Source organism: Papio anubis, chromosome 8, assembly GCF_008728515.1.
Source record: "Papio anubis isolate 15944 chromosome 8, Panubis1.0, whole genome shotgun sequence".
Lineage (NCBI taxonomy): Eukaryota > Metazoa > Chordata > Mammalia > Primates > Cercopithecidae > Papio > Papio anubis.
Window position 1 is genome coordinate 91,736,185 of NC_044983.1, and position 66,497 is coordinate 91,802,681.

Below are 66,497 nucleotides of genomic sequence, written 5' to 3' on the forward strand. Positions count from 1 at the left end.
TCCTAAAGAAAAGGCACTTCCATTGGTGGTTCTCCCCAAACTGAACTAATTATCTTTCATCCTTCTAACTCTATCCTGTCGTGGTGAGTTTAGGTTGGGGAACTATTAAATGATCTCCCCTCCTGCATCCGCTTACTGCAAGCTTTCCAGACAGGCAATGATGGACCCCTGAGAACATTTTATCCCTGAACAAAACATATTTGTGTTTTTTTGAAAATGTGTGCTCTCAAGAAAGCCAGCCCCATGTGCAACAACCTCCATTTCCAAGCAAGTGACTGTGTTAATCTGACTTCTCCCTAGCGTTAACTGAGCCAAACGTGAATCATTCACTTGGCCACAGGGAGAGGTGGACTCGTCGTTCTGTAAGATTACAATCCCATAATCCACCTACTGATCTCTTCTGCTGATGGAAGCCAGAGTCTGGGCTACATTAAAAGATGACTGGGGAAATAAAACAGAATAGCACATTTTCACCTTCTTTCCTATCCAAGGAGAGTTGCTCCCAGATGCTGTATCTGCAGTCCAACTTCTTACTGGCAGACAGTTCAAGAAGGAGGCTGTGGCCTGGATGGCAGAACACCCTGCTCGAGATAACTATCACATGCTAACACATACATATGCAGACAGGGGAGACAAGGAGCAACGAAGAAGTTTGAAGGAGGGGCTCAGGGCCAAGCCTTGGTTGAACCCCTTACATTGCATAGGTCAAGACACTGAGGCCCAGAGTAGTGCAATGACTTGGCCAGGGCCACACAGCTGGTAATAGCAGAGCCAGGGTTCAGGCCACCTTCAGATTCCTACTCCCAGCTTCTTGCCCTTGTACACCACGTCCACCCATGAGCCACTAAAGGTGAACCACACGTTGCTTGTGCAGCCTTGGGGCTTCATACACTTAGGGAATATGTCCTTTCCACCAAACTTCTTTTCCTCTTCCCTAACACCACATTTCTCATCTTCAGAAGCCAGCTCCACTCTCTGAAGACTTCTATCACTGACCAACAGTTCAGAACTTTAAAGGGCATGTATATACAAAAATAGGATGCAGCCAGCCAAGGATGCTTATCAAGAGTGGCAAAAAACCCCCCGCAAAAGTAGAGTATCAGGAGTGGCCAACCCTGGGGTGATTTGAGGTGTTTAGAAAAAGCAAAGGACTATTATTTAAAAGGAAATGGGCACAGCTTACAAACTCCACGTATAGAACAAGAGTAGGAGACAAAAGAATGGGTGTTCACTCCTTGGGAATAGAGTTCAATCTGATTGTGTCTCTCTCGCTGCTGCAGTTCTTCTGTGATTTCTATTTTCCCTTTATCAGGGCTCATAAGCCACGCTCTAGCCCTCCCTCATGCCCCTAGTCACTTTCTCCCCTCATCTCTGTCCCCAGCCATTCTGGACTGTTTCCATTGCTTGAATATTCATCAGGTCTTTTTCATCACTGAAAAAGATGAAAAAGGTCCTTTTCATCACCTACTCTGCCACTAGGAAGCTCATCTTCACCCTTTAATTCTCAATCAGAACAGTTCTGTAGCAAGACACACAGGCTAGCTCGTTACTCCCATGGCATTTACCTCCTTTTGTGAGTAACATGAAAATCTGAGGGAGCATCAGTCAGGAATCTGCCTTGACCATGAACCTGAGTTGTTTAGATTTCGTTTATATGTTCTCCATCAAGAGAATCCCATTCAAACTAGAAAAGGCAGTGCAGACACAGATAGAAGAGAACTGAAGCCCACAATAGCAGCTGACCATGTGAGATGCAGTAAATATACTTCTGTTGCAGTAAATATGGTGCTGAAGTTCATAGTTGTGGTAGGTTAACCCCTGAGAAACAAGAAAGTATTGTATCAGGAGAGAGAAGAGAAAAAATAGATTTTGAAAACTGCAGGTCAACAAGCTTGATCTTAATCCACAGTAAAATTCTAGAGCAGATTATTAAAGGGTGGTCTGTGACCATCTTTATAGAAGCAAGCATTGATCACTGGGCATTAGCAGAGGTTTACTGAGAACAAACCATGCAGAGCTAATGTTGTATTGCTTTTACACACAGTTATCAGATTGGGAGATCAAGGGAATACTACAAATGAGCAAATAGCAGAGTACATAACCCACCTAAGCAAAAATAAAATAAAATAAAGGACCCACCTCAACTTTGGGAAACGCAGTGTGCTATTATAGTTTCTGTTGAAGATTCACAGGACACATTAGCACATTAAAGGTTCTGAGAAGTCCTGCACCAGAAAACCTATTTAATACCATCTCACTGATCAAGCATTCTACAGAAAACACTTGGAAAAAAGGATGTTTTGGATTAATTCCAGCAGGTGTTTTGCAAAGCTTTCTATTACATAAACTGTGAAGAGGTAGAGAAATGAAATTTGGAGTTAAAAATAGCTCACTGTAATCACAGCTGTGTAGACAACTGTACTGAAAGAGCTTTAATTAATCGATGAATTGCCACCCTGTTGGAGGTCTCCAATGGATGTCTCAAGGCTCTGCTCTTGGTCCTGGCATGTTCAACATCCTTATCAGTGACTTGTATCACAACATTGAAGACCAGCTTTTAAAATGTTCAGATAGCCTAAAGACAGAGAAGCAGCTAATATGCTGTATAACAAATTGAAATACTCTCTCAAAACCAATAAATGAATCCAACAGGATCCCAATGAAGCTTATTAGAAGCAATGGTTTAAGTAAAGGATGGATGAAATGTGACTTGAAACTAGCTCATATGAAAAAAACCCAGGTTGCAGCTACATCAGGATCAGCCCAACCCAAACGTGTGACAGGTCTACTACGCTTCTTAAGTCAGTGAAGCCATCCTGGGCATGCAAATGGCATGCAGGGCAGGCAAGACAGGCAGGATGGTCTGGCCACACTGGGTATTGAACTCTGATCTTACAGTGCATTTCGAGAGAGACATTGACAAACCGGAGCCTATTCAGAGAAAAACCAACATCAGGAGAGGTCTAAAGAACTTGTCCCCTGAGAAGGAAAGTCTGGAGAAACCAGGTCTAGATGGTCTATAAGAGAAGATGAGAGGCATGGTGATGACAGCTGGTTTTGAAAGGCAGTATAGTGTAGTAGAAAAGCGGTGAGTTTGTGTTCAAATCTCTGCTCCAGTACTTCCAACGGTGTGACCTTAGACAAGTTTCTTAATATCTCTAATGAATCTTAATGTCTCTAATGACTCTTCGAAGTCCTTAGATGAGAAACTGTCATCCCTATTGAGTGGGACTATTGGAATGTGTTTGGAGCAGAGTAAGTGGTCAACACATGCTTGTCTTCCCTTTATCCATGTGAAGAACGGCAGTCACGGCAATGAGAAGGGCGACTATTTGCTATAGATATGTGGGGAAAATTGGGACCAATAGGAGAATTCCCCAAAGGGAGACAGATTTGATGATGAAAAGCAGGAACTTTATAATAACCAAAAACCTGGAAAACAAAAGAACTGGCTCACTGCCTTTAGGTTGACACTGGAACTTCCACAGATACTTGTAGAAGAGATCTCTGTTTGGGGTGAGAGGTGGGATTAGATGACCCCCCCAGATCCCTTTCTTTTCTTTTCTTTTTTTATAAAAGCCATGTTTAATAGTAAAACCTTCCAGTTATACTACTTAACTGAAAGAAACATCCTTTAGCTCCTTCCTTCCAATTACAGCACACTCTCATTTTGAGATAATTTATCCTTTTCACCCAATTACTAGTATGCCCAACAACATGTTTCCCAATTTTACACCTTTCTTTACCACTTATGAAGTATGACGTCACTGTTACGCTTTACGAGTTCTTTAAAAGAAATGTGAAATTTAAAGTTTTACTTTGAAACTATTGGATCAGAAAGTATTAAATATTACTACCACATGAGTTAAAGAATGAAATAAAAAACAAAAGTGGTGTCTATATAATCGGCAAATTACTTGGTAAGACATTTTAACTATTTTATAGTTCTGCTTAGCACAAGAATAAACCAGTTCCAAAGTACTACAGTGTTTAGCATTTTTACTGCAAGCTTTAGACCATAGTGTTACTCCTCTCAGCAAGCCGTCTCTAAGAAAATGGCAGTGTTTGTGAGTACAAAAATTGTTCTATCCAGTAGGTGGTATTCTACATAATTGAGATAAGAGAATTCTTTATAAAAGTGTTTTAAAAAATGCAAAATGACTTGATAATTACCATTGTCTCAAAGGTTATAAGAAAAATGCAGCAAATAGAAGTATTCATTGATTAATATTATTTTGTTTTGAGAAAGTCAGAAATGATTCTAAGAAATAAGCAATAATAATAAAAGACATAATTAATACATTGTATCTCTTTTAAGCCAAAGCACACTTTTTACCTCAAACAATACAGTTCTAACTTTTACATTCTTAATTTCCTTTCTCCAAAATAGGACTCCATTTTAAATAGAGTTCATTTGAATTGAGTTCATAATCTAAAGTCACTTTTCCCACAGGATGTTTTCATTTCAGTACATAAACTGCTAAGCAGCAAATGACTAAGTCAGTTATAAAGAATTTGTACCACAGTGAATGATAATTTATAATAACTGTCAATAGAAACCTATAAGCTTCTACACCCAAGCCTAAAAGTTACTATAGTATTGAGGTCAGAGCAAACATGATTCTTCCATTTGGTCAGATTTCATTTACTAAATAATACTGTCAAGAAATCCAAAGAAGAAACTTTAGTGGGTTCTTCCAAAGCTGCATAAATTTCCAAATGATTTTCCTCTGGTTGCAGAGCCTGTTCAGTCCTTCAATCCTTTTTTAGTCGTTTAGCTTTTGCAGTGTTTTCTTGGCATTTTGTTTCTTCTTTTGCTCCTTCTCGCTGGCCTCAATCACCTTGGCCAATTTCCAAGACAGTACAGCACTTGCTAGGAACAGTGGAGTAAGGGCCAAAATAACCGCTGTAAGGAAGCCATATGGGTCCTTTGCAGCCCATTCCACAACATACTCAGCCCAAGGCTTTATATCAAACATCCTCTCTGCAGTCTTATGAAGACTGGGGCTTATGCTTGAGTAGCGATCTCTAACTTTGTCCTGCTATTATTAGTGACCCAGGACAATCACGACTTCAGATGACCCTTGGTAGTCTGTCTTCTTGAGTTCTACTGTATACATCTGAGAGATGATTTAAATTCTATACAATTGGCTAGCCTATCGGGGCCGCAGACCCACGGGGGCCACGTTCACTCCTGCCCCTCGGCCTTGGCGAGCGCAGGCCCCTTGTCGCGCAGAGCGGAGGGTCCTGGGGGACCCTGGGTTGGCCCAGCCATACTTTGCGCCGCCGCCATTTCTACTGGACACTGGGAGAAAACCGCGAAAACGGCAGCCAGCAGCTTCCCCTACCTCGCCCCAGGGGCTCGGATCGATCCCTTTCAACGCTAAAATCCTATGATTCAAAGACACAGCTAGACTGTTTATTGTTCTCTTCTGTATGTAGTCAACTTATATATTCACCCTTCCCATTCATATATAGTACAGTGATACTTATACGCACTTACTTAAAGTTATTCCTTTGCCATTCCCCATGTATGGGTTTTTCTCTCTCCTCTATTGGTGTTCCCATTACAGCCTACTTCAGGAGCTTGTCCACAGTGGGCACTTTGTAAATGTTGACAGACTAATAAGAGAGGTCTGTGTACAGTAACGACTATGAGTCATTACTCATAATTACTCATACAGGCATATATTTGAATTCATACAGGACTCCTTTGGACTCACACAGGCATGTATTCAAATCTTGGCTCTACTTCTTGGGCAAGTTTCTCTCTGGGCCTCCATGTCCTCATCTGTGAAATGGAGTAGTAATATTAGCTTTATCAGATGAAATGAAATAGAATTGTTTTAAGTCCTTGGAAAAATAGTAAGTATACAATGGATGGCAGATAGAATTATTTTTGTAGTTGCTATCAGAGTGAAAGTAAATCTATTTAATACTTATATAGGGGTTTTCTGACTACACAGTAAGAGGCTTAGGAACAAATTGGTTCTTCCCGCACCTACTTGTTTCAAAATATTTTCTCCTAAACAATGTTCTTGGTTATACCCCAAAGCCTACTTAAGTCTATTCTCCCCTTCCTAGCAGCATATATGATTGGCACAAAGAGGAATCAACTGGAAATGAGCAAAAATGGAGTGACTGAAGTGGGCATGACTTTAGCCTAGCCAGAAAATCTATGCCAAGGCCCCAGCTGGTCTGAAGCATCCTCATGGGGAGTACCTGGCGTGCAATATGTCCCTGCTGGCTACCAAGTGGGCCTCCAGCTGCGGCCACTGGAGAACTGGCCCTGCCCTCACCCTCTTGTTGTGCTCTGCAGAACAGGGGAAGTGTTCAAATGAGCATCCCCTTGGGGGCCCTGTGAACCCCTCCAGATAGGTCCTGACCTTGGTTAGGCCTAGCCCAGCATGCACCATGGCCTGAACTGCAAAATAGTCTACAAGAAAGGAGGGGAGAATAAAGCACAGATGCTTTGTAAAGTTTGTAATTGTGGCAAAAAACACGTAACGTAAATTTTACTGTCTTAATTATTTTTATGTATACAGTTCAGTAGTGTTAAATATATTCATATTGTTGTGCAACAGAGCTTCAGAACTTGTGAAACTAGGCTGGGAACGGTGGCTCACACCTGTAATCCCAGCACTTTGGGAGGCCGAGGTGGGTGGATCACCTGAGGTCAGTAGTTCAAGACCAGCTCAGCCAACATGGTGAAACCCCATCTCTACTAAAAATATTTTTAAAAACTCTCCAGGGGTGGTGGTGGGCGCCTGTAATCTCAGCTAGTCGGGAGGCTGAGGCAGGAGAATTGCTTGAACCCAAGAGACGGAGGTTGCAGTGAGCCGACACGATGCCACTGCACTCCAGCCTTGGCGACAGAGTGAGACTCCAGCTCAAAAAACAAACAAACAAACAAAAACAAAACAAAACAAAACAAAAACTTGTGAAACTAAACTCTTCCCCATTAAACAACTCCCCACTTGCCACCCCGCCTCGTTCCCAGCAACTGTCATTCTATTTTCTGTTTCTATGAATTTAACCACTTTAGATACCTCGTATAAGTAGAATCATACTTTATCTTTTTTACGTGACTAACTTATTTTTCTCATCATAACATCCTCAAGGCTCATTATTGTTAACCTCAGTGGCATTATTCACAGCAGCCAAAAGGTGGAGGCAACCCAAGTGTCCATCAATTCATGAATAGGTAAATATACACAAATGGTAGTGTATCCATACAATTGAATACTGTTTGTCCATAAAAAGGAATAAGGTACTGACATGCCACAATGTGGATGAACCTTAAAAACACTATGACACATGAAAGAAGTCAGTTCCAAAGGCCACATGTTATATGTTGGCATTCATATGAAACTCCAGAGGAGGAAAACCTGTAGAGACAGTAAGTGGATTAGTGGTGGGCAGCACGAATGGGAGATGGAGGCAGGAAGATTGCTTGAGCTCAGAAGTTCACCACCAGCCTGGGCAACATAGCAAGAGCCCGTCTCTTAAAAAAAAAATTAACAACAACAAAAAAATTAGCCCGGCATAGTGGCATGCACCTGAGGTCTCAGCCACTGGGGAGACTGAGGCAGGAGGATGGCTGGAGCCTAGGAGATTGAGGTTGCAGTGAGTCATGATTGCCCTCCTACACTCCTGCCTGGGTGACAGAGCAAGACCCTATCTCAAAAAAAAAAAAAAAAGTGTAGATTAGTGGTTGACTAGGACTACAGGGATGGGGCAATGGAGGTAGAGTGATAGCTAAAAAGTACAAGAGTTCCTTTCTGAACTGATAAAAATGTTCTAAAATTGACTGTGGTGATGGTTACACATACCTGTGAATATACTAAAAACCATTGAATTGTATACCTTATTTTTTAAACCACTGTATTGAAGTATGACTGATATACAAAAAGTTGTACATATTTAATGGGGATAAGCATACACTCATGAAACCATCACCACAATCAAAGCCACAAACTCATCCATCACCTCCAAAAGTTGCCTTCTACCTCCTTTATATATTTATTTTTTTTAACTAAATTTGTTTCTTCTGTGGCAAGAGTACTTAATATGAGATCTACCTTCTCAGCAAAGTTTTAAGTATACAATACAGTATTGTAACTGTCGGCTCTATGTTGTACAGTAGATCTCCAGATTTATGCATCTTGCATATCAGAAACTTTGTACCCTTTGAACAATACCTCCCCATTCTTCCCCACCCAGCCGCTGATAACCACTATACTACTCTCTGATTCTATGAGTTTGACTATTATAGAGTTGTCATAAAAGCGGGATTGTGCACCCTTTGTCCTTCTGTATCTGGACATTTCATTTAGCACAACTTCCTCCAGGTTCTTCTATGTCGTTGCAAATGAGAGAATTTCCCTCTTTTTTAAAGTCTGAATAATATTCTACTGTATGTATGTACCACATTTTTTAATCCATTCATCCATTAATGGACACTTAGGTTGATTCCATATCTTGGCTATTGTGAGTAATGTTGCAGTGATTATGAGAGTACAGATGTCTCTTCAGAATCCTGACTTCAGCTCCTTTGGATGTATACTCAGAAGTGAGATTGCTGGATCATAAAGTAACTCTATTTTTAACTTTTTGAGGAACTTCCATACTGTTTTCCGTAGTGTTTGCACCAATTTACATTTCCACCAACAGTGTACAAAGGTTCCCTTTTCTTCACACCCTCACCTTTACACTCACACACTGATATATTTGGGGACTTTTTTGATAATAGCCATTCTAACAGATGTGAGGTGCTAGCTCATGACTTTGATTTGCCTTTCCCTGATGATTAGTGATGTTGAGCACCTTTTCATATACCTGTTGTTCATTTGTATGTCGTCTCTCATGAAATATCTATTCAAGTCCTTTACCCATTTTTAAATAGGGTTTTTTTTTTTTTTTTGCTATTGAGTTATGTGAGTTCTTTATATATTTTGTATATTAACTTCTTATCAGATAAACGATTTGCAAGTACTTCCTTGCATTCTGTAGTTTGCTTTTTCACTTATTGTTGTTTCCTCTGTTATACAGAAGCTTTTTAGTGTGATATAATCCCACTTTTCTCTTTTTGTTTTTGTTACCTGTTTTTTGTGTCATATCGAAGAAATCATTGCCAAGTCCAATGGCTAGAAGTTATTTCCCTGTTTTCCTCTAAGAGTTTTATTGCTTCAGGTTTTACCTTTAAGTCTTTAATCCATTGTGAGTTGATTTTTGCATATGGTGTGGAATTGTGCACTTTATATGGGTAAATTGCATAGTATATGAATTATGTCTTGATAAAGCAGCTTTTGAAAGAAGACCCATACATGGCAGCAGCACCGAGGGGACCTGGTGCGGATTTGGAGGAGGAGGATTCAGCCTCTCATTTCTGTTTTCTCTGCGCTTCTGCTTCATCCTTCTTCCTGTCTGAGCTGGGCTTTCTCTACTGGCTCTCTCTCTGTCCAAGGAGAAAAGTGGCTTGCTCTACATTCTATGGCTTACTCTATATTCCAGCCAGCTGCAGTGCCCATTAAGTAGAATCTCTCACCTGATTTCCAATTTCCTGGACAGAGACATTTTGCCCAGCGTGGTCGGTGCCAGGAAGCAGGGCTGCCTGGTCCTTGCAGTCAGCACCCTCCTTAGTAAAACTGTGCAAGATGAGCAGTTCTGATCCTCAGAGGTAACAAAAGTCCATTTTCAAATTTTTTTAAATAGAACCACCATGCAGTGAGCACCTTCCATGTGCCATGTACTGTGTCAACTGCTTTCATCTCTCTAACCCCATTTAATCTCTGATTGACACTGTGTGAAAGCATGTGCTGACTCAAAGAAAACATTCTCAATTGGATTCAACTTGTGGCACATGCGTAATGTCACATCAAGGCCACAGCTGGTAAAATCATCTACTCAAGGGTAGCAAGAGGCCTCCTGCAATGGGATTACCAGCCACAGAATCTGGTTACCAGAGGGTGGTGTATTTATCTCACCAAAACACAGGGCTAGAGCTTACTCATGGTTAGTGAGCCATAGTAGCCAATAGAGAGGTGTTTCTAAAATGTGCTTTAAAACCCAATCTACTGGGAAGAGAGTCTGTTGCAAAAACCTATTTGGTTTTTGAACATTAGTCATCTGTGTGTGCCCTATTTAGAAGTCCTCCTTGGCCTTTGGTTATCCAACATCACTCTTGAGAAAGAATGAGTGCTAGTTCCTGAGGTTGAAGATGGAGAGCAAGACACAAGGAAAATCCATATTTTTTTAACTTAATCAGTGTCTGTGGAGTAGGCAGAATCCAAATCCAAACCACATTTTCCAAAAAGATTTTCCCTTAATTCTTAAATCCGTGTGTATTATATGAGAAATCTAATCCGTATGTTTCTTACTCATTTACACTTAACTCATCAAAGCGTTTCCTCTGAAGAACTATTTGATGTCCAAGGAGACCGTAGAGACTTTTTCCTTTTTACAAGCCTTTGTTCTTAGAAATAAAGAAGCTGCTGAAGTTGTATATGCAAAGAATAAATGAACTTGAACCCCAGAAAGGTTAAACTTTGTTTCAAGTAGGTTCTATCTTCGGAAGAAACAACTTTGGGAATGAGCTCTTTTTCTTTTCAAGTCTTTTTTTTTTTCTTTTCTTTTTTTCTTTTTGTGGGGTGGGGGGAGTGGCCTCCATTTGGATGCTTGAATTTTTTGTGCCAAAATAATTCCCCCTTCAACGGATGGTAGGCACTATTAGGATATCAAGTCCACCTCCTCAAGGCACTCTGAGACGGTCTTCAACTTTTAGTCGGCAGAGACCACACCTAATATTGATCTCTATCTGGTAATTTGTGGCAAAATCTGCACAGAGGGAGATGCATCCTTCTGAGAGTCCAGCATGTGTGATGGAAAGAACAGAGCCCACTGATGAGAGAAGTGCCATGAAACCATCAGCTGGGCCACCTCACCTGTCCTCTAAGCAAGACCACGCCCAGGCTAACTCAGAGAAAGTGAGCCCATAGTTAACTTCTTTCATCCCCCACACTCTGAAATTTCTTCCTGAATTTGTGAACATTTGTCTCTATCCTTCACTCATGTCACATTTCATTGCCTGTCTCCTAGCATAGCTGTGACCTGGGGTTATAGGGGATGGGAAGAGGTGCAAGATGCTGTTCTTGCCCCTGAGAGGTTCATCATTTGTTTCACTGAGATACAAAAAACCCAACTGAGAAGATCACCAGATGTGCTCTTGGTAAGTGTTCGGGACTTCCAAGAAGGGAAGGATGGCCAGGGAGTGACAGAATGGGAAAAGCTTCCCAGAGCAGGTGGACCCTGGAGTTGTGAATGACAGCCTGAGCATTGACGCACCATATCCAGAAGGCACTAGGCACCCAGGGCTGGCATGCGTCGGACACTCCTTCAAATTGATGTGTTAAAAATCTTTGCTTGAATTTCACCTGCTAGAGAGACTGAGGCTGAGTGCAGAGGGCATGCAGGACTGAAGGGCCAGGGTGGACAGTCTCTATCGCCTCTACAGTTCCCAAACACATCCACCCCACCCAGCAAAACCAGAGCTGTACAGTCAGTTACCTGCCGGCTCAGTGCCCGTCAGTTACTACTTCTCATGGCCCTCGGGAACTTTACAGCCCACCAGAAGTGCTGTCTTTGTTTTCTAGTAAACACATATTTCTTTGTCTCAGTCCATGTCTAGTGAAATGAGGTTTCAACTCCCCTTATGATCTGTTATGGGGTACCTATCTAACTGAGATGATGTGAAATTTGTGCAAATGTTTGGCTCAGTGTGTAGAGAGAAGGAACAATGCTGAAGAAGAGAAAACATGGTCTAGGAATGCAGCAGTGGCTGTTTCTCCTACATGCCAGCCTAGTCCTTGGCGTCTTACAAGCACATTCTTAATTATCTATAACAGCACCACAAAGCACATATGGTGAAGCCTGTTTCACAGAGGAAGAAGGAGGTACATAGAGGCTAACTCATTTACCCAGAGGCAACTAATTAGGAGTGAAGTTTGGATAGGAACTCATGTTTCAGGGTGGGCACAGTGGCTCATGCCTGTAACTGCAGAGCTTTGGGAGGCTGAGGCAGGAGGATCACTTGAGGCCCCAGGAGTTTGAGACCAGCCTGGGCAATATAGCAAGACCTCATTGCTACAGAGAAAATAATTAGCCAGGCATGGTGGCTCACGCCTAATAGTCCCAGCTACCTGGGGAGGCTGTGGTGGGAAGATGGCATGAGACCAGGAGTTCAAGGCTGCAGTGAGCTGTGATCATACCACTCCACTCCAGCCTCGGTGACAGGGCAAGAACCTGTCTCTAAAAAAAGGAAAAGAAAAAAAGAAACCCATATTTCAGTCAATGACAGACCGCATATACAATGGTGGTCCCCTAAGAATAATCTTGGAGCTGCCCTACACAGATGTACCATTAAAACATTTTTATCCCATATTTTTACTGCGTCTTTTCCATGTGTAGATGTGCTTAGATACACAAACACCATTGTGTTCTAGTTGCCTGGAGTATTCAGCATGATAACATGTTGTACAGGTTTTTAGCCTAGGAGCCATAGGCCATTCCACATGGCCTGGGTGTGCAGTAGGCTATACCGCCTAAGTTTGTGTACATTCACTCTGTGATGTTTTGCACAATGGCAAAATCGCCTAAAGACACATTTCTCAGAACATATCCCATCATTCAGCAGCACGTGACTGTGTAGGGCTAGGTCAACACAGGATAGCTCTTGCTGATCCTAGCCTGCGTTTGTCCACTAGGCTATGCTGCGTCTCACTCAGATGAAAGGGAAGAGCCCTTGGTGGAGACTTCTGGAGGACTATAAAGGAAAATTGGGCCTGATTGCAAAGAACTGAATGCTGACCTCATGCTTCCCAGTTTTCATGGGCTGTGATGAACAGGATGGAGTGGCGGTGGCAGACTAGAGTAAGGAAGAGCGATGAGGAGCCACTGAGAAACCTGCAGATCCAAGGGAGAGATAGGGAAACTGGAAGCAGAGACAGAGAAGCTGGAAGCAGGGGAAATGGAACCATGAGCAAAGAGAGAAGAGGCTTTGGTGATTCTGCCTCATGTAAGGGTCAGAGGTGGGGTTGGAGGGAGAGGAGAGTAAGTTTCTTGTCCTGAGAAAACACTGGTGACAGTGAAACTTGGATGTCAAAGAAAGGCATGGGTTTAAGGGGAAAAAGGCTGAGTCTGTCGTGTTTGAAGTTCTGGAGAAACTTCAGCATCCAGGCTTCTGGTCTGTGATGGAGAATGGTTAGTGCTGGACCAGAGGACTTGCCTCACACTGAGTTACTGAAAGCCGTGGTGGGAACTGTGGATGGATGGGACCACCAGGTAGAAAAGCCGAGCAGCTCCTGAACAGTGGACCTTTGGGATCACTACACTGTGTTTCTCACAATTCAGTATCGCTGCTTCTCAGTGGAGGCTCTGCTGCCTCCATGGGAGAGCACTGGAAAGTAGAGGGGATGCTTTTGATTGTCCCAGTGGTGGAAGGGTGGTATAGGCCTTCGATAGATACACAGGGACACGGGGAAACAAGATGTTCTGCAATGCAGAGGGCAACTCTGCAAAGTGAAAAATTTATCTGGGGTCCTCTGGATTTGTAGTTATCTCATTGGGCATTCATTTAGGTGAAAAATCTATTTTGAAGTCTCTGAGCCCAGAACCTAATTACAGTTTCCATATATACCTATATATTTTGCTTCATTTAAATTTATATGTATTTTTGTAAGAGTGTAACCATATAAATAGAGAGAATATTGTACTTTGTTTTGTTGGAATTTGACTGAACTGTTTCATTTCAGGAAATCACGTTTCTGCTGGCAACATCACTTCTAAAATTTGAGTGACTACTCTGCATTGACACTTATCTCATTAGTGGTGATTTTACATATTCATTGAAGCGTCTGATTATTTTGTATTAAGTGCTCTTGTCTAACAATAAATTAAAATATATATTTTTCTCTATAGATTTCTTTCCTTTTATTTATTCTTTATACTTACAGTTAGGTCATTATATTTTTTTAAAAAATTATGTGTGCATATCAGTTATTTCATCTATACAGTTTATGTCAGGAGAGTGAAGAGAGTGTTACAAATTCATTGTGATAAGGAGGGGTTGGAACTGATGAGGTTGAGAACCGCTAGTTCTAAACTAGCACTATCCAGGAGAAATAGAATAGGAACCACAAATACATTTTACATTTGCTAATAGCCACCTTAAAAAAATAAAAGGACGAAGTATTATTCAACCTTAAAAAGGAAGTAAATCCTGTCACATGATTTGACATGGCTGAAGCTTGCGGACATTATGCTAAGTGAAAGAAATCAGTCACAAAAAGTCAAATACTGTATGATTCCACTTATATGAGGTATCTAAAATATATAAATTCATAGAAACAAGAACTGGTTGGTTGCCAGAGCTGAAGAGAGAGGCATATGGGGAGTTTTTTAATGGGTATAGAGTTTGAGAGTTGCAAGATGAAGAAGTTCTGGAGATCTGTTTCACCACAATGTGAGTACACTTAACACTACCGAACTGTACACTTAAAAGTGGTTGAGAGTGTAAATTTTATGTTATGTGTTTTTTACTATAATAAGAAAATTAATAAGAGTAGGCAATACTAATTTTGATAACATGTATTTATTTAACTCAAAATATTAAAAATACTATCATTTCAATATGCAATCAATATAAAAATTACCAATGGGATATTTTATATTCTCTTTCTTGCACAAAGTCTGAATTCTGTGTGCATTTTACACCTACAGCACATATCAACCAAGCCGGCTGCATTTCCAGTGCTCAGATGCCACACATGGCTAGTAGTTACAGCAAATGCTAACGACACTTGTTGAGCAGACCTTCAGCACCAGGCATTGCTGTGGGTCCTTTACATAGAATCACTCTTCCCATCCTTGGCCCTATGAGGTAGGCACCAGGAAATTGAAGCACAGAGACCTTGAATAGCACACTTAATGTCAAGAGAAACTGTGGCCAAGTGGAGAGCTGAGGCCAGGCATTCTGGCTCCAGAGCCCGTGCCTTAATCACTGTGCGTAGGCACCCTCGTGGGGCTTTTCTCTGGGACTCCTGTTCTGGCCAAGTGGGAGTCCTCTTTTCCCAGTGGGATACTAGCAGTGTGCTTCCATGGGCTTGCTCTTCCATGGGCTCGCACATGAAAGCGTACTCCTGGCATCCCTCTGGGAAACTGAACCCTGGCTGCACAGGTTTTAGGGCGTCAAAATCTGGCTGGCCCCCAGGGAGCCAGTGAGACTTGTCTCTCCCTGCTTCCTGCTGAGCACAGCAGACGCTGGCCAGCCCATCTGCAAAGAAGAAAGAAGCCTGGGTTTGCTTCACAACCGCCTTCAGTGTTCTCTATTCTCTACATTCCCATTAGGAGAGGTAGTGGGCCTGGTGAATCAAGACAAAACATATACATGTGGCAGAAAGACGATCCCGACACACACATCTAATAAGGACTTGCTACCAGGACCTTGCTGGTGAATTGCTTGCATTCCAATAACTTTTTCTCCTGAGTTTCCCTTAATAAAGACAGATTTCTTCATTTCCTGAGGCTCCCTCAAGATTATACTGACAACTTCCCCATTAATTATCAAATTATGCCCCGTCACAAAATGATTACATTTGCTTCCTACCTAAACACTTCCCCTCATTTGTGAAAAGTCTCATTTAAACTAATATGCTTTTAACTTGCTCAATTTCAACACCTCCATAGAGGCTACTAATGAGCTGATTCCTTGCCCAGCTGGTCCCTCGGCCCTTCCTTGTGTTCTCCGTTCCAAGACCAATTTAGATCTTGCAGTACGGGAAAGGGGAGGACTCACCCTTTGAGCTGAATGCTTGGTAGGAGCCTTCTTGAGTGACGTGTATACTTAAACACAGGACCTTGAGTTTGAGCCCCCCACAAAAGTGATACTCCACTTGCTGCTTCCAGAAATGTGAAAACTGCTTTAGAGTGGGGCCACAGGAGCAAAACAACCTCCCAGTTTCAATGGGGTAGCTTAATGAGTCAGGTAATTAGACCCAGATTCCCTTTACAGGGGCCTCTTAATTATTATTTAATAAAGAGATGATTCCAGGCTATGACCCGCAAGGCTGGCGGCATTACAACCGTGAAGCTGAAGAAATACTTCCTCCCAGATGTTGTTCTCCTCTGGCAGGGAGACAAAGGTACTCTGAAAAGACCCCTCAGCCTTTCCTTATGGAGAATGTCATGTGCCAAGCAACTCCTCTTCCTGGCACTGTCTTCTCCAAGGTGTCAGATGGGTCACTTCACTGGAGTGCTGGGAATCAGGTCAGTCTGTTCCTCTGATTAACCCTGATCTCATTCTGCTGGCAGCAGGCAGTAGCCTGAGGCCCTGCTGCCTTCTGAAGGCTGCCCACTCATGCCAAGGCTGCTGGGAGCAGGAAGAGCTGACAAGCGCACACCAAGAGCCAGGCTGTGTTCTAAGTGCTCTCAATGCCCTGCCTCCTTAAATTTTCACACAATGTCATTATACTTCCCTCCCCATTTTACAGATCAGGAAACTGAGGCTCACTGGGGCTATGCACACTGTCCAAGGTCACACAACTAATAGTTGGGAGAGCTGGGATTTGAATGCACACACCTCTAACTCCAGAGCCTAAGGGCTTAACTTCTATGTCATATTGCTAGGGATTAGCTGACCAGGGAGAAAATTATTTGGCTATGTTTTCATGGCCAGAACTTGGGTGGGTTATCCAAGTGCTCCATTGTCATTAATATTAGTGATGTATCATGATCTGGCCCCTGTCCAGGGGCATATAGAGTCAATCTTGGTGACCCCATCCAAGGCATATTCCTTAGACTAGAGGTCCATTATACCAACCAGACCAACAGGAGGCCCTCCCTGGGATTTTTCATATTGGAACTTAAAAAGGTGGGTGCAACTTAGCATATGTGAGGCCCAAGTTGCTACAGGTTGTGATCCAAGTGCATGGAGAAGACAACATTGACAACACACGGAGGAAGAATTCCAGTGATATTTGAGTCTTTGATGCCAGTCCCTGAGGCACAACCGTTGTGTTTCCTATAATTCAGTTAAGTGAACCAACCAACTTCCCCTTTTCACTCAAGCTAGTCCTAATTAGGTTTCTAACTCCATTGCAATCAAAACAGTTCTAATAATCTATGCTCTAGAATTTGATGTACTGGGAACAATGGTGGAGTCTCTACAGGGTTTTAAATCTGTACTTTTACCATAAGCCAGAAATTCTGTGTTAGCAGTGAAATAATATCATATTAAAGATTTGTGCTGTATTAAATTAAATTAAATATTCTCTGGTCACAAGGGACTAAAAACTAAAACAGCTTAAGCAAAAAACAAGAAACCAAGGGGTGGAGGCACTACTAGAATACCAGAGCAACCCTGAATCCAGGGAAGAGTGGGAGACCCAGACAGGCAGCTGAGACATGGGATAGAGGTATGAAGACCAGCAAGGAGGCTCTTGTAGTGTGGGCTGTGGCAATGGCCCACAGGAGAGATGATAGAGCCAGAACCAAGGCAGTTGATTGTGGGCCAGTTATAATGGAGTCAAGAGATATTTTGTTGATAGAAGTTTTTAGACTTGGTGATTGATTAAAATTGGGGAGATGACATTGGAGGTGCCCAGGGTGATTCCCATGTGGAGGGTGATGCTGTTAGCTGAACGGTAAACGCAGGAGGCAGAGCAGATTTTGGGAGGTGCTGGAGGAGCAATAGGTAATAAGCTTGGCCGTGGGTAGCTGGCTGGTGTCCAGCTGGGAGTGGCTCCTTGAAGCTAGCATGCTGTGTTCTGGCATCATGACGAAGGTGTGCTGTGGCAGTCACCTGCTGGTCACAGCCTCAGTCCTGACCCGCTCATCCTAACCAGGGCCTCACACCCCTTTCCATCTTTCTCTCAGCTCTCCCAGTCACCAAGCAGTCTTCTTATTTTTGTCCTTGCATTACCCAGCAGATTTGTCAGGACCGGTATTATCTCCCTGGTAGAACTTGGGCACCTTTCCATGGGATTCTGCTCCTTCCTGCTGCCCAGTTGAATTGACCCACCTTGGATAACTTCCTCCCTGGAGTGGCGGGAAAGGATGGCTAGCACTGTTAAAAACAAACCAAGGAGACCTGCTGTGGAAAACAGACTGCAGCCAAGTTGGCTCTCATAATTCTTAGGTTCTTTTTGAAAGGTATCTATGGCCTGCCTTAGTTAAAACAAGATGAGGATTAGAGATCCCCTCTACTATGGCTACCCATCCAAGGGGTATGTGTAGGTTGCACTGAAAGTAAGACCCAGACCAAATTCCGCTATATATATAAACATTTACTGATAAGCAGGCACTATAATACACATAAGTATTTTTCTAAGCTTGATGAGATGTTTGTTCTCTATATGACACATATCTTGCATGATGAGAAAATGTTCTAGTGGCAGAATTCATGTGGGCTACTAGTCAGATTCAGGCCAGACAGCATAGAATCATCTGTTATGTGTGTGTGGCATAAGACCAGATGACGTCATAGGCTTGGTGGGACATTATGAAAGGTGTAAGCTGTTGAGCTTGAAAAATTCTTACACTCTGTGCACACAAGCATGGAGGGCCCTTACCGTGTTCTTAGTCATCCATATATCTTGTGAACAACTCATTTCATTAATGAAAAACTAGTTCTAAACCCATTATACAAATGAATAAACGCTCTGGTGCTGAAGGAAGACAAAGATTGCTGAAGCTCTTGCAGAAGCTACCTCTATAGTGTGGACTTCCGATTAGAGCCTTTCAAAGCTAATGAAACACTCTAGAGTATGTATCCCTGATCAGAGGACTTCACATGTTAGTGGATCGCTCCTAAGGTGTTGATGAAAAAGAACACACATCTCTCAGTTGATGCTGAAGTATTTAAAAATAAATTACATGCTGTATCATTCAAACCATGCACTTTCCTTGGAACTTTTGCATAAGCTGTTCTCTGCATACACTATCTTCATCCTCTTCTCGTCCTCTTTGCCTGAAAAGCTCCTATTCAGTCTTCAGGACTAAGTATAAGCTGTCATCTCCTCCAGGAAGCCTTCCCTGATCCTCACTCCAACAAGGCTAAGTTGAGTGTCTCTCCCATGTGTTCTTATAACATCTTGTGCTACTTGCTACTTCTTAGTTTTGAGAGTGAGCAGTCTCTTCCTTTGACTTGACTGTAATTCCTAGTCCCTGTATCCCTAGTATCAAGCCAAAGAGGTACTCAATTTGTTTGTAAAATTGAATTAAATTCAAAAGAGACTGATGTTGTTTTCCTTTATCTCTGCTTCCCACCAATGTATCAGAAGTGGGATCGCCAAACTGTGTACTTGGCCAAAGATTATAACTGATGAGAAGGAATGGATGAGAATAATTTGGAAAGGGCCAAATATAGAAATATTTTTACTTGTTTTCACTTTATTTATTTATTTTATTTTTTGAGACAGGGTCTTCCTCTGTCACCCAGGCTGGAGTGCAGTGGCACAGTCTCAGCTCAATGCAGCCCTTGCCTCCTGGACTCAGGCGATCCTCCTGCCTCAACCTCCCAAGTATCTGGGACTACAGGCACACACCACCATGCCTGACTAATTTTTGTAATTTTTTTTTTTTTTGTAGAGACAGGGTCTTGCCACGTCACCCAGGCTGCTCTCATACTCCCAGGCTCGAATGATCCACCTGCCTTGACCTCCCAAAGCTCTGGGCTTACAGGCATGTGTCAACATGCCAGGTCTGTTTTCACTTTAGATGCTCCAAGTGTTCACTGAGTTTGCTCTTAGGGTAAGCTCTGGAGCTGGAGTTGTAGCGAGGATCTTCTGCACCAGCTGAACTCTGATATTTATCCCGAAGAGAAGAAAGCAGCCAGAAGGCTTATTCATCCGATGTTTCTCTAAGAGTCAGGCATCGACCTTCTCTATGAGCTGAGTGAAGGTCGGTAAGGTGCTGTCAGCCAGACAGAAAACCTATCGGGAGGCTGCCGACCTCATTTTGCCCACCACAGTCCAAATATCCAGACTCGAACTTGACATTTGCCAAGGTACAGTTAAACAAACGGTGGTAAAATGATGCTCACCTATTTGGCTCCACATCAAAGTAGCTAAATAGAGTTTTCAATGTTAGAATAGACTCAGCAGAAATATTGAGAGACAGGTCAGTTATTCAGAGGTACTGTTCCTTTGCAACTCCGAACTTGTAATTTTAAATATGACCAGGCCTATACCTCATTGAGCATTTTATTTCACTTAAATGCGAAGAAGGAAGAGAAGACGATGTGGCATTTATGAATTCAAAATACTGTGAGCAAAAATATTGCTGTTTTCAGAGGTTTCAGGAGAGGAACTGGAAGAGCATCATTCCTGTCTCTCTTCTGCTCTTTTAGCCACAGGCCCAACGTCCTCTCCTATTCTCACCGCAACCCTCTTAGTCCTACATGCTACTGTATCACAGAGACACATGGCTCAGCATTCTGGGGTATGAGCACAAGGCAGGAATGTTCTACAACACAGTGTCAAGAAAACCACAATTCCAGGAAATGGACTGGGCAGTGGCCACCAAGAATCCCTGAGCCCACCTTCAGTTAGAGCTGGACAGGTATGGATGGCCGGGAGCTTGCTATTCTTCCTTCTCAGTGAACAAGGGAGCTTCTGAAAAACTCTCAGATAAAGGTTATTTAAATGAAGCTCACTCTTAAATAAAATCTGATGGGTTTGTACACTTGGCTCTGGTGCTTAGTAAAAATGGTCAAAAATAATAATAAAAGGCCAGGTGTGGTGGCTCATGCCTGTAATCCCAGCACTTTCGGAGGCAAAGGCAGAAGGATCCCTTGAGGCCAAGAAGTTCCAGACCAGCCTGGGCAACATAGTGAGAACTTGTTTCCACAAAAAAATAAAAGAATTAACTGGACATGGTGTCCTGTAGTTCCAGCTACTTAGGAGGCTGAGGTGGGAGGATCACTTGAGACCAGGAGTTTGAGGCTTCAGGGAGCTGTGATCATGTCACTGCATAGCTCATTACTCCAGCCTGGATGACAGAGCGAGACCCTGTCTCAAAAAAAAAAAAAAAATAGAAAAAGATCTTCAAGCCCTCATCTGAAATATCTGGAGGGCCAGATGTGTTCTAGAACTCAGAATTTTTCAGAGTTTAGAAAGGTAACATAGTCGCTGACAGCTCAGTGGAGTCTGGGCCAGCCTCTCCGCAAATCATCCCGTGAGCATTTCTGCAGCAATGTATGACGATTCATCCCAAGAAAGGCAACAAGACGGTGATGAGCTTGCATTAATTCAGGCCAAGTCAGGTTTTGCCACCAAACAAATTATGAAAAAACTTTTGGTTTCCAGAGCTGTCTGAATTTCAGAACTTCTGGATGGGGGATCATGGAGCTGCAATCACATTTTCCTGAGGGGCTATTGCCCAGCTTATCTTTTTTAAGAAGAAAGACTTTGACTTCCACTACACTACTTAGGAAGCCACAAACCAGCACATGGGTTTGGGCTCAGAAACCTGACACCCTGCAGGTAAAACACTAGGAATCCCTCTCGCGAGCATTTCCTTTTCAGAGATTTTCTGACTCTGTGTGTATGTTTTCAGTTTTTCTTTCTGCGTTCTGCTTAAGGCATTGTTGTCACCCCTGTGGATCCCCACGATTGTGAAACAAGACAGAATAATGGTTAAGGGCTAACACTTCGTGCTCAGAAGGAACTTGGTTGAAATCTTACCCCTGGCACTCTTTAGTTGTTTGTTAGATTCTGGGAAGTTGCTTACCCTCTCTGAACCTCAGCTTACTCAGCTATAAATCCTCTTGCAGGGCTGTCATAAGCATTAAATGAGACTACAAAATCGCTAACATTTATGGAATGCTTGCTCTGTACCAAGCACTGTATTAAGAGTTATACATGAAGGGTTATTTTATCAAACAAATACCATCCCTATTTTATAGATGAGGAAGCTGAGGCTCAGAAAGTTTACCCAACTGAAGCCATGTTGCTATTAAATGGAGAAGCTGGTATTCAACACGAGGTAGTCTAACTCCTGGTACCCTTAACTACTCTGCTGTAATGACTCATCAGATGGTAGATAAGATGTTTTGCACACTCTTTGGAACACACTGAGCTTTCAGTGTAAGGTAATTATGATGTCATGGTGATGACGATGGCAGTGATGGTGATGATAAAGAAGGATCAAGTTTTACAGGAAACAGAATCTGGAGGAAGATCATTGAGTGACCTGGTTGCCAGTGATTATCCACGTAGTACTCCTGACTTGATGCCCTAGGGATTACCCCCAACAGCTCTATCAAATTCTTTTTAAGTAGGGTCCCAAGTATAACTTGTGCCCAGATTTTTAAATGTTACTGGTCAGGGCCCGGCGCAGTAGCTCACGCCTGTAATCCCAGAACTTTGGGAGGCCGAGGTGGGTGGATCACCTGAGGTCAGGAGTTTGAGACCAGCCTGGCCAACATGGTGAAACCCAATCTCTACTAAAAATACAAAAAATTATCAGGGCGTGGCAGTGGATGCCTGTAATCCCAGCTACTTGGGAGGCTGAGACAGGAGAATCGCTTGAACCCGGGAGGCAGAGGTTGAAGCAACCGAAATGGTGCCATTGCACTCCAGCCTGGGCAACAAGAACAAAACTCTGTCCCCCAAAAAATAAATAAATAAAATGTTACCGGTCAGTCTTCCATGCCCTCTAGCTCAGTGGTTGGTACAACAATACCACTCCCAGTTCCTCAGGAAACAGACTCACAGGCCAAGATTTAAGTGCAGAAAGTTTATGGGCAATTGCTCTAAGGATCCACAACAGTAGGGAACAAAGAAAATAATGTAACTGCACCAGACCACTCTGGTTCAATTTTTATGTCAGAAAGTTGTGAGCTGTTTTTCAGTTGCCAGGATCCTCCAGATTGAAGATCACCTAACCTGAGCATGCCCGGATGAACCAACGACTCAACCATGGGTAGAACCTAAGGTCTCAAACTGGGGAGCAGTGACTGAATGAAGAAGCAGAACCTGAATGGCAGGATATGGAATCCAATCAGATGGAGCTCTGGTGTCACCTCATGGCAGGATCTAGTCAGATCATGCCTCCCCGGCAGCACTTCATTGAAAGACTCAATCAGATCATGGCTCATCACCATATGTCTATAAAGCCTGACCCAGTCCCCAGCTCAGGAAGACAGATTGGAGTGTTTCCTCCTGTTTCCTTGACAATTGGCTAGAAATAAAGCCTTTCTTTTCTCAAAATCCAGTGCATGGTATTGACTTTTATGTGCATTGGGAAGTGAGCCCATTGATTGTTTGGTAACAACAGGAATGGGCAGAGAGAAGAATTGCACTGTGGTGCAGTCCCATCAAAGACTTCTGCCTATCCCACAGAGAATGCTGGGGCTAAGATGGTCTGTGGGAGGCAGAATTCTAAGGCAGTCCCGAGAATTCTCACCGTCTGGTGTACACATCTCACATAATTCCTGAACCTGTGAATATGATTGAGTATCAGTGCCCATGGTTAGGTTACTAATCTATTGACTTGTTAATCAAAAGGGAGATTATCCCAGTGGGACTTACCTAATCAAGTAACTTCATAAATGGGCCTGGGCCCTCCTAGAAAGTGAGACTCAAAGCATGAGAAGGGATATTGAAGAGCCACGTGGCAAGAAGCAGCTGTTGGTCTCTGGAATGGTCTGTGGTCAACAGTGAGAAAACGGGGAATTCAGTCCTACAGCCACAAGGAACTGAATTCCATCAACAGCCTGATTAAGCACGAAAGAGGACCCCAAACCTCAGATGAGACGGCAGCCCTGGCAGGCACCTTGGTCTCAGACTGCTGGGACCTAAGTAGAGGACCCAGTTATGCTGGGCCTGGGCCTCTGACTATGAGATAATACATGAGTGTGGTTTGTGATTTATTTTTTAAATTCAACTTTTAATTTTGAGATCACTGTAGATGCACATGCAGTAGTAAGAAACAATACAGATAAATCCAGTGTACTCTTTACCCATTTTCAACCAATGGTAACGTCTTGAAAAACTATAGTATGATGTCAGACCAGGATATTGACAAGATACAGAACAATATCGTCACCACAAATAGCCCTGCTATTATCCTTTTATAGCCACACCACCTTATTGACTGCATCTCCTCCTTCCAACACCCATCTCAACCCCTGGCAACCTCTCCTCCATTCTCAATGTCTATAATTTTGTCATTTCAAGAATGTTCTATAAATGCTGTAATCAAGTATGTAACATTTTAGAATTGGCTTTTTTCACTCTGCATAATTTCCTGAAGCTTCATCCAATTTGTTGTGCACATCAGAAGTTCATTTCTTTTTATTGCTGATATTTTTTACCAATGGATGTACCACAGTGCATTTAGCTATCACCTGTTGAAGGACATCTGGGTTGTTTACAGTTTTGGGGCGACTACCAGAAAAACAGCTGTGAACACTTGTGTGATAAATACCTAGGAGTATTTATCCAGAGAAATGGAAACATGTTTACACAAAAATATAGGAGAGGTGAAGAAGAGATACAGTCATAGGAGAGATACAGTTTATACACATCCACACCAGCATTTGGTGTTGTCACTATTTCTTATTTTAGCCTTTCTGTTGCATAGTGACATTTCATTGTGATTTTAATTCACATTTCCTAATGACTAATGATGTTGAACGTATTTTCAAAAGCATATTTGCCATCCATATATCCTCTTCAGTAAGGTGTTTCTTCATGTCTTTTTCACATTTTCTGATTGTATTGCTTTTGTTTTATTTTTTAGTGTTGGGTTTTGAGAGATCTTTATGCATCTAGCTACTAATCCTTTGTCAGATATGTGGCTTGTAAATGTTTTCTTGCTCTCTGAAGCTTGTCTTTTCAATCTCATAATAGGGCATTTTACACAGCAAAAGTTTTAAATTTTGATGAAATCCAATCATTATTATTTTCTTTTATGGGTCAGACTTTTGATGGCAAATCTAAGAACTTTTTGCCTAGCCCCAGATCCCCATGATTTTCTCCTGGGTTTTGTTTTCTAAAAGTTTTATAGTTTTACATTTAAGCTTGTGATCTATTTTTGAGTTAATTCTTTAAACATATGAGATTTAAGTTGAGCTTCATTGAAAAGGCTATCTTTCCTCCACTGAATTGCTTTTGTACATTTCGGTTGGGCATATTTTCTGGGTCTGTTTCTAGGCTCTCTATTTGTTTCATCAATCTATGTGTCTGTCACTCTGTAAATACCACAGCTCTATAATAAATCTTGAAATCAGGTAGATTGATTCCTCCCACTTTATTATTCTTTCACAAAGTTATTTTAGCTATTCTGGTTCCTTTGCATTTTCATATAAAGTTTAGAATAATCGTGTCTATATCTACAAAAATCTTGCTGGGATTCTGATAGGAATTGCATTAAACTTCCACGTAAATTTGCAAAGAATTGACTTCTTTATTGTATTGAATCTTCTAATCCACAAACACACAATGTCTTTCCATTTATTTAGATCTTCTTTGGTTTATTTCATCAATGTTTTGTAGTTTTCCACTACAAAACGTACAGTTGAAGTCCTGTACATGTTTTATTAGTTTTATACTTGTTTTTTTTTTTTTTTTAGCAACTGTAAATGGCATTTATTTTTTATTTTGGTGTCTATCTGTTATGGACATCAGATACTACCTTCCTAGCTGGTAGTGTTCCAGCATAGCTAGACTTCTCAAGACAGACTGATGGGGTGAGGGAGAACTAGAAGATCCCTCTCATGGTGGTCTAAGATCCATTTTCTAAGATTCCAAATTCCTGTGTCAAGTACTATAACTTCCATCTGTTATGGATGCCAAAATGAAATTGGCTTTTGTATGTTTGTATTACATTTTGCAACCTTGAGGAACTCACTTATTAGTTCTAGGAGGTTGTTGTTTTATAGATTTCATGGAATTTTCTACCTAGACAATCATTTCGTCTCAAATAGGGACAGTTTTATTTCTTCCTTTCTCATCTACATGCTTTTTTTTTTTTTTTTATTCTTTTCGTGCCTTTTGAAATTGGCCAGAACTACTTGTACTATGTTGAATAAGAGTGGTGAGAGCAGACATCATTGTCTTGTTCTGATCTTATGGAGAAAGCATTCAGTCCTTCACCATTAAAAATAATATTACCTCGAGCCTTTTGGTAGACACTCTTTATCAAGTTGAGGAAGTTACCCTCTAATTCATTTTTTTCTAAGAGTTTTCATCATGAATACATGTTAATAATTAATGAATAATTTTTTAAAATGCTTTTTCTATATCAGTTGATAAGACTATGTGATTTTTCTCCTTTAGCCATTAGTATGGAAGATTACATCGAGTAATTTTCATATATTGAATCAGACTTGCATTCCTGGAGCAAACCTTCCTTTGGAGAGTGGAGAGGACCATCAGGGAATGCTTTGCTGGGTTTTTAGCCACCTGATACAGGATGGTGAGAAGTTCAACTAGGAAATGTAGGAATAAATTTTCAGGGTGAGGTTAACAAGTACAGAAGTACTGACACATGAAACTGGCTTTCTTTTTCAATGCAACTATTTCAGGATGGCAGGAATGTTGAGCCCAAGAAGGAGAATGGCAGGATATGAGGCTAAGATACAGGTAAGGCAGAGCTCCAAGAGCTTGTATGCCATGCTCTGGACCTTGGCCTTTCACCTCAAGGTGGTGGCAACTACTGTGAGGCTGGATGCAGAGAATGATCCAGTAAAGATTACCTTTTAGAAACTCAGTGCAAAGGGTGGACTGGAGAACAAATCCTGGAGAGGGGGACCCAACAGGGATACCACAGGAAGAGGTCAGGAAAGAAAAGATCGAGTCTTGAATTACTGAACTCATTGTCTTCCTTCTTCAAATGCTTCTCTTCTGAGCTACTGACTTTCCTCATTCACCCTTCTACCACTCCTACTGAAGGTCATCTTAGACTCTGCTTTTTCATTTCTTCTACATCCAGTCAGTAGAGACTATGTCTTCATTCTCCCTGTCCCTTGGCTCTACTTGCTGCCATCAACTCAGCCTAAAGTATTCATGCTCTCCTCACTAGCCTCTACTTCTTACTTCTGTGTTTTTTCGACCTCCAACCCATTCTCCATCTTTGCTCTTGCTTTCATCTTTGAAATTCCTTGTGTTGTTTGTTTGTTTGTTTTGGAGAGAGTCTTGCTGTGTTGCCCAGGCTGGAGTGCAGTGACATGATCTCGGCTCACTGCAACTTCCGTCTCCTAGGTACAAGCAATTCCCAAGCCTCAGCCACCCAAGTAGTTGGGATTACAGGCGCATGCTACCAAGCTTGGCTAATTTTTTCGTTATTGTATTTTTAGCAGAGATAGAGTTTCGCCATGTTGCTCAGGCTGGTCTCGAACTCCTGAGCCCAGGCAATCTGCCCGCCTGGGTCTCCCAAAGTGCTAGGATTACAGGTGTCAGCCACTGCGCCCGGCCAAAATTCCCTGTTTTAACCAAATCACTTCCATTTCTCTACAAAAGTTTCAGGAACGGTCTGCTTGATCTGATACCAGTGAAACAGACTCCTGGATGCTTGGGGGCAGGGACTGAGGTCTTAAAATAATTGCTTTGAGAGGTCTTGGGAGAGATCTTGTGTGAATTGTCATGGGGTTCCCAGTGGAGAGGCAGCCATCTGCAGAGCTTTGTGCCTGAAGAACTACCTCCCCTTTAAACCCTGTTCGTTTCTCCTGTGTCCATTCCCTCAAGTAGACTAGCCCAGGATGGGCACACAGGAGCACTCATATGTACTTGCTGAATTGAACTAATTTGAATATTATTGTTTCAGCCAGCCTGTCGCTTTATAATTTGTTTGTAATCTTATCTGAATTTCTGGGACTTTTCTTCTTGCTGAAAAGTCTGCTCCTTCTTACTTCAATGTTAGAAGACCCTCCCCTCTCCATACTTTGCTATGCTCAGCCTTGGACTTATAGAAGGCAGGAGTTCTGGGTGTTCCTTGGCCACTCAGATCCCCTGGCTACTGAGTGTGCACCAAGATGATCCCGCCAGGCTCTCAGGGCACTTCTTAGTCTGGATTGTGACAGCCTTGGGGTCATGAATTGAACTGTCTTTGTTAATTTTTTGATACGGGATGGGGAGAGGCAGGCATAACACTCCCGTCTGCCCATCCAGGGATGGAATAATATTTATTTAGTAAATGATTGTTAATATTTGGTTAGATGTAAAATCCTGAGGAAGTAATTTCAAGAACACAAACCAACACCCAACCCTCAGACTCCCTAAATCTAGTCTGTCACCACCCCCAGCCCTCACTACATATCGGAATGCCAAAGACTGAATTCTTTACCTTCCTTCATTCTCTTCCTCTCAGATCTGCTCCCTAAGCCCTCTTTAAGCCCCTTTATGTCACTACACAGCCCAGGCATCCACTCTTAGTACTATTTCTACCTGACTCCTCCCTCTTCTTTCTTCCAGTCCTAGGTTGTTTGTTCACACCTGTCATATCTCCATTTATAACAGCTATTAGGGAATTCCTCTTCAACCCCAGCCCTGTCTGCCTTTGAGGACTATCTGCTCATCTCTCCGCCATGACCTCTGGCCTTGGGTCCTCCTGCTTCATGTGTCAGGAACAATGGTGGTGGTATCAACAGTAAGAATTGCTTTGAAGAGAGTCTTCAAGGTGGCTTTGGAGTGTTGTGAGGATGTGCTGGATGCTTGGTCAAAGGACAAGAGAACTTCAAAATGGAGACTTCTAGGAATCACCTGTGGAAGGGAATAGAAAAACACAATAGCAGATCACAAATTGCTCTTTGCCAAGGTTTTAGCTTCCATGACCCCCTATAAAAAAATCAAACCCTGATCCTCCAAAGTTGGCAGCGAAAGAAAAGAGCCTTTATGTGAATAAGGTGCCTGGATCTCATGGCCCCAACTCTTGGGGGAGTAGCTACCTCTTTAATCTTCCTGCCCAAGCCCTGCCCATAATTCTTCTCTCTGTGTCCAGTCCATCCAGTGAAATCACGTTGGAGAATAGATACCTTTTAACTAGAACACTGGGATCCCCTGCTGTGTCACCCCAGATTTCTGTCCATGTTTTGCCACTCAAAGCCCTTACCACCAAGATCAAAAATAGCTGTAATTGGTTTATCATCCTCAGATTGTATCTGTGTCATTCATCTTCTTATTCTAGATCACAGCTCAGTGACTGCCACAGGATAGATGCCCAATAATTGTTTGTTGAATGAATGAATAGATCGACTTTGCTTAAGGCTCCAGGATATCAGCAGAGAAAGCAGACCCAAAGTGCTACTTGTAAGTAATCTGGCTTCCAAAATGTAAAGTACTCATCTTGAGCTTGCGTTCCTCTCCAGGGCCTCCCTGCCTACCACCCGGCATATCTCCACATCAATCCCTTCCCAGCTGGTAGTATTCCAGCATAGCTAGACTTCTCAAGACAGACTGATGGGGTGAGAGAAAATTAGGAGATCCTTCTCATGGTGGTCTAAGGTCCATTCTCCAAGATTCCGAATTCCTATATCAAATACTATAACTTCCTTGGGCGATAAATTCTGGGAATGTCTACCTCGTTGTGGGCTTACTCTAGGTCAGAAAGAAAAACAGCTTTCATCTCCCTTGCCAACTTTCATCAGTTTCTCCCTGAAATATTCTATTAAGAATTAGCCAGAAAGAGTAGGTGATCAATTAACAGAGTCTGCCATGGATGTGGGAGGGAGAAAAGATAGCATTTATGGAGTGTATTTCCTGTGGTCTCAGCAGAACAATCTGTCTTTATACAACAAAAGCGATCAATATCCACACTTAGAGGGATTATTTTGTACTTATCCTTTAAGGTTTCAGACATCTTTTGACAGTCTCCACACCTTCTACTTGGCTATGGAGACTTGAAGAGGGGGAAATTTTAATAATTTGTATCAGTTCTGAGGTGATTTCTTTTTTTTTTTTTTTTTCCCAAATACAACTGAAGCTGAAGGAAACAACTACAACAGGATGGTATTATTTAAGCCCAATTCAACCATTATTATTTTTTAAATTTTATAATTTTATTAAGTGTCTTCAATGGAATGCCATGCTCTTTGTTAAGCATCATCCCCAAGCTTGGCAATGGTGCATGGATAAACCAGGAAGAGCTCGGAAGCTCCCTCTCTGCCCTGCGCCACCAGGGTCTAAGACACATCTTCCAATAGGCCCCCAATGAGGTCAGGCTCAGCATCTCCACCAGGACTCTTTCTATTAGAGCTTCTGGTGGGAAACCAAGAAGGGCAGCTGACCACTAGGTTACTTCCTTTTCAAAAAATCCCTCAGACCACCACTAGGGTAGTGGCTGATGGCAGCTGGGGAAGGCCTGAGTGGGTTTCAGTTGGTTCTGTGTTTGAACCAACATAGGAGTGCTCAGCACCAGGAGACAGAGGGCAATCTGACCCACTTTTCCTCACCAGTGCTGACCCTGGCTGCAGATTGGGAGGGGAAACACCAAATGCCACAAGGAGTTGAAACAAAAGGTGGGGGGATAGTAGACAGAGTGGAGGGAGAGAGTCATTGACAGGAATGAGATGGGAGAGGTGGCAGAGATGGCATTTGGGTGTTGAAATTACCCTGTGAATTTTTTCTGGTACTTTCCCGTAACTCTGAGCCTGAACGTGTGCATGTGACATGTCTAAAACTGTGACTTGTTTAAAGCAATTGTTTGAAAACCGTCAGAACCAGAAGCTGATAGAAATAGGCTTCTAACTTAAATATCTAAAGGGAGGATTTCTTCCTAACTTCAAGAATGTGACCAGCTCATCAAAAGCAAGCAAGCAAGCATCAATGCATCACCTTGCTCAGCGTGTCTCAGTTTAGCTTCCTACGCTATCTTCAGCTGTTTCTCAGATTTAAGAGTACTTAGTCTTTCTTAGGAGACAGCATAGCTTATTTGCAGGTAAAGTACAACACCCTGTTTGATAGTAAAAGATTGAATATCTAGAAAGTGTTTATTTTCCTACTGTTTAAATTTTTTTTTTCCAGAAGATAAACAGATACAAATCTCCATGGATGATTTGAGAAGTGCACAGGTGATAAATGGGGAAGAGAAAACCCATTCTGCCTCCTCAGTCATCCACTGATGTCTGAGAAAGAATAATATTGCTTTTTTCCCCTCTCTCTTGACCTTCCTGTGCAATAAATAATGATGACAATAGCAGCATATAATATTTACGGTGGCCATGTAATTTACTCTCCAGACTGGGACTCTTTGAGAGTGAAAGGGAGTGCTAATAATCATTACTCCAGGACAGTAGACTTAAACGGAGACATATGGTCATCCTAATAATGGTGGATATTTACCATGGATTCTGGAGTCAGGCCCAGATTTCAATCCCAGCTTCCCACATACTTACCCACCATATAATTACAGACATGCTACTTCACCTCCAAGACCCCCATTTCATTCATTATGAAGATGTGTGGTCTGTCCTTCAAGTTTATAATATCTTGCAAGATCATTATGAGGATTAAATGAGATAGTTATGTAAAATCACCCAGCATAGCACAAGGCTGGCATTCCAAATATGTTCATATTCTTTGCTTTATAGCAAGATGCCAGGATTAGTGAATCAGTTTGTTTATCCATTTCTTCAAGTACCCAAGAGTGAATTGTCAGGCATTTATTGAGTAAGACCAGTGGTTCTCAGTGGAAGCAGTATGACTCCATGGGAATGCTTTGGAAAATTGTGGAGGTATATGTGGTTGTCACAGTGATTTGTGTATGTGGGGAGGGTACTACTGGCATTTAGCAAGAGTGCTGGGGTCGCTAGACATCCTGCAATATCCGGAAAAGTTTTGCACAATGAAGGATTCTCCCTCATCCCTCAGGGCCTACTAATGCCCCATTTGATATTCCTGGAGGCAAAAAAAAAAAAAAAAAAAAAATCTTTATAAGTATCTGAGCCTAGAGCCCAATTTGATTTTACATATAAGTACAAAGCATTTGTTGCAGAGTTCTAATATGCACCAGATTTTCCCGTAACGTGTCAGCTGTATAAATTAAAGGAAGATTGTGCTTTGTTCAGAATTTTACTAAGTGTTTTTCACTATTTCAGGAACTCTCATTACTAGTAAAAAAAAAAAAAAAAAGGAAACACTGCTGTTGGATAGTAATAGTAAAATAGGGAAGGATATGTTAATCACTAATACAACATGCCACTCTTAAACTGCACTTAAGGCCTTCACATTCACATCATTCTCCTTATGAGGGAAAGCATTTGACTCATGTCTTCTGGTGTGACTATCCTAAGGGTTTACATAATGAAAATCATATTGTTTTATTGTAAATTCTTTTATTTCTCTTTTATAACAAGGCATTATATTTGTGGCAGAAACTGCTAGATGCTCACCAAAGTCCACATTCCACTCTCTCTCCTGGTTTCCCAACTAGACTCTATTTCCCATTCACCCTTGCATACAGGTGTGGTCATGTGCTTGAGTCCCAGCCAATGGCCCCTGAGCAGAAGTGGTACATGCCACTTCCAGGCCTGGCCCACGGAAATCTCCCAGGTGCATGCCTCCATATCTGTTTCAACTCCCTGCCCATTACTTATCTGCCCAGTCCTATCATGAGAGCTGGAAATAAACTTTTATTGTGTTTAAGTTATTACATATATTAGGGCACGTTTGTTTTAGCAATGAGGGGAACCCAACTAATACAATATGAGCTTTTTAAAAAATGTATTTGTGAATTTAATTTTAAGATCATAAAAAGGACATCATAAAATACTAGTTATAAAAGGGGTGTTAAGTCTGATGGTGTTGAGAACTGCTGGCCTAGACTATGGAAGGTGCTGTAAGGACTAGACAGAAGAAAAATGTGTGGTCTGTCCTTCAAGATTTTAGTATCACATGCACAACTACACAGGCACACACACACACGCAGAGTTCATTAGTTCAAGGCTGTGTATGATAAGAAACAAGTGAGTTGTGTAGACTGGATGGACTCCAAACTTTTCGTTTTGCAACCCCATTAGTTAAAAACATGTTGTGCAAGCACTTTCAATACATATTTCATAGAATTCAAGACACTATCAGTTGTACATTACATCATCACATATAGCATGAAGAAAGAAAAATATCCCTGCCAATCAAATTGTGACATAGGCTTTTGTATGTAGATTGTAAAATGTATTCCAATGTGAGAGATGTTAAAATGTGAAACAATGTGTGTCTCAGAACTGATAAAAAATGATCAATGATCATATGCTTCTAAATGAATATATTATGTCCTCTTAAAAGCATACACAAAAATGGGAGTTTTAAAAGGTTGAAATTTTATAAGCAAAAGTTCAATACCTTCCTGTTGTACCCCAAAGGATCACTACAGACACCCCACCGTGGAGGCCACTGGCATAGACAGAGGTCCTGTGTGGGCCCAGAAGAGTGAGGGGCTCTTAGCTGAGTCTGTGTGGCTCTGGGGAAGTGGAGAAGCATTCCAGAAGAATCCGGTATTCCAAAATTATCCAGCTTCTGGAATACCAGAAGAATCCACCTCCAGCTTTCACACTGTATTTCTTTAGTGCCTTCCTCTCAGCAACCTGTCCTCTCACAAGAAAAAGATGTTGGTTACCTCTGTTGGGGGTAATTGCATTTTAATTGGAGTCTTCAGTCCTTTAACTGAAAGAGATTAATCTTCAAAGGAGAAATTGTGACCGTCAGTCGGAGAGCTATCTTGAGCCAGGCACTTGTGACTTCTGTTACAGACACTGCACGTCTGACTTGTAAGATCAGCCTTAAGTGGCACCCACCCAAATCTTGTGTTGCTCTTTGTCTATGCTGACATTAAATACAGTGCCCAGCTGTCATCTGCTTACACTGTTCAAATTAGCTCCATTTACATGCCGTTATTTCCCTAAGTTGTTTATCTTTCTCCCAGAGAGTAGCTTCCTCGCCTGGCTACCCTACTTATGCCATTCCCCCTAACACTGAGGCTGAGAATCACAGTCACTTCTGGTCCCTTGGCTTCACTGTCACCTAATATCACTCAGATGCTTTTCCTGTTTCTGTGTTTGGGCACTTCTGAAATGCTCGTCCACTTCCCCAGAGCCACACAGACAGCTAAGAGCTCCTCACTCTTCTGGACCCACACGGGACCTCTGTCTATGCCAGTGGCCTCCAGAGTCGGGTGTCTGTAGTGATCCTTTGGGGTACAACAGGAAGGTATTGAACTTTTGCTTATAAAATTTCAACCTTTTAAAACTCCCATTTTTGTGTGTGCTTTTAAAAGGACATAATATATCCGTTTAGAAGTATATGATCATTTTTTAACAGTTCTGAGACACACATTGTTTCGCATTTTAACATCTCTCATATTGAGATGCATTTTACAATCAATACCTACAGAAAGCTTATGTCACAATTTGGCAGGGATATTTTTCTTTCTTCATGCTATATAACGTAATGATGTAATGCACAATTGATAGTCTCTTGAATTCTATGAAATATGTATTGAAAGTGCTTGCACAACATGTTTTTAACTAACGGGGTTGCAAAACGAAAAGTTTGGAGTCCATCCAGTCTACACAACTCACTCGTTTCTTACCACACACAGCCTTGAATTAATGAGCTCTGCGTGCATGTGCCTGTGTAGTTGTGCGTGTGATTTTATAAACTAGAAGGACAGACCATGCATTATTCTTCTGTCTAGTCCTTACAGCACCTTCTGTAGTGCTGTAAGGACTGTAAGCACCTTCCATAGCACCTTCCATCTGGGAACCCCAAGAGGAGAAAAGACTGGGCAATCAGGAATGGTAGGCAGGCACTGGGATTGCTAAAGTGGCCTTTAGGTTCATAACCTGCATAAAGAGTCTGGAATTGAATTATCCACTGAATTCTCTCCCTCCTTTCTCTTTCCATCTCTCTCTATTTCCTTCTCTCTCTCTCTCACACACACACACTCTCATGCTCTCTCTCTAAAAATATCTATACACATACATACACATATGTGAGTGTAGGTGTGTGTTTTCTCACAAGGTGATTTTTAGCAAGAGAAAAGTTCTAAAAAACTCAGAAATAACCATTTTTAGTATTTCCTAAGATTAAAAGTAAGGAAAGAAATTTAAAGGCAAAAGACCAAGAGATTTGAATAGATAATTTTAAAAATCTGTAAAAAAGGGAAAACATCACCAAAATTAAGATTAAAAGGCAAACTGAAAAAAAGTTTGCAGTGAATGCAAAAAAGAGCTGCTATCTTTTCTTTATAAAGAGCTGAAGTAACTCAATAAGAAAAATGCAAAGAACCCTAAACACAGACATGCAAGGATATTTACAGACAATTCATAAAAGAGGCACCGTAACTAGTCAGTGATCACAAAGCCCATGGGGAAAGGGGCCATGTGTATGTGTCCACCATTAGAGACCTAATACCTGGGTCGGTGCCTGGTTCACCTGTTAAGTAAATACAGTCATGTATTTACAATGAAAATGTTTTCTTTGGGCAATTTTGTCATTGTGTGAACATTATAGGGTATGCATATACAAACCTAGATGGTATTGCCTACTCCACACCTAGGCTATATGGTATGATTTTATCACTCTTAGGCCACAGACCTGTACAGCATGTTACTCTACTGAATACTGTAGGCAATTATGACACAATGATAAGTATTTGTGTATCCAAACATATTCAAACAGAAAACAGTAAAAATACAATATAAAATGTTAAAAAATGGCACACCCTGTCCTGTTTAGGTCACTTACCATAAATGGAGCTTGCAGGACTGGAAGTTACTCAGGGTGAGTCAATGAGTGAGTGGTGAGTGAATGTGAAAGCTTAGGATACAACTGTACACCTTATAAACACTGTACACTTAGACAGCACTACATTTATAGAAAATATTTTTCTTTCTTCAATACTAAATTAACCTTAGCTTACTGTAACATTTTTACTTTATAAACTTCTTAATTTTTTAAATGTTTTGATTATTTTGTAGATATTTGGCTTAAACACACATTGTACAGCTGTGCAAAAATATTTCTTTTTAATATCCTTATTCTATAAGCTTTTTTCTCCTTTCACAGTTTTTTATTTTTCACTTTTTAAACATTTTTGTTAAAAACTAAGACACAAACACACATATTAGCCTAGGCCTACACAATGTCAGGATCATCAGTATCACTGTCTTCTGCTTCTCCAGTTTGTCCCACTGGAAGGACTGAAGGGGTAATAACACGCATGGAGCTGTCATCTATGAAAACAATACCTTCTTTTGAAGCACCTCCTGAAGGGCCTGCCTGGGGCTGTTCTTGAGGAGGTGTCACTCTTTTCAGAAAAGAAAAGAATGCTTGCTTTATTTCTTTGTTTCATCATAGATTTGCTTGTAAGTAGATAATGCATCATGAACACTCCTCTCTACCAATGAAAACCTTTCAGTGTTAGGGTCCATGGTTTCAAACTTTCCGAGTTGCTGAGGTCTACAAAGGCTTCTGCCAAACCCTTGACAGTGAATTTTCTCAGGGTTTTGTCTTTTTCTTCTGCAGTTTCCTTTTCTCTTGACTCTTCTTTAAGCTCTTGAGTTCCTGTTCCAGCTCTCACAACTCTGTCAGTTCCTCAGGACTCACATCTAGAGGCTCCTCAATGTCATCCTCATTCATACTGAGGTTAAAGTTGTTTGCTCCCTTATAATCATATGGGACCACCACCACATATCCAATTCATCATTGCCGCAAAACTGTATTTGTTGAATGATTGATTAAATGAATGAATGAATTAATTAATTAAAAAGTCTACCTTGAGGTAATCAAAGGGATAAAAACTAAATATTTTTGCCCATCACTGTAGCAAAGCTTTTTTTTAAAGGAGTAATATGCAATTAGTATAGTAAATGCATGTGGTGAAAAGGACTTTCTCATGCAAATTGATGGGCATGTGAATTGTTGTGAAATGTAATTGGTCAATAACATGAAAGTGCTCACCTACTTCTGGTGCATGGATGGACCACGCTTTCCCACCCAATCCCACTGCCTTGAAGGCAGACAGGGCCATGTAACAAGTTCTGCCTATGGGGTATGAGTGAGTATTTAGGAACCTTCCCATAAAGATGTAATAAGAGAGCAGGCTTGGTTGAGAGGGTAGAACCTAAGCACTGAAAAGTCTGGACTGCTAAGTCCCCATACGAGGACAGCAGCTTCAGAGAGTAACCTGAACCCAAAAACGAATTCCCATGACTAAGAAGTAAATTTTTATTTTTGTTAGGTCATTGAGATAATAGAGCTGCTTGTTACCACAGCTCACCTGGCTCATTCTGATTAACATACTTATTTAATTCTTGTAATGTCTATCAACATAGCTATGCAGCTATGCACAACAGATCCAGAAATTCCATTTATGAGGAATAAGAGAATACTCCTAAATATGGAAAAATATATTTATACATGAAGATGCTCCTTGTAAGGTTATTTTAAAACCAGCATTCCCATAATAGAATAGTTAGCTGCTAAAGAAAAACATACCACATGTGCTTAGTAGATATTTATAAAGAAGATGTAATAACGTGGGAAAATGTTTATGACTGCCATCCTCATAGACTTTCTATTCATATAGAATAAGATTGAAGAAAAATCACCAAAAATGTTAAAAATTGGTTTTGTTGGGTAGTGCGAATATAAGCAATTTCTTCTCCTTCTTTCTACAGCTTAAAGTTTTCCAAATATTTAAAAATAAATGTATATCAATTTTTATAAAGAAAAACAATGCTGTTCTTTCAATTACTCAAGTTTTAAAATTAATAACAAATAGGTTATTTTATTATCTCATTGGTAAGATTTTTCTTAATCCCGGAAACAGATCTTTCCCTAGTTGCTCCGAAATCCAGGTGGTGGACAATCTTTACATTTCATATTTTTTGCTACTTTTGTTTATATACATGCAGAAAAGGCAAATTTTAAGAAAAGATGTTTGTGAGTTCATCTCATTTAAAAGCACAATAGGCGACCTATTGATTTTTAAAATAGAGAGGCTCTGACCTTGACCAAGGCCTTCCCGCTCTTTGGAGCCCATTGTCCTTCTCTGATCCATGAGAGACTGAGTCTGGTGATCCTTAAGGCCCTCTCCCAGATCTTCTACTCTGTAATTTCGTGTTGAAATGGAGTAAGATGTTCACAATTTGGTATGTCAGAAGTGTAATTCAACCAGGCATTGGAAAACATTTATCTCATTAATCTTTGTGAACAGGTATCTATGGAAACAACTTACATTTGTATTCAAGGGAGATAATCATTTATGAATTTATCCTTATACAGTCATCACAAAGGTAAGTTGTGCCCAGGATAGCTTCTTGCAGTATGTTCAACAGGACACAGTTTTACACATTTTTAGTAGAATCAAGTAGAAATCACTCTGACAAACTGAGATACCACCAGAGATTCAGAAACTGGAGAGTCTAGCTTGAAAATATATCATAGGGATCATGAGAGTCACAGTGCTCAGTAGACACAATTTTAGAAAAGTTGAGAAAAAGACACTGAAATGATGGAAGACCCAAGTAATCATGGAAAACAGAAGAAAACGGATTAGATACAGAGAGCATCATTTTTCATTCAACCTGGGTCAGTTTTATCCAATAATTCTGGAATGACCACCTTGTTACCTAACTAGCTGCTCCTCCTCTCTGGGCTGAGCTTCTATACATAGACAATTAGGGCCCTTGACCAGATAGCATCTAAAATCCCTGCAAGTTCTGATAATATGATTGGGCTAGTGTTTGTTTTTGCTATCATTTGATGTCCTTCAGCACTGATTTATAAGAACAAAATAGAAAACTCAGGTTACGTGCAAGGAGACACTTCCATGTCTTGATAATGTCTGATAAGCAGAACTGGTGTCTTCTAGCTCACAGTTCTTTCTTCTCTCTAGCTTTATTGTTCAGATCTCTCTGGCTGCCTGCAACAGAAGCTCAGCATGACCTGGCTCAAATCAAAAGGAGAAGCCTTGGTTCCTATAACCAAGTTGCTGGAAGGGCATAGGTTTAGGTGGCCAAAAGACAATGGATGCAGAGTCTCTAACACTGTCAGGACTCTCCATGCTCTTTGGGTTTCAGGGTTCAAATCAGGTTCATCATGTTAGTGGAGTCATGGATATGGGCAGCTCTGGGCTCTCATTCCTGGGGAAGTTAGCATTCTGCCTTAAGCTCATCTTTGATAATTCACAGGTAAGGACACTGGTGGCACAGCTTAGGTCACAATCCCAATACCTGAGCCAATCATCATGCTCAGAGGTGAGAGATATGATGATTTGCCAACCTGGTCACATGTCCAGTCTTTTTAATCAAGAGGATTTGGGTCATACTGGAAGCAATAGAGACGTCCATACTGAGAGGGAAACAGAACAGCAGCTGTATTTGTTTTCTATTGCTGTGTCTCAAGTTGCCACAAACTTAGAGGCTTAAAACAATGCTCACCTATTAGTTCACAGTGCCATAGGTCAGAAGGCTGTGCACAGTGTGGCTGTGTTCTCTACTCAGGATCTCACAAGGCTAAAAAGCGTTGGCAAAGTTTTTTTTTTTTTTTTCATCGGGAGTTCAGGGTCATCTTCCAAGTTCATGTGGTCATGGCAGCATTCACTTCCTTGAGGTTGTAGGACTGAGGTCCTCATTTCTTTGTTGGCTATCAGCTAGGGGCTGCTCTCAGCTCCTAAAGGTCCCTAATATTCCTCTTCAAATCCAGCTATGGAGAATCCTCCCCACCCCCTAGTGTCAAATGTATCTCACACTTCAAATCTCTTTCATCAGCAGGAGCCCAGTCCTTTTTAAGGGCTTGGCTGATTAGATCAGCACCTGCTGCTCCCCAGATAATCTTCCCACCTTAAGGTCAGTTGATTTGGCACCTTAACTACATCTGCAAAATCTCTTCATGGTACCCAGCTTAGAGTTTGATTAAATAACTGGGAGAATGTGTACACCAGGGAAGAAGAGAGTGGGAATGTTGGAGATCATCTTAGAATTCTGTCTAACTTGCCATATGAACTTAGGAAGTTTGAATCTGAGTTTGATCTTTTGAGATATGTCTCGAAAACATCCAAAGACTAAATCTACCTAAATCTTGAGCAACTAATTCACTTATTAAACTGGTTGCTTGACTCATGTAATCAATATAATGTAATAAAATACATTTTTAAAAGTCATATGATTGTCTTAACTTTAGGAAGATAGAATATGAATTTAAAATAGACCTTACTTAGGTAAAAGTACGTTTTAAGCACTTTCTCCATGTTCCTTTTCAGATGAGGAGTTGTTTGATTCCATAAACTCAGTTAGGCCCTTCTGTTATACGTCCTCATGGAACTCTGTTCTATGACTCTTGAGACACTCCTAATTACTTACTCAGCACTATTACCACTATCCTGTATCCTGACAATGCAGAATCTGCATTTCCTGTTCCATGCAGCATGCCTAGTACATGGCATAGAGGCTGGCACATAAAATAAATATTCACAGAATAAAAGAGGACAAATGCCAGGCCACACTTTTGTCATTTATGTACTCCCTGTGCTTAGGGCAGTACCAGAACATAGTAGATGTTCAATTTGAAGTGGGAGGAAGTCATGGAAGGAGGGAAGAAGAGAGGAAGGCAGAATATAGTGCTAGGCCCCTTTAAAAGAAAGCAGCTAACTCTGCTTCCTGCTGTGTTGACTCGATTGACCTGTACAAACAGTTCTTAGCATTTTACTTCCAAGAACAATCGTATAAGGTGATTTAATTATTTCCCAATGGTTGCTGGGACTCTTGAAGCCCATGCAGGACAATGGGTAAAAGGGTCCCCATACCAAAATTGGCATTGGGTATACCCAGAGGGTGTTTATCTGGCCGGGCTCCATGACACTGGTCACCCGAGGCTGTTCTCTTTGTTTGTTTTATCTTGAACACAGTCACATGCCCACTTCAGGTCTCTGTACAGGCAAAATGTGTCTGGAGTCAACTACTTAGCAGAGCAAATACACTCATCCCCAGGCCTGTATTAGACTTTAACTGCAGACAGGCCGAACTCACAGAACCTGTACTGCCTATACAAAAGGAGACTCTTACCACGTCTGGGGGGAAGTCAATATCACTTATAATATGTTAACTATCTCACTAACCCTGGAGGTGATCTGGATATGAAGAAGGGCTCAAGTGATCAAATATCTCTGAAAAAAGACATAATCTGGGTCCAAAATGTCAGTAATAATGTACCAACAGACCATCTTCTTGGAAGGAAATTTGGGAAATACCTTCCAGGGAGGTTGTCCATGACATAGTGTTGGTCTTCCCTGCCAGCCCCTCCCCAGCTTCCTCCTTCCCCTACCCTGGCCTCACACACAGCTGCAACTCTCACTTCTCTTTTAAACTATAAGTGAAAGTCTGATGATGGTCGCACACACGTCCTCCTTCCTAAGTGCTGCATTATGTCCTGCCTATTTTTTTTTTTTTTTGCTCTGATGCATCACTAGTTGCAGGATGAAGCTATTCACAGATTCTGGATCAAGTCCATGGGGGGAGACCACTGGGAAGAACATGATTTTTAAAGCTAGTTTTACCTCAACACTGCTCAATCCCAGACCACTCTTCCCCAGTCACTTGCTTACTGCTATGGGCTGAATGTTTATGTCCTCTGAAAAATCGTATGTTGAGGCCCTAACTCCCAGTGTAATAGTATCTAGAAGTAAAGCCTTTGGGAGTATTAGGTTTAGATGAGGTCGTGAGGGTGAGAATTCTCACGAGAGAAACAGTGCCCTTATAAGAAGAGGAAAATAGGCCGGGCACGGTGGTTCACGTCTGTAATCCCAGCACTTTGGGAAGCTGAGGTGGGCAGATCACCTGAGGTCAGGAGTTTGAGACCAGCCTGGCCAACATGGTGAAACCCTGTCTCTACTAAAAATACAAAAATTAGCTGGGCTTGGAGGTGGGTGCCTGTAGTCCCAGCTACTGGGGAGGCTGAGGAAGGAGAATTGCTTGAATCGGGAGGCAGAGGTTGCAGTGAGCCAAGATCATGCCACTGCACTCCAGCCTGGGCAAGAGTGAGACTCTGTCTCAAAAAAATAAGTACATAAAAAATAAAAAGAGGAAAATAGATCCTCTCTCTCTCTCTCTCTCTCTCTCTCTCTCTCTCATATCAGTGCACTCACCCTGTAAGTGGCCACTTACAGGTACAAGCCAGGAAGAGGGTCCTCACCAGGAAATGTAATCCACTGGCACTTTGACCCTGGACTTTCGGCCTCCAGAACTGTGAGAAATAAATTGTTATTTAAGCCACCTGGTCTGTGGTATTTTGTTACAGCAGCCTGAGCTGACTAAGACACTTACTGCAATTAATTATTTGTATGATGACAGATTCCCGCATTTCTATTACAGCTCTCTAAGAATTCATCTTATTTGGTTTGACCCCTCATGGTGCCTAACCACTGGTACTTATGTGTATAAACGGTTGCTAAATGTTTCTCAAACTTTCACTTTTGTCCTAAGGAGCTTGGTCTTGATCACTCATGCAGTGGGAGCTGCTGGGAGTTTCTGAATGTAAAGTGGTATCAGCTGTGTTTTCTCAAGCAACTGACTTACCTTTGGAGCCTCAGGTTTCTGGTAAGAGAAATTAGGTTGCACAAGGGTAGAAAGACGAGAAAGTTTTTTGAACAGCGTAACTCATTGCGTAAATGTAAAATATCCTTAAGAGCTCACATTTGCCCCTTGCATTCCTCAAAAGGGCAGAGCATCTGCTAAAAGACCAATCTGTGAAGCACTAACTTGACTTCTGCTTATTTAAGCTGGACTAACCTTGTGACTAATTCTCTCTCTGTGCTGTGGCTGCCTAAGCAGGGAAAATATCCAAATGTGGAGAGGTTGAACTCCCTTATTATGGGGAAAATATCCCAGCATGCCTTTCCACTTTACTTCTAGGGCAAAAGTGAGGAAGATTCCTTTCTAAATAGCAAAAATTCACTTCGCTATACAAGAACTACTGAGGGGATAAAACCTTGACTTCAAACTTGTCAAATACGTTTCGCAGCTCCAAAGGCTAAACACACGCAGAGACATGTACGCAGACACACACACAGACACACGCACACATAGTCATGCCAATTGCCGCCATTTTATCCTTAGAATGACTTAGTTATAAAGACCACAATACACTAAACACTTCCTATAAATTGTCCTAGCCAGGGACTATGTGATAAAGATTTCCATATATGGGCGTGTGACTAAGGGCTGAGAGAAAATATGGCAGAGACTGTTGGCTACAAATCTTGGATAATTCCCTGAGAAGGAAAAGGAAAAAAAAATGAAGGATAACAAACCTGCCGTACGCAGGAAATGCCTGGCTAACATAACGGCCGAGCATATTCGTGTGGGAAAATGCACAGGCTCACAAGCACCGGCTTTCAGGGGAAAGATGTCTTTAAAATGCTCTCTCCCCATTTTTACACTTTCAGATTCCTAAGAGCTTCTGCGGGGACTTCTGAAAACGACGTTGGCACTTTAGGCCAGGACTTTTTGAACATTTTTTTTCAAGGGCTTAGCTCCATGTTCTTTGCAAACTGCTAAATCCTTCAACCTCTAAATTTTGTTTCAAAGTCATAAATTTCTCTCCAGGCTTCTTGGTTTTCAGAAACCAGCACAGCATGTTTCATTTGTGAACAACTGGAAGAAAGCAATTTTACTGCCAAACTTTAAAAAAAATGGCAAGTTTCATTGGCTTTTAATTTTACATAAAGGTACACCCTGCCTGCCAGATGTGGGTAAGTGCAATAGAATTAAAGTTGTTTAATCCTCAGCATTGCACAGGTTTTCTAGTCTAAAAATATCTCACCAGGCTAAAACACTGGTCTGTATGAACATAATATAAATTAGAAGAGCTGAACGTAACAGTCCTTGGTTAGCTTAGAAATTCAGCGGCAGAAGCACATTTGGGGTGTTATCTACTTGCAAGTCTACTGGTCCTCACTCCAAGTTCCTTTCTGCTATCTTCAGCCCCTACACACAGTCAGGGACATTGATGTTGTGGGGTCAGGTGGGCCACCTAGATTACAGGACAGTCCTGCCTTTACATAGGTGTGTGTTTTGGGGCAAGTCACTCGTCTTCACTGAACCTCAGGTCCTCACCTGAAAGGTAAGGATAACAGGAAGCCTCTCTGAAAGATGGGTCAAGTTGAAATAATATGACAAGTGTAAACATTGATCACCATGTCTGGCACTTCTTAAGCTCTCATTAAATAACACCTGTTCTTATTGGGTTCATCCATCTCTGCTTGAGCGCTACTGTAGAGGACAAATTGATCAGTGGGCACCACTGAGCTTTTGGTATTTCTGATACAAACCAATTCTGTAAGGGTCATTACATTGAAAATGTTAAAGCCAAAATTGATTTCTTCTGAATAACTTAATATGTACATTCTGAATAACTTTGAAATCACCCACAGTCTCAGTAATTGGCTGCATATTATTTTTAATATATCAGTTGGTAGCCTGCAACAATCCTCCTTGACAAGTCCTAGGTTGAGTGTCAGAATCTCCCCCAGGGTAGGATGTCCCTGGAAACAGCTCATGGCTGTGTGTGTGTGTGCATGTGACAGAGAGAGAGAGAGAGAGAGAGAGAGAGAGAGTTTTCAGACTAATGCTGCTCTACTATGGCACTTCCTCTTTATGGTGACTGAATGATATGGTTTGACTGTGTCCCCATCCAAATCTCAGCTTGAAATGTAATAATCCCCACGTGTCAATGATGGGGCCAGGTGGAGATAATTGAATCATGGGTTGATTTCCCTCATACTGTTCTCCTGGTAGTGAATAAGTCTCACGAGATCTGATGGTTTTGTAAATGGGAGTTCCCCTGAACAAGCCGTCTTGTCTGCCACCATGTAAGATGTGACTTTGCTTCTCCTTTGCCTTCCACCATGATTGTGAGGCCTCCCCAGCATGTTGAACTGTGAGTCCATTAAACCTCTTTTTAGAATAATACCCAGTCTCAGGTATGTCTTTATTAGCAGTGTGAGAACAGACTAATACACTGAGTTCAAATCCTCTGTTCCTTAGGTACTTAGCCTTTCTGTGCCTCAATTTCTCCATCTGTAAAATGACTCTGAGCAACAGAATGCCTACTTCCTGATGGCATTAGGAAGGGAGATCTGTTTATGCTATGCCCAAAAGCAGTATGGCACAGTCAAGAAAACAAGAGTTTTGGACTGGGCAGGGGCCTGGCTTCAAATCTCAGCCCATCCTTTTTCCAGCTGTGACCATGGCCATGGACTTTATATCTCTTGGCCTATTTTCTCATTTGTAACAGAGTGGCAGACCCTGATGTTGCTTACACCATATCTGTTGCTCATTCTTCTTTACCAATAAAACTCTGATTTTGTTTGGAGCTTAACTATGCCCAGATAAAATATTCATCTTACCAGTTGCCCATTTGATATAGTTCTGGCCAATGCCACATAAGTAGAAATCACTAGGTACAGTGGATGGGAAGCTTGTTTCTTGAAAGAGCAGGCCGGGCTGGCATGAACTTCTCCCTTTGCCTTTTTTCCTTCTTCCCCCTCCCCCGGAACCTGGACATGATTCCTGGAGGGGAGGCAGCCATTCCATCATCATGAGGTGGAAAACATGAAGAGGAAGGCCTACACACTAAGGATAGCAGAGCAGAAAGATGGAAAAGGCCTGATCCCTGATGGCTCCCAGAGCTCCTGGGAAAGCTTGGGCAGCCTGCCTCCAGATTTCATATTTTTAGAGATAAGTCTTTGTTGTCAATCTCTGTGTTACTTGCAGTGAAACTCATTTAGAACAATCACACATGGGAACTAAAATGATACTTCCTAGGGTTCTCGTGAGAGTCAGAGAAGGTTAGGTATGTGAAGCATGTACCACAATTCCCAGCACACAGTCGACTTCCAATAAATGTGTATTCCCTTCCTCCCTTCCCCATATTCACATTATGGATTCTCCCTGCTACCGGTAAATATCAGGGGTGTTGAGGGCCAGTTCAGATATCTTCCTTTTAATGCATGTTAATCTCTAAGTGTGGATTGCCCAACTAGAAGTGACCCCACCGTCTGATATGACTTCCCAAAGCAAATACATATATAGACTGTCTTCTTAGAGCAGAGTTGCAGGAGAAAAGGAGCTAATGGCTACATGGGGCTCTGCACTAGTACAAAGCATTCAAGTTTTATAAATTCTGAGCCCCACATTTCAGGACAGACCTCCGTACTTAAAGATCTGAAAACCACTGTCATATTAGCTACTTTTGTGTGTTTAGCTTAGAAAAGAGAAGATTTAGGGAAACATGGAAACTTTCTTCAACTCTAACTTGTATCCTGGGGAGATCTGATCAACTACTAGCCATGTGGACTTAGCAGCTTCTGAAAAACCTTCCAGTTATATTTGAGATGAACTATGGGTCACAGGCTTTGAAAGGATGACAAATATATATTCTCAGTAAATATTTAGTGAATTGATTAACAAAGTAAAGGCCTACATATTTAGCCCCAATGTTTCTAGGTTAAAATGCAGCTGGAGTCCTCAATATCGAACTTATTGGTAAATACATGGCCTTGTGTGAAATGGGGTCACCTGCCTTTGAGGTCATCTGAAATCCAGCTTTACTTTTCTCTACCTGATGAGCTCCTGTTTTGGAAATGTACTGAGAAGACCACCTTGAAGAGGCAAGGCCTACAGCCTAACCCAGCCCAAAGCCAAAAGCAGTGGCTATAAAACTGGAATTGCTAAGGCCAGAGGGACTGGGTTTATGCACAAGTCATTTTTATGGACATCTTGTTTATTTCAAGTGAGTTAGCATCACACACATTTGGCATCTCCTCCAAGATGTCTACTTAGTTGGTTAGAAGCACATGAAATGGAGCCTGAGCTCTCAGCAATGGCATGTTGACTGTACTCAAAGTTTTAAATCTTGAACATGTGGAAAAGAAAAAGTCATAACGCTACCAGTGGAGAGGAGAAAGTGCACACGAAATCTGTGAATGTGAAGACAGCAAGTTGGGAAATGAAGCAAAAGGGAATTTTTCATTACTTGTATCAGGTTTTATGTTATAGTGAAAGCTATCTGGCTACTACAGTTGGTTTTATGTAGACCTCATCTGTAACTACCTAAGCACTCCACTGGGCTAAAATTTAATCAAATCTCTTGGTTTCTAGTTAGTAGATCTGTGGCAAGGATCAGTGATTTAAAAAAAAAAAAAAAAAACACCTGAAGTATTCCCACCTTAGACTTAATAAATGTTTCCTTCTCAAATTCAGGTTGAAACAGAAGAAATTTTCTGATGGAGGCAAGGGAATTAGTTCTCTCACTTTTTATTTTTTCAACTTACTTAGACAACACATTCATTTTATTGAGGACTCCTGGCATTGAATTTGAAGTTTCAAAGCTTTGGAACTCATTTTTGAGGTGATATTGGAAAAAAAAAAAGCATCACATCTTTTTAATGAATTTTTTTCCACTATCAATAAAAGTCAGCTGAACCGTTTCCCATCATTCTTCCCTCCTAAGCCTTGCTCCAACTTTACCTTTCTGTTCAAATCTGTCAAATTTCCAGTGAAATCCTCCTCCCCAGAATATGAGAAACTTTGACTAATGAAATTAATGTACCTAACTCTGGCAATGAGGGAGAGGACCAGGTTCATCTGGATATTTTCCTTAGGATTTATTTGTATCATCTATAAAGTCCTGTATTTATATGTGTTAATTCTTTTTTTAATTCTATAAGAATGAATGGTGCACAGGCCCTTTTGGGAAGGCAGGAGGAGGTTGTGTAAGAATTAATTAGTTCCTCAAATCCACAGCTGAAGCCCTCTGCTAGCCTATCAGGGCCTGTAAACTAAACTCTTGCATACTTCAAGAACTGCAGTGGAGAATCCAGATGAGGGAGGAATCCAGATGAGGGAGGGACAAACATACTGGCTGATGTTTGTCAGCCAGTATCTGGAATCCCGTGTGCTCAGCTCTGAGTGCCACGTCTTAACCCAGACACCGACAGCCCAGAGAACGTTGAGAAATGCTGGGAGGGCTGAAATCTATGCCGGCTGAAGTTTGCTCCAGGTGCTGCTGGTGTGCGGGGTGAGGCAAGGCCCGCACAGGAGGCAGCACAGTAGCCTCTGATGCTGAAGCCCTGTCCTGGGAGAGAAGGGGCCGTGTTCTTAGATTTAGCACCTAAGAGCAGCTTGGATCAGGGTGGAAGAAACACTCAGCGAAGCTGATCTCGGATGAAGATGAAGAAACGCTTTCTGACTCGCAGAATTGCCCCAAATGGAGTGAACTGCTCCACGAGAAGGTAATCCTTGTAATCAATAGCTGGCGTCTTACGTCTCTTTAAGGTTTATAAAACACTTTCATATGTATCATCTCAGTGGAGAGGCATTTCCCTATCTTACTGATGAGAAAACAGGATTCTGTGAGATCCATGGCCTTTCCAAAGTCACATAATCATCCTAGAGTCTTAGTGTTGGAAGGGACAAAAGATGTCATCCAGACAAAGAAGTGAGTGAAGATCTGAGATTGGAATCAGCTCCCCCAGTCTCCTGGTCCAGTGCACCTACCCGACATTTCATGTCCTTTCAGCCTGCTCCTTTAGCTAGGAGTTTTCGAATTCTGTCTGGGAGCACCTAAGGATCATCCTTCACCCCTCTGTTCCCACCTTCACCCACAGAAGTATAGCATAGTAAAGAATTATTCTGGCCGGGCGAGCTGGCTCACAACTGTAATCCCAGCACTTTGGGAGGCCGAGGTGGGCAGATCACCTGAGGTCAGGTGTTTGAGACCAGCCTGACCAACATGGAGAAACCCCACCTCTACTAAAAATACAAAATAAGCTGGGCGTGATGGCGCATGCCTGTAATCCCAGCTACTCGGGAGGTGGAGGCAGGAGAAACCCTTGAACCCAGGAGGCAGAGGTTGCTGTGAGCTGAGATCATGCCATTGCACTCCAGCCTGAGCAACAAGAGTGAAACTCCATCTCAAAAAAAAAAAAAAATTAAGAATGATTCTAGCTGGGCTTAAGTCTTAAGGTCTGCGCTTAGTTGGCAGTGTAAACTTAACCTCTCCAAGCCTCAGTTTCTTCATTCACCCACTGGGGATGACAGTGGCACTATGTCATGGATCTTATGCTGTGGGGATTAAATGAGATGATGCATGGATGATGTCCCTTGGCACAGAATAAACACCCACTGGGTTTTCAGCTCAATTTTACCTGTGCCATTACCTAGTCCAGGTCTCTGTTATCTCTCATTGGGAATTATAATATGCTCTTAATTAGTCTTTCCACATCCATTCATGCCCTGTCCAATGTATTCTCCATATTAGAGATGAGTGACCTTCCTAAAATGCAAATCTGATCATGTCACTCACTCCTGGGTTTAAAACTCTTTAGTTACTTCCATTGATTTTAGGATGAAGACCAAATCTTTAGCAAGGCCCACATCATGCAAGGTCTGGCCTTAGCACACCAGCCTCCAGCTTCAGTTAATACACCCTCTTCTCAATCAGCTTTGGCCACAATGGACTTCCTCCTGTTCCTCAAGTCTTGCAGGATTGCCTCCCACAGAAGGTCAGCTTGTCCCACCCCCACCCTGCTACTCTCAGAACCTCATTTATATCCTTCTGGCATTATCCCCATGCATGGTCATCTATTTGTGTGATTATTTCACTACAGTTTGTCACTAAATTATAATTGCCTTAAGGGTTTGCTCACTGTTAATCAAGACAATTCTGGAAAGAATCAGGTAGTGAAAGGATAGAGGAAATAAGGTACCCTTAATTGCCTACAGCAATTAAAACAGTGTGGTTTGGTGCAGGGAGAGAACAACAGACCAAGACAAAAGAATACAGAGTTCAGAAATGGATCCTTGCATGATGAAAATAATGTATAACAAAATTAAAATTAAAGATCAAAGAGAAAAGAATGGTTTAATCAATAAAACTATGCCAGGACAACTGGTCATCTGTGTGGAAAAAATTAAAATAGATCCTCTCTTCACTCAATTTCCTAAAATTATCTCCAGGTAAATTAAGATATAAAAATGAAAAGTGGATCTTTAAAACTTTTGGGAGGCCGGGCATGGTGGCTCATGCCTGTAGTACCAGCACTTTGGGAGGCCGAGGCAGGCAGATCATGAGGTCAAGAGTTAAAGACCAGCCTGGCCAACATGGTGAAACCCCGTCTCTACTAAAAATACAAAACTTAGCTGTGCATGTTGGCCCACGCCTGTAATCTCAGCTACTCAGGAGGCTGAGGCAGGAGAATCACCTGAACCTGGGATGGGGAGGTTGCAGAGAGCCAAGATTGCGCCACTGCACTCCAGCCTGGGTGACAGAGTGAGACTCCATCTCAAAAAAAAAAAAAAGACTTTTGGGAGGAAATATTAGAGAGTATCTTTCTGGAGGATTTCTAACCCTTAAGAGAAAAGATTGATAAATTTGACTGCATTAAAATCTCAAATGCTATTGAGTACAGAGTTTCAATTGAGAAAGATCCTAAAGCTCTGGATATGGATGCTGGTGATATACAATGATGTGAATGTACTTAATGCTACAGAGCTGTATACACTAAATGATTAAATGGTATATTTCATGCTATGTATATTTTACCACAACTTTAAAAACCCAATACTATTAAAAAGTGAAAAAACAGGCCAGGCGCGGTGGCTCATGCCTGTAATCCCAGCACTTTGGGAGGCTGAGGCAGGTGGATCACAAGGTCAGGAGATCGAGACCATCCTGGCTAACATGGTGAAACCCCGTCTCTACTAAAAATACAAAAAAATTAGCTGGGCATGGTGGTGGGCACCTGTAGTCCCAGCTACTTGGGAGGCTGAGGCAGGAGAATGGCGTGAACCCAGGAAGTGGAGCTTGCAGTGAGCCGAGATCATGCCACTGCACTCCAGTCTGGGTGACAGAGTGAGACTCCGTCTCAAAAAAAAAAAAAAAAAAAAAAAAAAAAAGTGTAAAAAAACCAATTGATAACCTAGAAGAAAAAGTTTTTACACTGAGTATCCATAATATGTAAGAATCTATACAAATAAGTGTCAAAAAAAAAAAAAAAAAAACACACAAAAGGAAATTAAAGAATGGTGTGGTCAAGGTTTATGGACAGGTAATTCACAGAAGATAAACTCCAAATGGTCAATCAGTATATAAAAAGATGCTCATACTTACTAGTCATCAGGGAATTGTGAATCAATACTTCAATAAGATAGTTTATATCCACCATATTGGCAAAAATTTAAATGTCTGACAATACTAAATGTTTGCCAGAATATGAAAAATGCAAACTCTCATCCTTGTTGGTGAGAGTGCCCACTGATAACTGGTATCAAACACTTTTGGCAGTATTTTATTGCAATGAACTGAATGTTTATGTCACCCTAAAATTCATACACTGAAGCCCTAACCCCCAAGGTGATGGCGTTAGAAAGCGGGCTTTGGGGGAGGCGATTAGGTTGTAGTAAGGGCAGAGCTCTCATGAATGGGATTAGTGCCCTTATAAAACAGATCCCTGAGAGCTTGTTTGCCCTTTCACCGTGTGAAGACACAGCAAGAAGGCACCCTCTACGAACCAGAAAGAACTGACCCCATAATTTGATCACCTCCCACTGGGTTCCTCCCACGACATGTGGGAATTGTGAGAGTCAGAATTCAAGATGAGATTTGGGTGGGGACACAGTGAAACCATATCCTCCTCCTTCTCCTTCTTTTCCTCTTCTTCTTCTTACCTCCTCCTCCTCCTCCTTCTTCCTTTTCCTCTTCTTCTTCTTCCTCTTCCTCCTTCTTTTCTCTCTCTCTCTCTCTCTCTCTCTCTCACACACACACACACACACACACACACACTTCTCTCTTACGCAAACACACCTTTTCCTCTGTCTCTCACACACACCCACCCCCTCTTCTGGCCTGGTGGTGAGGAGCATGGGCTCTGGCACTACCTAGATTTGGATCCTGGCTATGCCACTTACCAGCTTGATGACTTTGGGCAAGTTATTAAGCCACGGAGGGTCCTAGTTGCCTCCTTCCCCAGAAAGAATGACAATAGAAATCTGGTACCTGCCTCATCCTCATTGCCAGGAAGATGAAATGAGTGAACGTGGGTTAAGCACTGAGTCCTGGCATAGAACAAGTCCCATGTGATGTGAGTGTCTGGTCAGTCAAGCAGTGAAGTATCCCATTCCTCATCTTCTCCCCACTTGTCTTCCTCAGCTAGTCCCAGTAAGACTCCCAACAGCCTTCTGGCTGCTCTGCCCACCTCTCCCTTAAGCAGGGAGAAAAGTGGGTGGATTGGGCTATCTGTCACCCCACCTCCTCCTCCAAGTTTTGGAACAATTGCAACCATGCCAGAAGTGGAGGTTCAAGGCCTCCCTTGCCCCAGTCACCAGGTTGTTCAGTATCTTACTTAGGATCACTGAATGTGAGGGAACAAATGGCAGCTTGTGACCATGGTCAGTTCATCTGTGCCCTAGCTGTGTTTGGGGAGAGCCAGGTAGAATCTATCCTGCTCTCTTTTACTGACATTAGGTGAGCATTGTGGAAATGGCATGTGTCTGACCTCTTTCTATCACTGCCTTGCAGCCCTGATTGGGCAGGGGGTGGGGGTTGCCCCATTTCCCCAGAAATATTGCTAATGTTTATTAAATAATATGTGCCTGGCCCTATGTGAAACACTTTACATCTATATTATCTGTTTTAATCCTCCCAAGAACCCCTTGAAGTGGGTATTCATACTATGCCCATTTTACAAATGAGGTTAAATACAGATTAGGGAGCTTACGTGACATACCAAGATCTTACCTCTCTTACCCTTTTCACATTTAGCCTTGGACTTGCTTGAATCTGTTCTGCTGGCCTCTCTGTCAGGGATAGGGGGTGTTGACAGAGGGTGTGGGGCTTCTTCCTTTCCTTTCTATTCATCATTGTGGCTTCCTGACAGCACATAAAATGTCTAGTGTGGGGCTGAGAATGTAGTCAACTTTTTTTTTTTTTTTTTGAGACAGTCTCACTCTGTCACCCAGGCTGGAGTACAGCGGCACATTCTTGGCTCACTGCAATCTCTGCCTCCTAGGTTCAAGTAATCTTCCTCCCTCAGCCTCCCAAGTAACTGGCATTACTTGGTGCCCACCACCACGCCCAGCTAGTTTTTGTATTTTAGTAGAGATGGGGTTTCACCATGGGCTGGTCTCAAACTCTTGACCTCAAGCAATCCACCCGCCTCGGCCTCCCAAAGTGCAGGTGTGAGCCACCACGCCAGGCCATGTAATAAACAACAAATGCTAGCTACTGTTGCTGTATAATATTTGTTGACCCCACTGGATTAGGCCCTGGGAGTGGGCAAAGGATGTAACACCATCCTGACATCCAAGTACTTACATTCTAGTGTGGGGGAGAATGAGAGGGACAAAAGATAGGAACAGATACCTCATCAAAGATCTACAGATGGCAAATAAGCATATGAAAAAATGCTCAACATCATGTGTCAGAGGAAATTACAAATTAAAATAACAGTGAGCTATCCCTGCACGTCTGTAACAGTAGCAAAAATCCAAAACACTGACAACACCAAATGCTGGTGAGGACGTAGAGCAACGAAACTCTCACCCATTGCTTGTGGGAATGCAAAACAATACAGCCACTGTGAAGGAGAATTTGAAAGTTTCTTACAAAACTTAACATACTCTTACCAAACAATCCATCGATTGTGCTCATTGGCATTTACCCAAAGGAGTTGAACTTATGTCCACACAAAAACCTGCTCATAAATGTTTATAGCAACTTTATTTCTAATTGCCAGAGCTTGGAAGCAACCAAGATGTCCTCAGTAGGTAAACAGATAAACTGTGGTACATCCAGACAATGGCATATTATACAGTGCTAAAGAGAAATGAGGTATCAAACCAAGAAAAGACATGGAGGAAATGTAAATGCATATTACTAAGTGAGAGATATAAATGTAATTGGCTTCTTTCACTTAGTAATATACATTTACATTTCACTTACTAATTACTAATTACATTTCACTTATTACTAATTACTATTACATATTACTTATTACTAAGTGAAAAGTAAATGCATATTACTAAGTGAAAGAAGCCAATCTGGAAAGGCTACATACTGTATGATTCCACCATGAAATTTTGGAAAAGTATGGAGACAATGAAAAGATCAGTGTTTGGCAGGGGTTAGAGGGAAGGAGGGATGAATAGGCAGAGCATTCAGAGGGTTTTTAGGGCAGTGAGACTATTCTATATGGTGCTATAATGGTGGATACATGTCAATATTAATTTGTTTAAACCCATAGAATGTACAACACCCAGAGTGAACCCGGAAATAAACTAGGGACTTTGGGTGATAATGATATGTCCATGTCGGTTCATGAATGGTAACAAATGGTGGAGGATGTTGACGATGGGGGAGGCTATACCTGTGTGGGGGCAGGGGATATACGGGAATGCTCTGTATCTTCTGCTCAGTTCTTCTAAAAGATTGTAAGTCCCAGTGAACCTAAAACTGGTAAATAAATAGACCTAAAATATAACATAGACAAAAAATAAAGTCTATTTTTAAAAGATGATGCAGGGTGGACATTGACATTAGGAGACCCTAGTTCTAGCCTTGTCACTCTAAGACCTTGGAATACTTACTTAATCATTTCTGAAAAACAAAGAAAAGGGACTTGATAAAATCATATCCCCCTTTAGCTCTAGATCTTGTATAATAAAAATTATATTCAGGAACTTGAGTCATCCCACAAACATTTTTCTTTGCCAAACGGAATCCTCTTTATATGTAATTTTCCCCTGTGTCTATGTCAAGAAAAGTTAATCAGATTATAATCACATCATCAGACCTTTCTTCAAGTGTTACTAGCACATGGAGTACAGACTCCAGACAAAACTGTGATGGAAGCAAACATCCCTTTGTTGTCCCATGGCTTCCCTTTCTGCCTCTCTTCCCCATTTCTGTCTCCTGGGAGCCTAGAATCCTCATCCTCTTCCCTTCTCCTTTTTAAAGACCCACTGCCAGGAAATGTCTCTTTAGTTCTCTCAGATACACTTCTCCCTGTCCATGGGGAATTCTGACCCAGCTTTGTTAAGGCACCCATGGTATAAGGCATCTGATTCCTTGCCCAGCTCCTTCACCGGATTCTAAGGCCCTCAGCAATAAGAACCGTATCTCACTATGAGCACGGGCTCAGCTTATAGTTTCAAATAAGTCAGTTCACATTAAAGGGCCCACTGCTGGTGAAGCCAGGTTTGTTAACTTTCTATGGAGTACATTTGAACCTCATTATTCGTAGATTGTGTATTTTCTTTTTTCTTTTCTTTTCTTTTTTTGAGACGGAGTTTTGCTCTTGTTGCCCAGGCTGGAGTGCAATGACACAATCTCAGCTCCCCGCAACCTCCACCTCCCAGGTTCAAGCGATTCTCCTGCCTCAGCCTCCCAAATAGCTGGGATTACCAGTGCCCGCCACCATGCTCAGCTAATTTTTTGTGTTTTTTAGTATAGACAGGATTTCACCATGTTGGCCAGGCTGGTCTTGAACTCCTGACCTCAGGTGATCTGCCCACCTCGGCCTCTCAAAGTGCTGGGATTACAGGTGTGAGCCATTTGTATTTTCAAATGTACCTACAGGTGCTCACTAAAATTTATTTGTAACTCCAAAATCAACACTCACAGAGAGCTTCATGGACACTCATAGAGAGGTGAAAAATGCGAGTAGCCTGAGGCACACATTCCCAGCTGAGGTCAAATGAGGCAACACTGCCTTCTTGTGTCAGTTGCCATATTCTACACGTGTTGTTTTGGTGGTCTAGGTCTAGGCTTGATGTGTCTTACAAAGAAAACACGCATGTTAGCTAAGCTCCATTTAGTCATGAGTTCTAGTGCTGGTGGACGTGAGTTCAGTGTTAATGAATCAACAATGTATACTAAACAAGGTATCTTTCAACAGAAACACACATAAAATAAGGTTATATATTGACTGGTTGATCAAAATGTTATCACCAGAGGCTCCAAAGAGTCTAACCCTGCATTGCCCCTCGGATCAATGACTCAGTATTTGTTCATTCCGTGTTCATGGTGACTTGATAGAACAAAACTACCATAAATAATAAGAATCAATTGTATTTGCATTTTTACAAGGAGAAGAGGCCTGAATATCTTTTTGTTTGTTTGTTTGTTTGTTTGTTTTTTGGAGACAAGGTCTCGCTCTGTCGCCCAGGCTGGAATGCAGTGGCCAGATCTCAGCTCACTGCAAGCTCCGCCTCCCGGGTTTATGCCATTCTCCGGCCTCAGCCTCCCGAGTAGCTGGGACTACAGGTGCCCGCCACCTCATCCGGCTAGTTTTTTGTATTTTTTTTTTTAGTAGAGACGGGGTTTCACCGTGTTCGCCAGGATGGTCTTGATCTCCTGACCTCGTGATCCGCCCGTCTCGGCCTCCCAAAATGCTGGGATTACAGGCTTGAGCCACCGCACCCGGCCGAGGCCTGAATATCTTTACAGGGATTCTCCGACTATGCTGAACAAATGGACTCATTCAGACAACAAACAAGATGGAGAGACGGCCAGTCCAGTTGTCCCCAAAATCATGTTCCTCTCCTGAGTCCATACAGTTTAAAACACTCCATATGATTGTCCCAGAAAAGTAAAAACGGCACCCAGTTGTCTTCTCACTTTCCAGCCCATGATTTTACTGTGGGAAATCTAAAGTAAAAGCTAATTGTCTTCAGCACTTAAACTCTATTAGAAACATCACTAATAAGTAATTGGTTTTTTAAAACCACTTATGAGAAAAACAATAACTTCTCACCTAACCCTCAGGTCTGCAATACTCTAAATTCAGATTCTTTTATTAAAGATTAAAATGCAGATTAAGTATTAAAATGTAAATTATACTGAAGCTCCATAGAACCCATTAGAAGACCAATATTGAGCAAAATAACACTTTACCACTCAGGAATGCAAATAAAAAGGCATCAAAATCTGCTACTTATAACTTGAATCTGGGGTCCATTAATTTTACATGCTTTTTTCCTAAAGAACAAAAAAGATGGGGGAAATAACCTTAAAAACAAAGAGCAAAAATAAAAATTAAAAATGCAGCTAAGTGATATATTAGCTTCCTGTGGCTACTATAACAAATTTCCACAACTTGGTTGCTTAAAACATAGAAACTGCCGGTGCAGTGTCTCACACCTGTAATCCCAGTACTTTGGAAGGCCGAAGCAGAAGGATTGTCTGAGGCTAAGAGTTTGAAACCAGCCTGAGCAACATAGCGAGACCCTGTTTCTACCAAAAAAAAAAAAATAATAATAATAGCTAAGCATAGTGGTGCTCACCTGTAGTCCCAGCTACTCAGGAGACTGATGGGGGAGGATCACTTGAGACCAGAAGTTTGAGACTGCAGTGAGCTATAATAGTGCCACTGCACTCCAGCCTGGACAACAGAGTGAGACCCAGTCTCTCAAAAAACAACCCCCCCAAAAAACAGCAGAAATGTATTATCTCATAGTTCTGGAGGCTAAAGTCCAAAATCAGTCCAACTAGGCCAAAATCAAGGTGTCAGCAGAGCCACACTCTCTGCTCTAAGGGAGAAACTATTCCTTGTCTCTTCCAACTGCTGATGGCTGATGGCACTCCTTTGCTTGCGGCCACATCACACCATGGTCACATCACTTCTCCTCTTCTCTGTGTGTGTCAACTGTTCCTCTTCCTCCCTCCTATAAGGATACATCTGATTGCATTTAGAGCCCATCTGTATAATCCAGGATAATGCCCCATCTCAAGATCCTTAATTCAACCATATTTGCAATATCCTCTTTTGCCATATACAGTAACATTTACAGGTTTCAGTGGCTAGGACATGCATGTCTTTTGGAGGGCCATTATTCAGCCTTCCACGGTGGTAAAACTAATATTAATTATATCTATACACCAATGACCTAGCATAATGAAAAATAAGAGAAATGCCTATAACAACACCCCCTCTGTGTTCCTGAACCCCTATACTTCTGGCTGACTATGATTCTTTTATAATAGCAATGACGATCGGAGTGAACATTTATCGAGCCCCTGCTGTGTGCCTGCTCCTGTGGTGTGAGCTGCCATGCATTAGCCCACAGAATTCTCACAATTATTCTTACGAGGTGAGACCATCATATTTCCATATTCTATGGATGTGGAAACTGAAGAGACTAAATCCACACCAGGACAATGGCAGAACCAGGATTCAAAAGTGGGGACATCCAGCCCCAGTGACCCTGCCTCTGGTTCACCGGTGGTGCGTCCTGGCTCTATGGAAAAGAGCATCTCACAGGCAGGAGTGGGTGTTATTGCTGCAGGCATGCAGTAGAAGCTGCCAACTGCCAAACTGTGTGTGGATTGCAGCTTCCTGAGTTTCATATTATCCTAAGATAAAATGCTATGCTGGGAGAGTAGGGAGCTCCTTTTAAGTTACTAAGGGTGTCACAGCTATTCAGGAGCTCATTTTAAGTCTATCTGAGAATTTGGGCAAAATTTTGTCTCCCTGAAGGTGAATGGAGCAGATCTGCCACACCAATTCCCTTCGATCGTTGATTCTAGGAGTTTCTGTGAATAGTGATAGATGAATATAGGCACTAACTGAGCCCATGGGGGTTAATGATGTTCACAGCGTATAAGGTTGCAGAAGCTGCAGATTCTTTTACAGTGTGTTTTAGCAGCGCAGAAGCAGGATGGATCCATTAAATGTCTGATGTTGAGATGCCCAGTGATATAAGCCAGACTCACTGCTGACATGGATTAAATGGGCTATAAAATGATTTTTCTGAGCCAAATGGTCCACTCGCTGTCCTGGAATACACTGTCTCATGCCTGTGCTCACACTGCTCTTCTTGTCTCAATTCCCAGCTCCCTACTAGTCAGCCATTGTCACATATTGAGCACCTAATATATGCAAGGCATTGGGCTGGGTGCTGCCCATAGAAAAGCAATTGAACAAGATTTCCCCACGCAAAAGTGGAACCTAGAGTCAGGTTATGGGAAGGGAGAAGCGGGCAGTTTATTCCAACACTCTTAAACTGGTAAGAGCTACCCACTCATTTGTTCATTCAACAAATATTTTTTGGTTATCTACTGCAGTGGATTCCTGGTTTCCACACCAGGAACCAGTTTCATGTAAGACATAGGGGAGTTGGGGGATGGTTTGGGGATGAAACGGTTCCACCTCAGATAATCAGGCATTAGTTAGATTCTCATAAGGAACACGCAACCTAGATCCCTCACATGCGCAGTTCACAATAAAGCTGGCTCCTATGAGAATCTAAAGCCAAGGCTGATCTGACAGGAGGCGGAGCTCAAGCCGGCATGCTCACTCTCTGGGTGCTCACCTCCTGCTGTGCGGCTGGTTCCTAACAGGCCACTGCTGGCTACCAGTACACGCCTAGGGGATGGGACCCCTGATCTACCATGTGCCAGGCACTCAAGAAGTACAAACAAATGAAAATTAAAAAGCGTGTAACCCAGTCTGAAAGAGAGGGTGGCTAATGCTTCTAGGAGGAGTTACAGACTTCACTTCATCTGAAAGACAGATAGGAATTATCTAGACCCAGTTAAGAGGAGGATTTTCCATGTGGTGGAGTAGCTCTGTAAGGCTGGGCCTGGGGGATCCTGGTAAGATCTGTGATATGTAAGTGTGGGGAGTTAGGGCCGGAACTTGGAGGAGTTTGAAGGCCATGTAGAGAATTCCAGATTTTATCCCAAGGGGAAGAGGAGCTCTTAAAAACTTTTTATTTTTTTAATAAAGAAAAAGTGTATTTTCATCACAAGAAGAATCTAGACTCTATATAGCATATACCAACAAAAGTTTATTTAGGAGGCCACGGCGGGTGGATCACCTGAGATCAGGGGTTCGAGACCAGCGTGTCCAACGTAGTGAAACCCCATCTCTACTAAAAAAATACAAAAATTAGCTGGGCGTGGTGGTGTACGCCTGTAATCCCAGCTACTTGGGAGGCTGAGGCAGGAGAATTGCTTGAACCCAGGAGGTGGAGATTGCAGTGAGCAAAGATCACGCCATGGCATTCCAACCTGGGCAACACAGCAAGACTCTGTCTCAAAAAAAAAAGTTAGGAAAACAAAATAATTTTTAAAAATTGATGTGGGTTGTATCCATGTGAATTTTCTGGTTGTGATATTACCATTATGTAAGATATTACCACAGGGGGAAATTAGGTGAAGAGTATTGTTATTATTTCTTACAACTATATGTGAACTACAATTATGTCAAAACAAAAGTATCATTTTAAAAAATGTATACACACAAAAAATTAAGTCAGAGAGATCTGCATGGGGTAAAAACATTGATATCGTAATGCAACACACTATTGGCTGTGCCTGGGGCTCGGGGCTGGTCTGTAATTTCCATTTCATTGCAAAGGAGCTGGGCCTGCTCAGGGCACCCAGAGGAAGGAAAAGTGGAATGGCTCAGATGACACTGGAATTTAAAGAAGAGTACAATAGCGTGGTTAGACATAAGGGTGGCTGCTAGACTGTGGCTCAGAGGTGGGTCTAGACTTTCCCAACTCTCAGCTTACTAACAATAAATTTATGTTATTTCCTTGGCTATTATGGGGTGTTGTGCCAGTCAGTGGCTTCCCAGCCTGCAGAACTGCCAGTGTTGTTTCTAGCAATGCTCTTTGAATACTTATGAACACACGATAAAAACTGCACAGTTAATAAACACGAATATGCAGTAAGACATGTCCTAATATTCAATTCATAAGACAAAGTATGACACACAATTTAGAGCTTAAGAGTTTCTTGAAAGGTTTTTAACAATGGGAAGGACATGTTCAAATTTATCAAGTAGAAAATCCCTCTGGCAGTAGTATGGGCAATTTATTGCAGGGGATGAAGAACAGAGGGAGAAACAAGGACTTCTACTCTAGCTATTGTGGTAATGAAGAGACGATGGATTCCAAAATCAGCGAAAATTACTATCTTAATTAACCACAAATCCCCAGTAGAGTTTGGCCCCTGCACTTGGCTGCAAAACAGAAACCTCAAAATAGCAGTGATTTAAACAGGATAACCATTTGTTTATCTCTTACAAAAAGAAGTCCAGAAGTAGCAGTTCCTCTGAAACTGCTCCGAAATGGCAGCTCCAGAGTCGTCAGGGGCTCAGGCTCTGCCTGTCTTTCTGATCTATGGAAATACATAGCTCCCATCCTTAAGTTACCTCATGGTTCAAGATTGCTGCCAGAACTCTGCTCTCATGACCACGTTCCAGGCAGCAGCAAAGGAGAAAGCTGAGTGTGTCACTCTAAAAAAGCCTTCCCAGAACTCCTACACAGCACTGTTATTTATATCTCATTGGCCAAAATAACGTGGCCACGCCAACTCACAAGGAAGGCAGAGAAATAAAATATTCTAGCTGGGTGCCTTGCTACCCTCACTCCCAAATCTGGAATGGATAGGCTGTGGATAGTGAGCAGTCTCTGTCACAGCCATCAGTCAAGTAAGGCACAGAGAAGGTGAGACTATCCTGGTCCTCCAGGGCATGAGTCAAGGAGCACAGTGGACACTGTGACGGGTTGCCATGGTCCTGTCAAGGAGGGGCTTGTGGTGTAGGCTGCAGGGGATGCTGTGGCAGAGACTATTTCCTGCCAGCCCTCCAGGGACTGCCTCAGCTGTAAAGAGCCTCCTTGCCCAGGGAGCCTCAGCAGCCTGCTTCAGTGACTACTGATCTACGAATATAAAGACCTGTTCATCATGGTCCAAACAAGGCAGCTCTAAAGGACTATTCTGGCTCTGGAGTCTCCCATGGAGTTGGTCAAGACTATTGTTGAGCCACACTGTGGCTTGACGTCTCTATCTGCCCACTTCTGCTTCCTTGCCCTTCCTTCCACAGTGGTGGTCCCCAGGACTCTCCATAATAAACCTACATGCCAACATGCTCCAGATTCGGCCTCCTGAGCAACCCAGCCTATGCTGAGGAGGAGGATGTCTGCCTGGGACCAGGTATCAGAATTTCTAGGAAGAGATGAAACATTCATATTTATTGAACATGGAATGAGCTGAAAAGACAGAGAAATGCCACTATCTGCACATTTTCGTTTTTCTGTCTTCTGCTTGCTTCTCATGGCTGTCAGTGTGCATGCCTGTAACATCCTCTTATGCCCTCCAATGTGTTACTATCCATCTCTAGGAAGTTTGGACACCAGATACTTCAACTTATTTAAACTAGGTATGAAGAAAAGGAAATGGGGCTGGGCGTGGTGGCTCACACCTGTCATCCCAGCACTTTGGGAGGCCCAGGCACGTGGATCACCTGAGGTCAGGAGTTCAAGACCACCCTGGCCAACATGATGAAACCCCATTTCTGCTAAAAATACAAAAACAATTAGCTGGCAATGGTGGTGGACACCTGTAATCCCAGCTACTTGGGAGGCTGAGGCAAGAGAATCGCTTGAACCCGGGGCGTACAGGTTGCATTGAGCGGAGATCGTGCCATTGCACTCCAGTCTGGGTGACAGAGCGAGACTCCATCTCCGAAAAGAAAAGAAAAAAGAAAAAAAAAAAAAAAAAAAAAAAGAAAAGGAAAGGAAATGGATGTTGGATGACAGCTTGGTACTCCTAGATATAAAATGCCTGAATGTCCACGCGGCAAAACTTCCACCATCTCCAACTCTACTTAGAGCCCTTTTTGGCTTCTTTTCTTGGTTCCTGGCTAAGATCCTGATAGGTGAGGTGACTCTAAATACAGTAAATTAAGAGGGGAGAAAAGTTACTCTAATTTGGTGGTATTTGTTATTCTAGCTCAGAAGTCAGGTTTTTGTTTTTTGTTTACTGTTTATTGTTTATTTTATTTTATTTTATTTTTTGAGACGGAGTCTAGCTTTGTCACCCAGGCTGGAGTGCAGTGGCCAGATCTCAGCTCACTGCAAGCTCCGCCTCTCGGGTTCACACCATTCTCCCGCCTCAGCCTTCCCGAGTAGCTGGGACTACAGGCGCCCGCCACCTCGCCCGGCTAGTTTTTTTGTATTTTTTAGTAGAGACGGGGTTTCACCGTGTTAGCCAGGATGGTCTTGATCTCCTGACCTCGTGATCCGCCCGTCTCGGCCTCCCAAAGTGCTGGGATTACAGGCTTCAGCCACCGCGCCCGGCCTTTTATTTTATTTTTTTTTAGCTTCCCAGTGCTTAGGGAATGTAGCCTCAGGACCGCTTCTCTGCATAGACACCCTTCCTCTGGCATTCCAGACGCACATTTTTGAAAATCCTGTGCACACAAATGTTCACTCAGGATAGAAAGAGGTCACCTGGGCTCCCAGTCATGTGTGAAGGGTACACATGACCCATGCAGGTAGTTCTTAGAGGAGTGGTGGGGTGCCAGGACTGCAGCTTCCAGCTCGAGAGCCAGCAGGCTTTCCCTCGGTGGCCCTGCCTCCCAACCCGTGTGCAGCAGTGATTCGCAAACAACAGACTACCAGAACCTTAGTACTTAGAAATGGTTTTTCATGTTTATGACTCAGAGCAAACTATACCCAGTCAGGGGGCAAAAAGAGAAATCTGTGGCAAGAAAAGGGAATCTTGCTATCAATTTCTTGGGGGAGTTTGGATCCTAGGTTAGTGAGAAGCAGATGTTTGAGACACAAGTCTGCATGCTATGTGACTTTTGAGACTTTCCTGTTCACAGATCTTTCTGGCTTTTCCCATTTGTCTCTGCCAACAGTTGGAACCGCCACCTTTATTTATCTGGATTTTTAAAATTGAAATTGCAATAGTACTTTTCCTCACAAACACTTGTCAGGGCAGAGTGACTGAGCAGTCTATAGCAGCTTTCTCCAGGTCTGTTTTAAGGAGAAGCACAAGGACAAAATTCATGTCCATTTGCAAAATATTAACCCAAACAAGTCTGTAAATATATTTACACAGAGACTCCTATTTATCTTTAAATCTTCAGGGCCTGCTGCCTGGAGGATGGCACGTACTAAATATTTGTTAAATGAATGAAGTGAGGAAGTGGATGACTGAATTACTGAGAGAATAAGGGAATGTGGGCTCAAGACATTTACTAGTAGGAAGATAAAGTAAGCACACAAAAGTTAAGATATAAGAAAGACTGAACGCTGGGAGGAAGCACGGGGGAATGATCACACCAGGTTAGATACTCAACCCCTGCTGCATGTCAGACTCATCTGTTAGAGCCACATGAAGGGCTTTAAAAATCTCAAAGTTGGCAGGGCGCGGTGACTCACGCCTATAATCCCAGCACTTTGGGAGGCTGAGGCGGGCGGATCACGAGGTCAGATCGAGACCATCCTGGCTAACACAGTGAAACCTGACTCTACTAAAAATACAAAAAATTAGCCGGGCGTGGTGGCAGGCTCCTGTAATCCCAGCTACTCGGGAGGCTGAGGCAGGAGAATGGTGTGAACCCGGGAGGCAGAGCTTGCAGTGAGCCGAGATTGCGCCACTGTACTCCAGCCTGGGTGGCAGAGTGAGACTCCGTCTCAAAAAAAATAAAAATAAAAAAAATAAAAATCCCAAAGTCAAGACTGCACTCCACATCAGTTAGACCAGAGCAGACCCGGGTGTTAGTATTTTTTTCAAGTTCCTCAGGAGATTTTAGGGTGTGGCCAGGGTTGAGAACGAACCATGAGACAAGAGGATCAAGAAGGATGTAGGAAGTGGCTTTTGTGGGAACATCCTTTAAGGATGGGAAGAGTTTTAACTTGAAGAAATCAGCAGGAATACAGGAACATGGTAATTTAACATGTCCTAACTTTTTCCCCTCCCAACTGCAATTCCAGCCTGACTGTCTTACATAATCCAGACATACGGTAGGAGCGGATCAGAGGGCACCTGTACAGTTTAGTGGCTTCTCCCCTCTGGGCTATATGAGAGCCTGGGCACTAGTGTCTGAAGGACTCAGGTAAGGATGTGAACAGAGTTTCCTCGGAAAGCTGGCCCCAGGGGATTCCCCATCCCTGAGGAACATCCTCATCTGCTGGAAAGGCATATCTGATTTCCAGGGCTGAAAAGGTAAGTTGAGGCCATTTCATCCTTGAGGTGGGGAGCTCATGAACAATAGGAAACATAATAAAACATAAAGCTTTCCTTCTTGTGGTACCTTCCCAACTGTCCAACAACCCCTATGTGCTCCACTGCTGGCCTTTAGGATTGAGACCACAAGGCCGTCTCCTGCCTTGGATATGAGACCACATCAGATTCTTAGCAGCTATGCCTGAGCTCCAAGGAGTAAACATGGAAAAACACACATCACAGAAGGACAACAGCTAGAGAGAGAGAAAAATGACAAACAAAGCAATCAGGACAGAAGAAGTACTCATCAAAAATTGGAGCTACTGGGGGAGACAAGTCTATGACCTATACAAAAATAAAAATAACGAGAAACTGAGGAGATTTAAGAAAAGTCCTTAAAAGATGACCTGGAATTTAAACAAATAAACATGACTTTTCAAATGAAAACTAATTGAATTAGGTGAAGAGTAGAACAGTCAGTGTTGAGATTCAACTGAGGGCCTGAGGATCAAGTCAAGATGTCCACTGCACAGGAAAACAGTAATTCCAGATGAAGAAACAGGTGGGAAGAGGCAACAATTAAACGATAGTGCAAGAACATTTCCTGTGGATAAAGAAATATCAGAGGCTGAGCGCGGTGGCTCACGCCTGTAATCCGAGCACTTTGGGAGGCCGAGACAGGAGGATCACCTGAGGTCGGGAGTTCAAGACCAGCCTGGCCAGCACGGTCAAACCCCATCTCTACTAAAAATACAAAAATTAGCCGGGCGTCGTGGCAGGTGTCTGTAATCCCAGCTACTTGGGAAGTTGAGGCAGGAGAATCCCCGGGAGGCGGAGGTTGCAGTGAGCCGAGATTGTGTCATTGCACTCCAGCCCGGGCAACAGAGCAAGAATCTGTCTCAAAATAAATAAATACAAATAAAAATCTGTCTCAAAATAAATAAATACAAATAAAAATAAAAAGAAGGATCAGAAAGTATGTTGGAAGGTTTCACTGGTTTAGGGTAGATTAAAGAAGAAAGACACACAATCATATCTTGGTAAAGTTTCTGAATTCCACAGGTAGCAGTATAAATTTTTTAAATTCACAGATAAAAAGAACGAGGAAGAAGAATCAGATTGACACATAACATTGCTGTGTTGGAAGTTAGTGGAGTGACATTTATGGACTCTTGAGAAAAAAGGACTATGCCAGCCAGGATATCCTTCATATATCAGCAAGAAAGGAAGATATTTGGGGTATGCAAGAATTCAGAGAATATATTATTCTCATACCTATTTGGGGACAATACAAGAGAAAAAAGACTCTGGTGAAACAACAGATGAATCAGAACAGATAACTCAAGATTACGGAAGAAGAATAAGATAGGAAATAGCAGCGAGCCATGCTTGCTTTTTATATAAATACGTAGAATATCTAAACCTATAGTGATAGACTATCTAAGAATGTGTAATACAAGTTCTAAATAAGGATTCCTGAAA

General features: G+C 42.1%; 1 protein-coding gene across 1 annotated transcript; it reads right to left on the bottom strand.

The window, feature by feature from the left end:
• Positions 1–4,160: 4,160 nt before the first annotated feature.
• On the bottom strand, positions 4,161–5,369 carry LOC108587303 (small integral membrane protein 15-like). Its single transcript, XM_031669680.1, has one exon. It carries the CDS (start codon positions 4,977–4,979, stop codon positions 4,767–4,769), a length of 213 nt encoding a protein of 70 aa, XP_031525540.1. The 5' UTR covers positions 4,980–5,369; the 3' UTR covers positions 4,161–4,766.
• Between the last annotated feature and the right edge of the window lie 61,128 nt (positions 5,370–66,497).

Coding starts and splice junctions, on each gene's coding strand:
- LOC108587303 (XM_031669680.1), bottom strand. CDS start 4,979: ATGTTTGATATAAAGCCTTGGGCTGAGTATGTTGTGGAATGGGCTGCA.